Genomic DNA, 58,452 nt, shown 5'->3' with positions numbered 1-58,452 from the left:
CTGCTTTTTGGCTTTCCGGCAATATAAACATCTGCAGTACTAGACAAAATGGAAGGACCCAGACATCAAATGAAATAGCTAAATAGACTGTAAAAACAGCATACGAGATAGAGAGACCATCCATCATGGACTAAAAGAGAGAACGCTACATGTGTGTTTTATTGCATTCATTGTATGAAAATCAGCCAGCTATTGATTGGGCAGGTTTATTGATGCAGCCCTTGTTCTGTTGCCCTGTATTCCCATTACTGTCATGCAATCGTTTGGCCAAGGGATAAATGATCAGATCTGCTTGATATTGCCCAATGTGGGCATATTTATTTGTACTGCCAGATTCACAATTCATCATACCCAATTTATTATTTGCTGGACGCGACCTGTACCGCAGTAACATTGCTCTTTACGTAGGGTCATTGTCCAGCTAAAAGGTGAATCACTACAGGAGCTGCCAATAGCTGGGGGATATGCTTTCCTACTACATTATAATTAGCACCATTCACTTTCCCCTTAAAGTAGAAACGTCACCTACACATAAAAAGCTGTATAACAAAAGTTGTTTGCAAATTAAACATGGAATCTAAATAGTTTTTTACATTAAAGCAACCATACCTGTTATAAAGGCATTTAAATATCTGAGCTGTCAATCAAATATTAGCTGCCAATTACTTTCACTTTCCATTCAGCACTTCCTAGATGTCACTGCTTTCTCCACATTCCCCTTACCTCCTCACACTCTATAATTGTGTAGGACAATGTGTATGGGGATTAAGACCCCCATTCGGGCCGATACACAAGATTTTGGGGTGATTCGCAACTTGTCTTAAAATTCACAACTTGTCACAAAATGGCTCCTGCCTGCGTGCTGTGATTGTGTAATTCCAAGACTGAAGAAAACAAAATTTAAATAACGAATGTAGTGTAAGTTTTATTTTGCTAATCTAACATGATAGACATGATAAAACAGAGAGCGGTAACTACCATGCTTTACTGTAGGTTAATTATGCTTCTTCTTTTTTTTTTAAAGGGAAGGCTACCCATGGGTGTGAAGACAATTTTCATGTTTTATTTCTATCAAGAAGTCAATTATGATTTCTCACATTACAAAGCAATATTTTATTAATACAGAATAATTCACACATTTAAAGCAAAGCAAAATTACAAAAATCCAGTAAACAGAGTGATCTATTTTTAAGAGTTATCACGTGTGTATATAATCCTGTGTTATTACAGATTTAAATTATATGATATACACTATATGGCCAAATATATATATGCAGGGTCGGATTGGGCCCCCCTTCGGCTCAGGCCTGCTCCCCCGGCTGTCCCGTACAACTGCTGTTGCTCCTCGATCGTCAGAAGCGTAACTAGAGGGGGGCGGGCCCTGGTGCAGGACGCGCAGCCGGGCCCCCGCCCCCTTACGTACACCCGGAAACTTGCCGGCAATATCCGCCGCACAGCGGCGGATAGGACTGCCGGGGGGCCCTGAGGGGGTGCGGGCCCTCGCCCGCTCGCACCCCCTGCTCCCCCGGTAGTTCCGCCACTGTCGATTGTGCAAGGTGAACTTTATCACTGAAAATAAGTTTCATGGTCAATGGGAAACTTCAATGAAAATGTCCAGTGGGTTGCAAGGGCTTAGGGTAAGGGCACACTGGCAGTTTGGGGAGATTGTCGCCCCGAAGAAGAGGAGATTTGTCTCCTTAAAGGAGAACTAAACCCCCCTGTTCCAAAACCCCCCTAAACTTCCTGGCATTGTCCCCCCTCTCCCTCCCCGCGATGTGCATTATTAAAAAAGACCTTTTAAAAAAAATTGGAGTGCAGTGGAGCTCCCGGTCACCATCTTTCATAGCTTCTTATTGTCTTCAGGTCTCTTCGCTGATACGAAGCCTGTGGGAGCATGTGCAGGAATTGGCTTCAACTGCGCATGCACAAGTTGACGTTGAGACCTGAAGACAATACGAAATGACGGAAGATGTTGACTGCGCTTCTCTGCATTTAAGGGTCAGATTTTTTAAAGGTTTTTTTTAACTAATGCACATCACGGGGATGGAGAGGGGCAATGCCAGGAAGTTTAGGGGGGCTTTTAGTACAGGGGGTTGTTAGTTCTCCTTTAACTACACTTGCATGATGTGAAACTGGAATGGCAAATGAAGATGAGAGGGACTGACTAGAAAGATACACAATAAAATAACAATAGCAAGAAAATGAATGCCGCATAGTTATGGTTGCAGACATCCGCAGGGCCGGATTTCAATTCTTCATGCCCCTAGGCCACCTGGGTCCTAGCGACGTCCGTGAACACGCGCAGAGAGTACATGTGCCGGCCTGTAGGCTGCCAGGTCCTAGCACCCGTGCGCACATCCCCAGTGCTCTTCTAGTTGCAGCAGGGCGGCACACTGCCCCTCAAATTTTGCTGCCCTAGGCTTGGGCCTGGGCATCCGTGACCCTGACAAGTCAAAAGTATTTTCAGTTGCAAGAACAAAATCAGAATATGTGTGTAATGAAATAAAGTTAATTTAAAGGTTCACTTCCCCTTTAATATTGGGGAAATGGAAAACAGTTTGTGTGATGTGTGCAACAGTATGTCTTTCAGAAAAACAAGTGCAAGGGATGGCAGAGGAGTGTAAAGCCTTATGCTTGCCAGTTTCCCTTTAACTTGAAAAGCTTTAGTGGTAATTAATGAAGTTTTGGCCCGAGATCAATTCTATGCTGCAATCTCCAGTCAATGAATGGTGGTATGAGAAGAAACTGGCACACGGTCTGCCTTGATATTAAAAGCAAATCTGTCGGCTGTGAGATCTTTAATTACACATTATTAAATACTCACATTTTCTGTCACTACGCTGATTCCCTTGGATCATTCCCAAGCAGCTTTTACTAAGCATACGCAATGCCCAATTCAGATCTGCATTTTGCCTCTTTGTCTCTAAGTACCCACACATGAGTGTATCTTTTAAGATACTGTATAATGAATAGATAAACAACATGGGCAAAGAGAAAGCTACAGTTGTATTCAGAGACTGATACTTTTGGTGCTCTTTGAGCAGAACCCCTTGATCTTACTGTGGCCTGCACCTTGTGTTGAATAAAAAGGAGTATCAGGGGGCACAGAACAGCTTTGTCTTTACATGGGTACCCTCTGCTGCTCCCTGTGACTTGTGTGTCTGAATAATGTGTAAGTTAGGATGTAGGACGTGCCACCCCTCTAAAATAAAGTACAAGTATGGGACCTGTTATCCAGAATTCTCAGGACCTGGGGCTTTCTGGATAATGGATCTTTCTGTAATTTGGATCTTCATACGTTTAGTCTACTAGAAAATCGTGTAAACATTAAATAAACCCGATCGGCGGGTTCTGCTTCCAATAAGGATTAATTATATCATAGTAATATCTTAGCTACCGTTAAATTGGGAGCTTTCTGGATAATGGGTTTATGGATATTGGATCCCATACCTGTACTGCCAAATGCAGACAGTGTTGTATCAAAAGCCAAAGGGTTTTTGCACATAAAATACCTTCTTTATGCATTTTTGTACCATGTGCAGTTAATGTTAAAGGTCCAGTAATTACTTTGGTTTAGTACTTTAAAAGGTTTTAATAAATGTTGCACTTGTACTGCAGAACAAAATGTGGATAAACAAAGGTTCATCACATAGTGCCCAAGCCGTCCAATATTACTCCTTTTGTGCCCCATCTAAGCACATGTCTGGATAGAACCAATTTATTGAAGCAAAATATGAGCACCAGCAATACTTTTATTGTAATTTTTTTAGAAATACCTGTTCTTCAGTAGTAAATATCCTAGGCCAGTTCCCGAACTGCAGCTACAAGTATGGTTGCTGCCGCTTAACTACTGCCTTTGAAACAAAGATAAGGTACAAATGTTTCGTGTAACTGAGAACTGCCCATACTATAAATTGCTCATAAACGATTGTGCTGGCATAAGAAGGGGCACAAACTTGCACCTGTCCCTATTGCTTTGCTCTTCATCTTGTGCCAAATACTGTTTTGTTGGCACATTCACCGCAATGTCATTCCAAGCTACTTTTCATTAAAAATTTTCAGTAATGTATTTGTACATTGCAACTGAGGAACCAGAAATTTTCTGTCACCGCCTTTAAAGAAATACTGTCATGGGAAAAAATGTTTTTTTTCAAAATGCATCAATTAATAGTGCGAATGCAGCAGAATTCTGCACTGAAATCTATTTCTCAAAAGAGCAAACATATTTTTTTATATTTAATTTTGAAAATCTGACATGGGGCTACACACATTCAGTCAGTTTCCCAACTGCCCCCAGTCATGCGACTTGTGCTCTGATAAACTTCAGTCACTCTTTACTGCTGTACTGCAAGTTGGAGTGATATCACCCCCTCCCTTTCCTCCCCAGCAGCCCATCAGCAGAACAATAGGATGGTAACCAGATAGAAGCTCCCTGACACAAGATAACAGTTGCCTGGTAGATCTAAGAAAATAACTCAACAGTAAAATCCAGGTCCCACTGTATTACATTCAGTTATGTTGAGTAGGAGAAACAACAGCCTGCCAGAAAGCAGTTCCATCCTTAAGTGCTGGTAACAGTTGCCTGGTAGATCTAAGAAAATAACTCAATAGTAAAATCCAGGTCCCACTGTATTACGTTCAGTTATGTTGAGTAGGAGAAACAACAGCCTGCCAGAAAGCAGTTCCATCCTTAAGTGCTGGTAACAGTTGCCTGGTAGATCTAAGAAAATAACTCAATAGTAAAATCCAGGTCCCACTGTATTACGTTCAGTTATGTTGAGTAGGAGAAACAACAGCCTGCCAGAAAGCAGTTCCATCCTTAAGTGCTGGTAACAGTTGCCTGGTAGATCTAAGAAAATAACTCAATAGTAAAATCCAGGTCCCACTGTATTACGTTCAGTTATGTTGAGTAGGAGAAACAACAGCCTGCCAGAAAGCAGTTCCATCCTTAAGTGCTGGCTCTTTCTGAAAGCACATGACCAGGCAAAATGACCTGAGATGGCTGCCTACACACCAATATTACAACTAAATAAAATACACTTGTTGGGTTAGGAATTAAATTTTTATCCCTTTTTCAACATTACCGGTAGATAAATAAATAGGGCTTGTTCTGAATATGCTTTTTGCCTAATGTTTTAATTAAGAAATGTGTATATTTTTTGTAATTTCTTTCACTAAACGGTGTTTTAGTGGATTGTAGATAATTTAATAAGCAATACCAGAAATTAAAATGTGACTACGTTCAGTTTAACACTTTGTCCTGGTTTAAGTGCAACTTTCCTTATTAAAATAATGATGAAAAAGTATGATTAGCACAAGCCCTATTTATTAAGCTAATACTTAAAAGAACAGAGTACTGCCCCTTTAATCTTTTCCAGTCTGCTATAGCAGAGACGCCATTTGTCCACTGAGTAATATGTTAATTATTTGTCAAAGTCTTTCTTCACTGCACAAGTGGTGTTTTCATCTAGTGAGACAAGATTGTCAATGACAGCATTAACAATTAACATATCGTATTTTAACTAGTCCCATTCCCATACAGGGCTGCACACAACCATTCCACAAGGATGTTTTTGAAAAGAGAGAAAACTGGTGCTTCCTTCAAACACTTAAGCAGATGAGTATGTCATGGAAAAGATTTCTCATATTTCCTGGCACAGTTATAAATAGGATAATGCAATGCACAAGGAAAAGCGGCCCTGTTAGACGCCACAGACGTAGCGAGTAAAGAGTAATAAGTCTCACAGTAAATCTGCACAGGGGTAGGATGGTGCCCAAGATTGTTGGAGAGGATAAAAACAAGATGAAAAAGTAAATCATGACCCCTTCACTGCCTGAGGAAGACAGGACCAGACTAGGAGAGTGAAGATACAAACAATAATAAACTGGTGGGTGTAACAAACGCCATGGGTATAAACCTCTTCATTTTCTAACTTGTCAAAAGTCTGTATTATAGGTAAATGGGTCAATGGAAATATACAGTACATTGGGTCATATTAAAAAAACAACTTTATTTCATGGTTTATCATGTAAAAATGTGATCGAAGCCTAGAGGGAAATCTGAAATTGAATTAGGAAATATGTCTTGCTCATTGAATTGAATCTGATCCATTTTTTGCTCAGTTTACTGAAAAAGAACCTGCATAGTTACTTGCATTATATCTGCAACAGGGATTTGCATATATATATGAAGTTCCAAACTGGAGGGGAAAACTCCAACTGCAAAAACTGTGCTGTGCCTGTTTTGAGCCAATAAAGGAATATATATTACATTGCATATTATAAATTCCCTTTGCACCTGTTTGATATTTTACATACACTACTCTCTGGCACAAACAAAACAGATCCAGTTATTCTGCACAAGGGCTGTTTTCTTATGGTTGTGAGACTCCCAAATGTATGCAAAATAATTTTTGTGCAGAGAGAATAGTTTGCATATTTTACCCAGTTTGTTTCTGTTCACTGTTAGTGATGCTCACGGCAGCAGACTTCATGCAATCCTCCCTGCAATTACCTCCAGCATGCTGATAGGGTTAGGGGAGACAAATATATAGTAATAAATATTGTAAATAAGGAAATGAGTGCGGCTCACCAAAAGTCCTTATAGGTTTGATTCCACGGGTTATCCTGTGTTCGATATCCCAAATCAATGTATCAAAAATGTGAATTGTTGTGGAACAAATCCAGGGCAGCAAACTCGACTGCAATATTCTTTATTGGGATGCAGAGTTACACAACATGTTTCGGGCTATGCCCTTTGTCAAGTGTTGGATTTATTCCACAACAATTCATATAGTAATAAATATATAGTGCAGATATTGCAATTACCGGAGCTCTTTGTACTAGGGACTCCAGGGAGTAGTCCGATTGCCATCTTGGAGTCAGGAAGGATTTTTTCCCCTCTGGGGCAAATTGGAGTGGCTTCAAATGTGTTTTTTTTTCTGCCTTCCTCTAGATCAACTAGCAGTTAGGTAGGTTATATATAGACTTAACAGGTTGAACTTGATGGATGTGTGTCTTTTTTCAACCTAACTTACTATGTTATTACTGGAGGGTGTATCTAAACAACATATTCCAGCATTGTGCTCTTAAAATATACCCCCCAGTTGCTCCTATCTGGTGATATAGAATTACCATCTCACTTACAAAGATTAGTCACAATGCAATGTAGTTGTTTAGCCTGAAGGTCACTGGCTGCCACGTTTTTTTTTTTTGCAAACTGTAGCCCTCTAGAAGTTTCTAAATTACAACTTCCAACATTCTCTAATAACAATAACAAAAACAAACCACAGCCTGTAAATGTCTAGAGTACAGAGATACATGTATTTTAGAGCAGAAAACTCTGTAGTGCTTTCCATTATTAATGTATGTATTAAATAGAGAAAGTTGAGTGTCTGTGTTCTTTGTGAGGAACAAGGTTTGGACAAAAAAAACCACAGAAATAAAACAAAAGAAATACCTTTCTGTGTGTCAGATGAACTTGTAGCTCTGTGTTTCTGGTCTGTGCAGTGAGAATGAACAGCTCTGTACAGTAGTAACAGGATTATAAATAGCCCACTGGGAAAATCCTGTTGTTCACTCTCCTTCTTCCCTTCTGTCACTGTCCTTTAGTCTGCTCTTGCCTTGTCTGGCTTTTGTTTTTGTCCCCTGCGCTGAGCACATTTCTACTGCCCTGATGCTTGCTGACCATAACTATTTGTAGGTACTGGGCAAATTTGCACCTGGGCTGTAACCCATGGCAACCAACCAGATGTTTGTTTTCATTGTTCTACCTGAAAAAAGTTTATCACTGATTGGCTGCTATGGGTTACTGGCCAGGTGCAAATTTGCCCAGTGTTTAGAAATCAGCCTGACCTTCATGGTCTCTCATTATTTATTTTGGTTTTTTTGCTCTCTTGCCCGTTGTCCTTTTATCTTCTTCCATACAATCTCTCCTCGTTCCTTAATTTTCTATCTTTGTTAATGCCTTCTAATAGTTTCTTTTCCTTGCATAAGGACACACGCTGCTATTTCGGGAGATTAGTCGCCCATCAACAAATCACTTCTTCTTCGGGCGACTAATCTCCCCTAATTGCCTTCCCTGCCGGCTAGAATGTAGATTGACAGCGGGATGGCATTCGGAGCGTTGTTCTCACAAGGAAACTTCAGGCGACTTCAGAAAGCCACTTAAAGACATTTATTTACCTTTTTCATCTCAAACTATCTTTTTTGGTATTACCTAGTATCACCTTTAGCCTATTTTTACTTATTTATTTACCTTTATTTCTCGGTCACTCTTCCTGCACTCCATTACCAGTTCCACTTTTGACCGGCTGTATTTTGCAATCCTTTCCCCTAGAAATCCTCTCCCCGTCAATTCTCTTTTTCCTTCTTATGAGTTCCATAATAATATTTTTATCTTTTATGCAGTATTTTTCATTGTTTCTTACGGTTTGTCACAGCTTTTTCCTACTTACTTTTCCCCACGCGATGCTTTTACTTCCCTTGGTGTGTCTCTTCTGCTTTCAGACAGCTGCAGTTTGTATATAATATAGAGCAGCTGCACTTTTCTCAGACGCAGGAATCCCAAGCATGGAAATGACAGATAAGTATGCATCAAGAAACAGTTACAGTTTCTGTCCTTACAACATAGCAAAAGGTCCTTTCTCCCACTGTAAAAACAGTAAAATGTGGCCTATCAGGCCTCTCTTAACTATGGTCTGGAATCAGCCATGTGGAAAGGGATCACAATTTGTGATGCCTTACTCTAAGCCATGACTGATAACTGAATGATAATAATAATTCCATGTGGGGGATGGGGAAGCTGATGGAGGGTGGTAGTTTGCATTTAGGGTCAGGGCACACAGGCAGAATCAGGGAGATTAGTCCCCCGGCGACAAATCTCCTCTTCTGCGGGGCGACTAAACCCCCTGAACTGCCTCCCCTGCCTTCCTGCTAGCTAAAATGTAAATCGCCGGCGGTATGGCACTCGGCACGATTCGTTTTCCGAAGTCGCCCGAAGTTTCCTCGTGAGGCAAGGTTTACCTTTTAGCTGGCGGGAAGGCAGGTGAGGCAGTTCAGGGAGATTAGTCTCCCTGAAGAAGAGGAGATTTGTCGCCGGGCGACTAATCTCCCTGAATCTGCCCTGACCCTAAAGCTGGCCATAGATGTGCAGATTCTAGCCTTGTATCCACCGAACGATCGGATGTTGCAATCTTCCGACCTGCCACTAACCATTCAGATTAAATAAAGTAGTAAAAGAACAAAATACTGTAGATGATATTCTGGCAGTGACAGCAATCTTACGAAAGTTATATCTGACAAATAGCAGTGACCCAGTCACCCACTGATATCGTCAGGCAATTCATACAGCATACCTCCCAACATTTTGGAAATAGAAAAAAGGGACAAAAAGACCATGCCCATTTTTGTGGCCACACCCCCTGCTTACCATGTTCATTTTACCAAATTTGGCAGGTTATGAAAGTTTGAACACATTCTGTGTTTTTTATGTGTGATTACGGTTTTGCTAATGAAGGTGAATTGCCCTTTAAGCTGCAAGTCTGTTTCCCCAAGAGCCCTGCTTATCTTAAATTAGACAATTATTTCTTTGCTTATCTTAAATTAAACAATAATTTCTTTGCTTATCTTAAACAATAATTTCTTTGCTTATCTTAAATTAAACAATTATTTCTGTGCTTATCTTAAATTAAACAATTATTTCTTTGCTTATCTTAAACTAAACAATTATTTCTTTGCTTATCTTAAATTAAACAATGGTTTCTTTGCTTATCTTAAATTTTTACAAATGTATCTAAGTGCACCTGCCACGTACTGTATTCTGGGCTCTCTTCCAAAAGCCAAATAAGTTTTCGAAACTTTGTATCTTTTTCTGGCTGTTCAGTGCAGAAGATCAAAGAGAAGGTAGGGACATTTCAGTAACAATCCGAGACTGCGGGTTGAGCTGTCAAAATCAGGACTGTCCCTCAAAAACGGGACACTTGGGAGATATGCATACAGAGATACATTATTATCTATAGCCGACAAAAAAGTGCTAACCTGTCCGATCGACCAAACGACTGATCGCCATGGTATGAAAAATGTCAGGATAATCCAAACACAGTCTGAAAATTATATGAAACTTTGATTCATACTACTTTATAATTGCATCTATAGCCAGCTTTAGGCCCCTCATAGGTGGTGTGGAGGTCACAATATAAGTTAACTCAAACACATTTATCATCATAGAACCCGTACCTTTTATACTCATAGGCAACACATACACTATGCAAGGAGTTAGGGTATATTGCTGGGCAGTAGGGATCACCGTCTGCTTGGTCTCCAAAACTATAGGGGGTACTATGCTAAGTGTTGTACCAATTGTATCAGCTTATAGCCTTTTTTTGCATTTTGCAAAATGTGTTTTCCATGATAAATGACCTCTTAAGACTTTAAAATCCCACCTACTGCCAGTACTTCATCTGCCCTTGCTCAATAAGAATACATGAATCACTGAATAATTTTGAATACTGCTCATTTTAATGAACCATCATCCTGATCCAGCATAGGTAAATAACATTATATTGTTCATTATAAATTACATTTTGGCCACAAGTTTAAATAAGTGAATGTATGTAAAAAAAGAAATTGCAAAAAAGAAACAGTTTCAGTTTTGCTTGACCTTTGAGCAACATTATGGCACTGCCCAGTGATAGAATTTTTTTGCAATTTATTCTAGATCTTGCCATCAAGGAAGAGTGGCAGCAGAACACTCATATCAAAACATGTGAGATCCTTTGGTTTTATTTTTTCCCCCGAAAGTTATTTAATACAAACCAATATACATGTATTTTTTGCCGTGCCTCCACTATGATCACATACAGGTGTATGTGTAATAACAAATAATGCAGTTACAGATGTATCCTGAAAGTAAGGAAATCTCCCCATTTCTACTAAGAGACAACGTGTGTTTAGTAGAGTTGCCACCTTTAACTCTTAGCGGGCCGATTATGTGCAGCGGGCCCCCTAGTGACGTTCTGGAGGTGGAGCAGTCACATCAAGGGCAGAGCTATGACATGGTGCTTGGTGAATGGCCAATCTCCACATCAATCTCAGGGAATTCTGTCCATTTTTCTTAATTTGCAAAACCAGGTAGGCACTTTTGACTCAGACAAACTCAAACACTCGGCTGTCCAGGTCAAAACCAGGTGGCAAACCTAACATTTAGTAATACTGTATATTACTTTAAAAAAGAAATAAAAACCAAGGAACTATTTTACCACTATATTTTCAAAAGCATATGTTATAAGCAGAGTTAGCGTCAGTAAGAGAACCCACTCGGCCCTCTGAGGCCTCTCAGAGGGTAGCTCTTCCATAGTATTAATGTAATACATGTACATTTTTTGGGCATATCTGTTCTCCATTGAAATATTTCACGCACACATATACATGTATGAGATCCGTTTGGGGCGATCCTGGGGCTGCTGCTACTGCCTGCCCCCTCTCCTCACTTAAAACTTTAGCGTTGAGTGGGTCAAAGCGGTCAATGAGTACTAGTGCACATTTGCACCAACTGAGCCAAATTTCTGGTTTAAAAAATGGAATTCAGCTCTTAGATTTACAGGAGGCAGCTTTTTGCCATCCCTGGTAACTGACCACTCACAGCTGCTTGAAGCAAAGTTTTCACCTTGCCTTATGGTAGGAACAGCCATAGATCCCTTATCAGGAAGCCAGATAGCCAGGAAGGCCATCTCCCATAGACTCTATTTTAAGCAAATAATTATAATTTTCTCCATCTTTTTACTAATAAAACATCTAAATGGAGCACTTAACAAGCACTTTGCTCATAGGTGACCCTGATCATGTAGAGAACCTTCTTGATTGCTTTGTATTGCCACTATCAAGCATGAGCTGACTGGTATGTGTTTTCTGTAGAGCAGCCCAAATTACTTTTTGTTGCCTAGAATATTTTTTCTTTAATATTGTTTATCGTTATACTGTAACAGTGTACAGTACCTGCGATCACACATGGCCACTTAATGGCCTTAAAATGCCTTGATTCCTAACCCTTCCTTGGCCACCTTCACTGATACAAATATAGCCATATCTCTGAACATCCCACCATCCTTCTTCCATCAGGGCTTTTTTCTGTGGTCATGAATTTCTCTCCAACTGCAGATTAAAAACAGAATCATTATCATTTAATATTACTTGAAAAACCGTTAATTGTGATTAACATGTACAGAAGGTGATATCTATGCAAAGGCTAGCTACAGTTTATACAGCATCCAGCATCAACAAGTGGATGTTTTTTTTTTATGGGGAAGGAATTTAAAAATTGATATTCACGGTATAGTATGTAATATGCCCACAACTCACTACTTAATGGTAGCAGCTATGAGGCCCTCAGCACATCTTATTATATCATGATTTTTTTGGGTTGTTCAGGTTTAGGTTAGTGTGTTATAGAATGTCATATTATAAGCAAATCGTCTTTATTTTTTAAAATGTATATTTTTTAATCATTTCCCTTCTTCTGAATCTTTCCAGGTTTTCAATGGGGGTCAATGACCCCAGCAGCCAAAAACAATTACTCTGTGAGGCTACAATTTTATTGCTATTGTGAATTTTTTTGAATAAAGTCTTATTCAGGACATTTCCTATCCATATTCCAGTCTTTTGTTCAGATTACTTCCTGGTTGCTAAGCTATACTGGACCCTTTAAACGAGATAGCTGCTCATTCTCCAAACTGGAAAGCTGCAGAACAAATCCTACATAATTGTAAAACCATAAAAAATGTAATCCAATTGCAAATAGAATACAAATGTCTACATCATGTTAAGGGTTAATCTATAAAAATCAGTCATTCTTTTTATTGAGAATTTCATTATTCCCTTGCATGTATTTTTGATGCCATGGGATGTCAATATGATACTACTATATCTGAGCTTATGTCTAGGCTCTCACCTCCATTTGTTTGTATATCCATGGAAGGAAAGCGTGAATATTGCTGTACACCCCAGGTTTGTTGGGTTGCCCACAGCCACTTCCCCAGCTTGTAACTCCTACCAGGTACCAGATGCCATCTTGCTGGCACACCAAAGGTCCTCCGCTGTCCCCCTAAAAAAAAATTTGTATAAAATACAAATCCACATATTCAGTGTGATAAATATTATCTATTCTTCAAAACGACTTAAGTCCTGAATAAATATTGGCTCCTGTACCATACCCACAGCCAACAGTTCCATGCTACTTAATGGAATAAACCGTTTAATCACAGCAGAAGTCCTAACAGACTTTTAGCTGTATGGCTAGCCAGACTTCTAAGTGCTGTAGGTTAAGTTGCAGCAACCCAAATTCATAAATGATTCTTAGTTATTTGGGACTTTATTTTGGACAGATGCGATGCTGAAAATTGAGTATCATTTACTGGAAACTGAGTTTTTGAAAAGTGCCAGTATCCCTTTAAACTAGAATCAGCAATTCTCTACATATTTATAAACTTCAAGTCTTCTGAACAATATATAAATGACCCAGGGTTGCAGGATATTTCATGTAGATCCTGTCGCATCAGAATGATTGGAACTACATCCACTTATAGGGAAACAAGTAACAAGGACGCCAAGGGGAGATGGATAGGAAAAGCAGCTCTGTGTTAAAGTGGACCTGTCACCCAGACACAAAAATCTGTATAATAAAAGTCCTTTTCAAACTAAACATGAAATCCAATTTCTATTTTTTATTAAAGCATTCATAGCTGTTGTAAGCTCATTTAAAAATCTCAGCTGTCAATCAAATATTGTCTGCCACTCCTCTATGCCAGTGGCATAGAGGCGGGGCAGACAATTACTTTCACTTTCCATTCAGCACTTCCTAAATGTCACTGCTCTCCCCACATTCCCCCATTCTCTTTACCATTTAATTGTGTAGCCAGTGCATGGGGATGGACATCAGGTCCCCCATTCTGGTGCACAAACAAGATTCTGAGATGATACAAGACTTGCCTTAATAACAGTGTCCACAAAATGGCTCCTGCCTGCTTGCTATAATTTTGAAATCCCAGACTGAAGGAAGCAAGATTCAAATAATTTATATAGTGTAAGTAAAGTTCATTTTGCTTGACTAATGTGATAAAATAAGATTTTGAATAATTTTTTTGGGTGACGGGTCCCCTTTAAGGGGCTGTTGTAAAAACTATTATGAAGGAGTCGTTATTTTAGCAGGGGTTCATCAAGAAATGATAAAAAGGAACTTTCAACTAATTACGTCTTAGTGTTTTGGTGCAGAGGTCCACCTGCCACCCCTCTTGTGTACCAAATATGAGTTTTTTAATCACTGTTATCAAGACCAGTGATAAGACGAATAGTGAAGCTCTTATCCCCAGTGCTGGAAGGCAGCAGTGGAACAGAATGCCTTGTGTCTATAGCCATGAAAGTTGGAGTTCTGCAGGGCTCTGTACTTGGTCCTATGCTTTTCAACTTGTTTATTAATGACCTAGAGGTGGGCATTGAAAGGACTATTTCTATTTTTGCTGATGATACTAAATTGTGCAGAACTATAGGTTCCATGCAGGATGCTGCCACTTTGCAGAGTGATTTGACTAAATTGGAAAACTGGGCAGCAAACTGAAAAAAAATGAGGTTCAATGTTGATAAATGCAGGTTATGCACTTTGGCAAAAATAATATGAAAGCAAGTTATACACTAAATGGCAGTGTGTTGGGAGATTTTTTTTATCTGAGAAGGATAAAGGTGTTTTGTAGATAACAAGTTCTCTAATTCTGGGCAGTGTCATTCTGTGGCCACTAAAGCAAATAAAGTTCTGTCTTGCATAAAAAGGGCATATACTCAAGGGATGAAAACATAATTATGCCTCATTATATGTCCCTGGTAAGACCTCACCTGGCGTATGCAGTGCAGTTTGGGATATAAATGAGCTGGAGAGAGTGCAGAGACGTGCAACTAAACTGGTTAGAGGGATGGAAGACTTTAATTATGAGGGTAGTCTGTCAAGGTTGGGGTTAGGGATGGGCAAATTTTTTCGCCGAAAAAATGACGCCCATAGACTTGTATGGTGTTGTGCGTCAAAATAGAAAGAAGCGCGTCAAAAAAAATTTGCAGAGCGACAAAATTTTTTTGACGCCCATAGACTTTAATGGGCGTCGGCGACATTTCACTGGCAGCAAATTTTTCTTTATGTTCTCATATTATCTATTAATAACCAGATGTGGATGTTTGCCTGCATGTACTGTTATATTGTGGTTTCGGTATGGTTATACAGTATATACATGAGAGTCTGCATGGTATTATTCATGTTAAATGAATATCAAATGCTTCATCCAGGGAATGTTTCTAATTTCCATTAGGGTCAGAATTTTTTTCCCTCTTGAGGCATTATTGGCATTGGCTTCAGGCTGGTTTTTTTGGCATCCTCTGGATCAAAACAATGGATATATGATAATGTATTTAAAGTTTTATTTGTCACAGCAGCAGTAGGACCTTGCCAGAGTACTGCACAGGTAAGTTTAGAGGGAGAAAGGAGGGTCTCTCCCGTGACTGCACAGTTGGTTGATGGATACAGATGCTAATACTGCTTGTGCTTGGATTTCCTACCATCGAGACACTGCAGATTAAGAACTTCTCTCATGGTGGGAGATGCAGCTCCTGCTGGTAGCAAATTTAGGGCCATCCTCTCTGTAGGTAGAGAGAGCCCAATACTCAGTGATGGATATAATGCCATAGTGCTGATCTTAAGTGAGGAACAGCAGAGCATAGTAGTGATTTCTTATGGAATTCTGGCTTTGAATATTGCCTTGGGGTGAGGCTGGCAAGGTCCTATTTATTTGATAAAATGTGAACAAATACTGTGGCCTGTACTGTAAGGAGTACATACCTGACACGAGTCAACCTTTCCTTCGAGATAACCAGCACACACCATCCTGCCACTGATTGCTCCATTATATACATTTACTCTGTTGCACACTGATGTTGGGATAATCTGTACTTGAGCCTGCATCAGAAATTGTGAGCCTTCATCTGTCAGTCAAAGAAAGTTCTGTTAAAGGGGAACTAAAGTCTAAAATAGAATAATGAAGCTGCACTTCAGTTGGGAGGTTAAGCTTAGGGATCGTCATAAATTATCGAAACAGCACAAGTCAAATAATATTTTCCATAGAAGCTAAAAGAGCAAGACTGATTCATAATCAGAATATGCAGACTGCACTGGGTCTGCGGATACAAATCTCAACACAGTCGCCAGCTGCTCTACAGAGAAACAAACAAAGCTGCTCGAGGTCAGGGAAGTAAGGTGGGGGGCTCCCCTCTGCCATTTAAAAGTATGATTGTTTCCCTGCAGAGCAGTTACGGACCGTCTGAAGTTTCCTATCTGCAGCAGTCAGAGCAAGTAAAACGAAGTGGGAATTTCACTGCATACAGTCAGGTTTATTATAAAAACTGTACACATTTTTTAATTAAAGTATATTGGAGATAGATTTATTTTTCATTAAAGAAACTAAAAATTTGATTTTATTTTTTTGCCATGGGGGGGTATGGCAGGTATTTCTGTATTCAACATACAGATCAGGGTACAAGTGCAAGCAAATCAAACAATGATGAATAAATTCTACTTAAAATGAAAATTTTTGCGGGCTTTTCCCGATGACGCAAACACTAAACTCTATTGCAGATCTGTTTCACAGCCATGAACAACTGACAAAGCTTTTCCCATGCTCCTGGCCTTTATACTTGTCCACTTACAGTCCATCCACACTCTGCTGCTTCTCATGTCCACTCACAGCATACATTTCTCTCTCAGCCCACTGAACAGCCATGTACCTATCAAGGGTCTGTCTTGGAAAGATGAACATTTCCCTGTAGACACAGCAGAATTGGAACACTCTGCTCAAATTTAGTTGCCACTCTGCAGCTCCTACATACTACACTTCCACATGTAAAAAAGTTTGCCCATGAACAGTAACCCTTTTCAACTAAAATGAGGTTTGCTTTAAAACAGGTGTCCAGTAATGCTACGGGTTATGGTACCTGGGCAAACTTAGTGCCTTTTATTACATAACCCCATATACCCCTACTATACCTTCTACCTGCTCCTGTGCTTATTATCATCTCCAGTAAGCTTCACTGCAGCTACCCTAACATTGACTACACGTGTCCATGTAAGATGCCCAAGAAGATCTTTTCCAAGCTAAATAAGTCATAAGATAATATATATATATATATATATATGCCTCATGTATAATATACAATTCACCTCATGTGACTTCTATTAAGGTTTACATGGTCTATCTTTAAAAGAGGGCAAGGTGAAAAAAAGTACCCTGTTGTTTGCCCAACTGCACCCTGACTTGCCCTCTTCTTAATGCCCAGAGCTGTTGGAAGCACTAAGGTATGGAGCTCTGTATAGACCTCTATTAATGCTGAGCGGCAGGTGTAATGGCGCAGAAGGGGGCAATGTGTGGACACAAGTCCCAGAGGGGAAAGAAGCGATGTATCCTCTCTACCAAATGAGCCCTATTGCTACTGTCTGAATTCCTAAAAATAAGTGTTTCCTAGCTTTGACCTACCAAGCACCAGTATTTTAATGTTGCCTGATAACATTTAAGCAGAATTAAGCCACTTGAAGGTATTAGCATATATCTGATGAAGGGAGGATTTAGTTAACACTGTTGGTCACATTCCTTGGCTTGTAATAAATGGTTTAAATAACTCCAGCTGTCTGGTTTATCCTGAACATTATTGATGCCATGCCAGGTATGCGGAAAGCTGTGTACCATGTAATTTAGCATATAAAGTGATTTTGTGCAAGACCTACTAATCAAAACAATATTAACTTACCAGAATTTGCTATGGTTTTGCCAAATCCAGAAATAAAGCAGCTGTCAGATTGACTGAATGTTTGATCAATTGTTGGTAAGCAGGCTGGCTGAACAGAAGCTGGGGCAAAATACAAAGAAAGGTTAAAACTAGACTTATAAATCTCTTTCACCTACTACTTATAGAACTTAAAGGAACCACCTTTAGGCTTTTTTAGTTTTTCGGGATCATTATAAGTCTATATCACAGTTTGGGTTTCAGTTCTTCTTAACTGGATTAATGGACTTTCTTGGAGTGTTTGTTTGGCCCTAGTTCTGAATATTCTGTTCACACCAGCCAAATTTAAAATGTCTACCTCATGGGGGAATTATTACCTGTGAACTGGAACGGTTGCTTCACCTTCATCAAAGCCATATCGTAATCGTCAGAGTCCGCATTGTAATGCTCATTTCTAACGATGACTGTGACAGTATGTGCTGCATTTAGACTATGCTGATTAATTATCCCTGCATATACTCTCCAGTTGGCAGGGTCTGGATTTCTAAGGGGACATAGGTGAGAATGGTAAGAATTAAAACCAAGTCCGTTTATAATTAACAAGTGTATTAACAAAATATCATTCACAGGGAGATACAGAAGGCAGGAGAAGAATGAAAGAAAATGTAATGGCACTGGATAGATATTTGCAAGCAGGAAGTGTGGGCACCAGGATACCAGAAAAAAACTCCTGGTGGGCCCAAGTTTCAGTGGGCCCTTCTGCTCACCCAACCATTGGCCTTGCCAACAGCAATTGCCCCATTTCTATATAGGAATAAAGAGAAAAAATTTAGGGAGAGACTAATGATAATATTTGAGGAGAACTTATTGAAAGAATAAAGTGAATGACAAAAGAAGGAAAAATTGTTTGGAGAATGGGCCTCTGGCCAAAGGTTTTCTGGTGGGCCCCAGGCATTCCAGTCCAACACTGAGTGTGGGCATCAATCAAGGAAACACTTACTCTTGGAAACAGTGGGTGGCAGTGGCAACCCATTTGATGTTGATGATAGTTCCGCCACAGACATGGATAAATCTGTTTCCAGCTTTTTGATGCAGACTGACCTGCCATGGATAATCCCCAAGTTTTGCTGATATCCCTCCAATTATCCTGCTTGTCATTCTTTTACCACAGTCTATGGAGAGAACACAAAGTACATAAAGTCATGCACACTTCTGCCCAAAAACAGGCCTAAATGGGATCCCTCAGTGGGACTACAGATTGGACTCAATTGCCTTTTTAAAGCGAGCATTTTATCATTCATTATAAACAGGCAATCAAAACAAATAACTTCTTACCTGAACACCTCAGGGACAGGAACTGACCACTGGAACAGGTTGTACTAAAGAAATGAAAAAAACAAAAAACAAAAAGCATTTTCTGCTTAATAGTATTGCCGTGTATTTATAAAAAAATCCCAACATATTCTGGACGATTAAATCAATACTTTAAAGGAGAACTAAACCCCTCACAAACAAAAGCTCCCATCCACTGCCATCCATCGGCCCCCTCCCTGTTCCATTCTGACATAATCTATTACTTGGGAAAGTGTCCATTTGTAAAGCTGACATAAAGATGCAGAGTAGCACAGCGGAATTCACTTGTGCCATTTTTTGTATCTTTAGACCCATTTCTGTCACTTCACTGAAGAATGGTGCTTTTCTGGCACATGCACAGTTGGATCTAATACCGGACTAGCAACAACTGCGCATGCTCCAGAAGGCTCAGTGATTGCAAACTGATAAAATAAAATACAGACGATGGCACTCAATCTTTTTGTCAGGTTTACAAACAGGGGGTGCTTTTCTATGTAATATATGGGGTTGGAGCAGGGAGGGGAAAGGATGCAGGGCAGTGGATGGGGACTTTTTCTTGTTTGTGTGGGGGTAAGTTATCCAGGGGTCCCCAATCTTTTAACCCGTGAGCCACATTCAAATGTAAAAAGATTTTGGGAGCAACACAAGCATGAAAAAAGTTCATCCAAGGGGTTGGTGAGCCATATGTTGCTTGTGAGCCACTAATTGAGAAACACTTATTTAAACATACAAAGATACATACAAAAAAACCAATAACCAATTGCTCAAAAGGGCTTACAAACTAGACCAAACTATATATAGTTTACATAAATAATACTCCTCAGTCAGGACGGGGGGCCCTAAGCTGATGTACCTTCCATGTTGAACTCATAATTAAATTGATTTCCTGTCTTCACCAAAAACAGAAAATGATTACTAAATGTAGATTAATTTTTTCAGGTTTTTGTAGAGTAGTTACCTATTGTTAATCTAAATTCACAATCTGGTGATGGAAACATTGGGTTGCTGCCTGGTTGGTATTCTACTAGTCTGGATGGTAGAAATTAAGTTTAATGCCAATTTTGCTAATAAGAAACGTGTTATAAGGCATATATTTTTTTTCAGAGAAGGTGGCAAACCTATATCTGGCAGGAGACAAAAATGTTGAGCAATGTATTTCTTAGTCTTTCTGCCAATATAAGGTTTCAGATTTTTATCTCAGTGATGTAGATAGTTTTGGTTCAAAGGCCAAGAGTTTTTTGGTGGCCTCAACCCTATAAACTTTGCAGAATACCCTTTACCCCTGAAGGCTCTCAGATACTACAGGGTAGTATTCTTACTGTTATGCTTCTGCAGCCCCTGCAGATCTTTCACTAAATAAAAGGTTATAACCTTGACAAGGCAGCTATGGAGACAAGCAATCATCGGTTTTGAGCACAAAATCTGAAAAAATGGGAAGATTCCGATTTTTTTACAATTTTATTGGAAACTTTAAAAGTTACAGGATCAGCATTTTGCTGCCCCTGGTAACTAGTTTCTCAACTCGCCTCATTGGTGCAGTACCCCTGGTTTTCACATTATAAACAGTGAGATAGGTTTTTCTAAATTGAATTGCATTTCAAATTGAATCTCATCCATGAGTTTTCACATGATAAACCATATACTGCTTCTGTAACTTTACCTTTGTAGGCTTCCCTGGATGGTGCCCTGTGTCCCAGTACTGTACAGACCCTCATTAGAAACACCATCCACTGGACTTGTTGGACTTGTTGCAGGAGTTCTAAAATGAAAGAAATCTCTATGAAAAGGCAGTCTGACATAATACACAGCAGTATTTTCAAACACAGTGGGCCAGTCCTTCTCTGACACCAGAGCAGGGTCAGACTGGACCACTGGGGAACTGGGGAAAAAATCCCGGCCCTCATGGGCCCCCGTCTGCCTAGACATGCTCCCCCGCCTGTCCTATAGAGAACTGCCATTGCGTGCGGTGATCTGCGGGGTTGGCTTTGGAGATCGTGTGGGGGCCCCCCCGAGGACTGCCAGGAGGGCCCTTTGTTTTGCAGCCCTGGTTGTCCCTCAATGCTCCAGTCTGACCCTGCTTCTCTGTAACAGAGAACAATGTATAATGTTGATAAAGCAATGTGGGGTATGTAATAGAGACTGTAAGCTCCTCTGTAAGAGAGAACAATGTATAATATTGATATGTGGGATTTGTCACCTAAGGTTCATCCTGCCTTTTTTACAACTTGCTGCTAGGAAAGCTAAACTGGTATATCTTGGGGGTCACTACATATAATTTAATAAGGGAATCGGATGCAGTTTGGACATCAGACTCTTCATAACAAGACCCCTGACATTCATAATTATGATGTATTGTTTTGCATCGATGCTGAGATGCTGTAAAGTGTCGTAAAGTGCAAAGCAATTTTGGAAATTTAATTATTTTGCAGTCTTAATTAACCAGAATATGAACTTTGCACAAATATACAGGATTGGGCTCATCTTACACTTTTTTACATTTTTGGCCTTGCAATCTAAAACATGTTTATTTCTTGTGCCATGCTCTCACAATTCATTATTATACTGCTGTGGGTGAATAATTTCTACAAATTAGAATTGTCCATAAAACGTACACTAGTGAATTTGCCCCACAGAGTCAAAAAGCCTCTCCCAACACGCCTACCCAAAATCATATAGAATATATATATATATATATAAGACTGTACAGCATTGAAACAGTTAAAACTGTAGGCCCATAACTCCATGCCTACAAAACAGACACAGCTTCAGAAAACCCAAACCCAATGAATATACTTGAATTAGTTGAAATCCTTACAACAGCACATTGTCTTTGAAAGTGACCCTGCCATAATATATTTATATAAGGTGAGAACAATAAGACTTCCTGTTAAAAAATAACAGAATTGTACAACAGGCAAATCATTCTTACCCTTCAAATCCAAAGCGCTGGCACACAAAGGAGGGAAAATCTGCACTGTATTCATTGTAACACACAGGTAACCACAAGTTCTCCTTTTTGCGGGACATGACTTCGAGCATGGAATTTTTCCCTAGAAATCTCACTGCAATGAGAAGACACAGATGCAGGTGCAGAAATTGGCAATATTCAGTCAATATAGATTTACAGTTATTGTTTGCATGTTTATCATAGGGGCATACTGAGCTAAGGTCGACCTACTTTATAGAGTGGAATAATGTAAGCACATAGGTATCCACAGTAAGGGACAAGGGAAGGGGGCACTAGATCTTCACCCCTTTGGAGTTTTCCCCTCAGACAGGGCAAGTGCCAGAGGTCCCCATAATGTTACAGTCTCCTGATACTTCTGTGTTAGACTATACTGTATGTCTGCGCTTCAGTTTGCGGAAGAGGTGAGTGTATGAGCAATATTATAAATTAAGTGGAAGCGTGGCTTATGTGGCTGCTGCACCAAGAGAACCAATCAAATCGTAGTCTAACGCCTCTTTATTTATTATAAGGTAAGTGTCATTGTCTGGATATCACTTCCCATAAAGTTTATTATGTTCTGGTTCAGTCTCCCAAGTGATTGGCAGTTCTTTCCCTGTTTACCAGTCATTTCATATGTGTAGGCAGGTAAACAGAGAATATATAGGAAATTAGAACAGTTTCCAAGTACCAAGTGATCCAAGTGATCGGTGTATTTTTACCTGGACCCCCATGGATAATAAGACTGATGCAAAAGGGAGGAGCCTTTCTGCCTAGATATTATCACCTTTTATTGTGTTATGTATAATGCAACACATTGTAATGATTTATACTCTGTATTTAAAGGACAAGGAAAGTTAAACTAAAGAAGTAGGCTAGAAATGTTGTTTATTATGTTTTGGGCTTCTGTACCAGCCCAAGGTAACCACAGCCCTTTAGCAGTAAAGATTTGTGTCTCCAAAGATGCCCCAGTAGCTCCCCATCTTCTTTTCTGCTAATTCACTGCACATTGTTCTGTGCTGCGGTCTCTTACTGAGCTTAGTGACCCACTCACAATATACAGTACACATAGAATATAAAGGGCACAATATAAGGCTGATTAGTAATTAATACAGATAATTACTACATGAGAGCACAGAGACCAGTGCAACTAACATCAGCATTTAATAATCAGCCCTGTAGCATCAGCTTATATTACAGACAAACTTCATTTTCTGCTTGATAATTTGTGACGACCCCTAAGCTTAGCTTCTCAACAGCAGCTGAGAGCCCACTGAGCATGTGAGTGTCACAGACACTTTCCAAGATGGTGACCCCCTGTGACAAGTCTTAAGTCCTGGATCATTGCTGCTATTGAGAAGCTGAAACTTTAGTCTGGTGCAATATGTTCAGTATATAAAACATGGCCATATTAATTTTTAGGGTTTAGTTCTCCTTGAAACAGCCCCCCAGTTACTCAATTATGTATGATGAGAGCAACTTTCTGGGCTTTGCTAATAAATTAATTTCCTAAAAACCTGCCATTTGCATCTGCATACATGCTTACACCCGTATGTAATAAAAGGAACTACGTTTGCCAAGGAGCAGTAACCCATAGCAACCAATAAGATGCATAAATGGTCAGTAAATGGCACCTGCTGACTGGTTGCTATGGGATACTGCTCCTGGGCAAACTTAATGTCTTTTATTACATATCCTCTACTAGTCTATAAAATCAGCTTGCTTTAAGTTACTGATGTTTGCCCATGTTGCAGGAAAGCAATGATGGCTATGGTGCAAGATAATTATTCTTACCACCTTACAAATAACAAGGCTATATATTTATGCCCTACTTCAGCCCTGATTTTTGCATTTTGCACAATTATTACAACTCTGCACCAGCTGAAACTGTACATAGCAGGTTTGGTTCGGTTCATAGGTTTCCAAACTGTATAAGTCATTTTGCTTTACACTAGCCTCCACCTACCCATGTCACCACTACTAAGAATAAATACTAAAATTTACCATACCACATCCCATCTCATCCCCTCCTCGTGCACACTCAGCGACTCCATTGCATAGCGTGACGTTAGGGAGGCATTTCTCTCTGGGAATTGAATTTGATGGCGTAGTAGTAAATGCATTCAGTTTATCTAAAAGACAAAAGAGAAAGCTTTGTTTTACATGATTTAAACCTTTAAGCTCTGGCATGAGGATCATAAACCCTATAAGGAAGGCAGAAAAAGTAATAAAACCTACAGTAATCCTCGTTGTTATAATGCACACTCTTGTCCATTTTTTAGTGACACATGGTGACATCTTATATTTCCTTTTAAGAACCACTATGTCATACAGTGGGCAGTGAGTACAAAGGGTCAATAAGTTCTTTTTGGTGCCACTGCTTCACTCAAAATGTTTTACTTGATTATTTGCCTCACAACTTGGACATTGCTGATGCACAGGCAGCAAAAATGTCACAGGACCTTTAACCTTAGGCAGACCAATTGTCCCTAAAAGAGGGTCATGGGTGGCACCAATCTAGCCCCTCCTCTGCCCTGTCCCAGCCCCACTACTGTCATCACAAGCAAGTTGCTTTGCATATTTATATATTTGTGCCTGACCCCTCCGGTGGGCAGGTTGGAGACAAGTTTATCAGTGCGGCCTGGTGGGCCAGGTTGGTTTTGCAATGGGTTAGATTGGTTAGGGGTGAAAATTTTTCATATCATGTATTATCCCTCACATCTGAAAGAAAGGCAAATTTCATAATGAACTGTAAAATCCCCAGAAACTGAAGAGACAGCTAGAACAGGCAGAAAACTATTATTTGATCTAAACCTGAACATCCTAATTGCAGACTTATCATGGACATGTGCTGAAAGATGTTTTGTGGGCAGTGCAGTAGCGATTCCACATTACCCAGGGCCCCTGGAAATAAGGGGCCCAGCATCTGTGCAATGGGGATTTTGTGGGTTAGGGCCCAAGCCAATGTGTGTCTGAAAGAGGCTTGACAGACTTGGGCAGATTGTTCATGTGCCTAGAGACCAAAAAAAAAAGCCCATGAATACCCCTCTGGGCAGTGCATTAGTTAAAAGAGCTAATAATGTGTAGGGGGGTGGCCAATAGGGCAGTGGCACCTTTAAGATTGAGACAAAGCAAACTGACTTCCTGTACTAAAATTTTCTTTTCACAGGGTTCCGGATTATTATGTGTTATTGGGTCCTGCCCCACAAGTGAATATACTGTATCCAGGCCCGGATTTGTAGAAAGGCCACCAAGGCCCAGGCCTAGGGCAGCAGGATTTTAGGGGGGCAGTATGCTGTCCAACCACACCCACATTGGTTCAGAAACACTGGGGATGCGCAGGAGATTCGACAGTTTTTACATTTCCAGTGCACCGATCCCTATTGCTCCAGTCCCAATGAAGTTTGCGTGAATAAAAGTGAAGGGACAGGGGTGGCAAACAGCAGTGGGCCTAGGGGCTCCAGCTATGTAAATCCGGCCCTGACTGTATCTTTGAATTTTTTTAATTATTTCTACAAGCTGTTTGTAAAAGCTTCTGTCATATCCCATCACCTCTTTTGTTAGTATGCATGCCAACTGTTTACTTTAGTGTGCAGGCATTTCAGTAGTGGCGTGTTCCTGTTGCTATAGAAAATTAGGTGTTGTGGGGAGATATTTCAAACAAAGATATTGCCCCTAACATTCCATGAAACAGTGGCTGAACTATCACAGTAAGATTTGCCTCCACATCTGCAGTAGATCTGTACAGGATAAGAACTACACGTGTAGTGCAGGGAAACATTGCCAATGTGGCACAGTAATAATGGGATAGTAAAAAAACTTCCAGTTGACTTACATGCAGCGATCAGCCCGAGTCCAGAAACCACAATGATTCCGATGATAATCAAGGTGGCATTTACCCCACGATTTGAAAGTGGGAACTTTCGTGTTGCTAGAAATCAATAGAGTTTGTTAAATGACACAATAATGGTAATAATAAGTGGAAAAAAAAACACCTTTCCTCAGCTGCATACCATCCTAAGCAATGTGGTTTGTTTTATGGATAAAGAGCAGCTGGGATATCAATGTGGAACTAGTTACTGTGAAAGGACCCAAACCTCATTGTCTCTTAAACATTTTAATGGAGAAGTTCTGTGGGGCTCTCTGCAAGTACTTATAAAAGTACCTATTTATGAATGGTGTTGTGTCCATTTTTGTCTTTTGCTTTTGTAGGTGCCTATGTACTTTATGGTTATAATAAAGCAACAATAAAGGCAAAAATCTATGATTTTTTTTTTAGAAATGATCTTCCAATGCTGTCCTCAACATTTAATAGTGCAATGATGTCAGCAATGGCTTTCAGCATTAGTTCCATGCCAATGCCAAAATACTGTTGTTTTACTTACAAAATGTGTATGTTTTTTATTTCTTGTACTAAACAAGACAAAAACTAAAATAGAAGTAAAGCCACATTCCACATTGTCTTCACAGAAGAATCATCAAACCAATTAATGAGTCCACTGAAAAGTGTCAGTATAATAAGATGCTCCTTATCTCAAAGCCTAACAAAGACTGATCCTATAGGAAGGGAGGGGATTGTTTATACAGAGGCAATATCAGTAGACTTTCACTTTCAGTTTCTACCCTTTTTTTATAGTGAGTGAAAAAGGTAGTTAGTATACTAATATTCTAACACTGTACCATGTACAAAATCAATATGCAATACTTACAGGGTCTGTCAATGATATAATGGGTAGTAGGTGGCCCTGGCTGAATGCTGTATGGTTGGTAGAAGGTTCCATGGCTTCCAGGTGGATTGTTAGGAGGGGGTATATAAGGAGCATTGACATAAGGCTGTTAAAACCAGAAAGTAAGTTAGACATGAAATATATTAAGATGATAGAAATGGGAAATATTTATAAAAATAAAATGTTCCTCATCTATGTATGCCCTGGGTGCAACTGCTAGGGTACTAAGGTGCACAAAATCATGCTCTCTGATGCACACACTTTGAACCTCACATTTCACATACTGAAGGATTTTGCTGTTCAATAGGCCACATAAAGCTTCTTAGAGTCCCCTTTACACCAACATGGAGTAGCCCTGGTTGTATGCTTTGGTTGTGTGCCTAAAGCTTAGAAATATTGGAAGGTGGCCAGCAGCTATAAGTAAAAAAGAAATACATTTAAAGCATTTAATTATGTGTGCATTCTACAGGTTTCCATCCATGAAAAAATGGGTTCACTGGTATACTCCCTGGGCAATTCTGATTATATTATACAGACTGTTTAGATCAGCGGCAGCACATATAAATGTAACTGAGAATTTAAGATGATATTCACATACTTCTGTCTAGTAAACATACTTGTATCAATTGGCAATTTTGTAGGTCTATGCTTTGGAGCTAACTGGATTAAATTGGTATAGAAGATCAAGGTCGCAGTAATGTGATGGAATTCTTCTCTAGATGGTGGCATCATAAGTCAAACTAAAGTTGCCCCTACATGTAAAGATCTGGTACTTTGAAAGGCAAGGAGATATTTTTCCAATGAATGTAATCTCTAAAGTTAAAGATCAGATAATGTGAAAGGGCCTTTATGGTTAGATATAGACTGAATTTAAATGGATGTATACGGTCCTTGGTCAAAGCCTTTTCTAGTCAGTAATATCTGAATGGCCTTGAACAGATATTGATATGAAAAGGGGATTATATTGGTTTCACGTACAGGTCATCATCTGTCATTGCAGGAAAGGTAGCTTGAATCTGTAGTTAGTATCTGTACTTGTGAAATTAACAAAGGCAGCTGTTAAAAAGCTACATTGATGACTTAGATATTAAGGTGGAATTTTTTTATTTTATTTTTTATAGAAACGTTTTTTTAGACTCGTTTTTAAGTAGGAATATGAAAGAAACATACTGTATGTTATCTGTATCCAACACTTAAGCTGGATAATTGGCAAGGTAACAACTACATGCCCTATACCCTATAAAAAAACAAAATTCATACATTTGAAAATACTTTACCAGGCTGCACATCTTGGTAATACAGTTTAGATCCACTCAGTTCTAAATAAAAATTCCTAACATACCAAGCCTTCCTGTAGATCAAGTCTGAAGTTTGGCAACAAGTGTTGTATAAGAAGTTTGCTATACCAAACATGAAGAATTAAATTAAAAAATTCCACTTGTGGACACTAGGGATCAGCATTGCTCTGTGCCTAAAATATTAACAAGTGTCTGTTCCTGGCATGTAGTATGAGGTTTTGCAAGCTCAGCAGGGAAAATAAGTTTGATGGTGACAAAATATTAATTTAGAGTGGGTATGTATTACCCAATATGTATAACAGCATATCATTATAATTTAAAAAGAATACTAAATCTTTCCTTTGTATAATATTCACAGAAAAGACATACACTCCATTTAATATTACAGGCCTAGTGTAATTAATATTTCTCTGTTTCTTCCCTGATTCCACACCCAGCTTTCCTGGAAATATAAGCATTACAGCTCAGCTTGCCACCGACTATTTTCACATTTCTGCATTGCACAGCTTTATACTTGTACCTTATTAACACTTATGTGAATAAAAACATCATCAGTTGCAAATATACATATATTAATATAAAATTAGGTTGTTCCTCTGTTCTGTATGCAATGCTTCCTGCACTGCAGAGGTACAGCCTTTGGTTCTTGGTTCTGCTAATAATATATGTCTTCAAAAACCCTAGGACCTATTTAGTTGTAGAAAGATTTTTATTTATTATCAACTATATTTTGGGGCTATTTATAAAGCAAAAAGGTCTTAAACTACAGTGGGAAGGCATCAGATTAACTGCACCTGACGGGATAATAGATAATTGAAAGTCTGGTGAAACAAAAATCAAGTCTGGGGGTAGGGTTGCCACCCATCTGGTTTTGACCTATACAGCGCAGTTTTCAGAAGGGCTTCCTGGGTCAAAACTGCTTATTTGGAAAACTGGACAGGATTCACCTAGATTGAAGCTGTATTCAACCAATTGCAGATCACAACGTCATCACCCCATCCTGAGACTTCATACCCTATGACATCAGTTCCTGCCCACCACTTCCAGAAAGGGAGACGGGAAACGGTGGCAACCCTATTTGGGGGTTAGTTTTGCAACACAAGATTTGGGTTAGAGTTTTTCGTATGTGTCCAGTGGTAGGCAAGTGCCTCTGAGTGTCTATATAGAAAACAAAGCCCTCTATTTACAACTGCTGTTGTTGTAGCCTAATGGCCTAAACATAGTATTTGACACTTTGGCCCACCCCCAGAATTATGTCCTGGACTGGTTAAATTATATTTTGAAGTTATTATATTGCAAACAAACCACATGGTCATTAATTATAACAAATGTCCTTGGCCAATGCTGAGTGTTACCACCTATTGGAATCTGCTTTAATTTGTATTGAATGCACTTCATCAATTAGTGTGACATGGTATGCCTAATGGATTCTATAAAGAAAGGGCATCTAAAGTCTGCCAAACCAAATGGGAATACTGTTTTCTCTTTCCATACACAAAAGCCTGCCAGCAAGCTGTATCTGCTGAAATCACAATGGCTAGAGCTAGTAGAGACTGGAAAAAAGGGATAGACTTTTTATATACACAGTACATAGTGCCCATTGTGACTGTGATCCTCTCTAATTTCTATTTACTGAATGGGAACATTCCTCTGAGTTCCAAAAGCGTGAAATGTGTTGGCTGGAAGCTTAACGATATTAATTGTCAACTTTACAAATAAAAAAAAACAAACATTTTTCATAAATGTTTAAAGAAACAAACAAGTAAATTAGCAGATTTCAGATACCATGTTTAAAAGCACAAATGTTTAGTAGATATTGCCATCACTGAGCCATTGTAGGTTATTGATGGGGCAAGAATGGAGATATTGAGTTCTCACATTCGTGAAAAAATTTACTTTCATTTACTGAAAGGAGAAGGAAAGGTCTTTTTACTTGGGGTGCCAAAAGTTAGGCACCCCCAAGTGATCGCCTTTACTTACCTGAAACCTCAGCCCAAGATTCTTCTAGTTAGCACCGTGGAGCGATTGTCTTCTGGCTTTTTCTTTTTCTTGCTGCTGCACATGCACAGGCAGAACTTGAACGAAAAAGCAGGCTATTTTGTTCTACTGCGTTTGCGTCTGCCCTGGGAAATTTAAAGAGCGAAGAAGCAGTTTTCTTCTAATAGGTGCACCGGCCCAGGGGGTTTCAGGTAAGTAAATGCAATCGCCTAACTTTTGGCACCCCCAAGTAAAAAGACCTTTCCTTCTCCTTTAACTGGCTATAGATATAAAGATGCAGTCTCAAATGATTTTTGGATCGTGTGTGGAGGGTTCTGACATTTTTCGGGCCATGGCAATTGGTCTTTTAGTCAATCAGAAGGTTAAAAGATTTATATCAGCTACTAATAAGATCTTTGCATGTATTGCTTATCTCACAATATCAGTGGGCAATTGTCACTAATATTTGTCACATAACTTTTGTATGATTGCTGTCTGTCAATTAATGACCAGCACATTCTTATTTTTCCTACTTAGTTAATCAGAATGGTTAGTAGTAGATCTGCAGACCAAAAAGACCGATTGTTTGTTGTGTGAAGTTTAAAATCTATGGCCAGCATTAGACAGAGGGACAGGGCTGGAACTAGGTTTAGACAGCAGAGCCAGTTGTCTAGGCAGATGACACTTAGTAGATTCTTTCTGGGCCCTTTCTCCACCTGCTCACTGGCTTGCGTCTCCTACTCCATGCCTGCTTACATCGGGTTAAGAGCTGTCCAACCCCCTTTGTGTGGCCCCCCACATGAAAGTCTGCCTGCTGTGTGTGTTTAACATATGTAAGCTTTAAAAGGTATCACTACAGTGACTAACTGGCTCCTGCATTGTTTAAACCTCAAATTCAGACAGTAATCCCCTGTACTGTTCACACTTGTAACACCTCTATTGTTCATACCCTACTGTTCCCTAAATCCCAGACTGAAACTGCCCACATTGTTCATATATTCACACTCATACAAACCACTGAAGGGGTACCAGCACTGTACAACTCAGGTCATCCTGATAGGTTTTCCTGTCTCCTGCTTTGTTCTGCCTTCCCTATGCTCTCTGTGTGTGCCATACTCTGCCTGCCCCATGCCCCCTGTGTGTGCCATATTTTGCCTGCCCCTTACCCCCCGGATGTGCCATATTCTGCCTGCCCCATATTCCCCGGGTGTGCCATACTCTGCCTGTCCTATGCTCCTTGTGTGTGCCATACTCTGCCAGCCCTATGCTCCCTGTGTGTGCCATACTCTGCATGTCCTATGCTCCTTGTGTGCCATACTCTGCTTTCCCTATGCTCCTTGGGTGTGCCATACTCTGCCTTCACTATGCTCCCTATGTGTGCAATACTCTGCCTGCCCTATGCTCCCTGTATGTGCCATACTCCTACATACTCTGCCTTCCCTATTCTCCTTGCATTTGAAAATTATTGTTAGGGGCCCCTAAGGTGTTTAATCATGTGATGGGGGAACTCTGTTATCCACTGGGGAGGATGAGGCATATGGATTAAAGGGTATGTCTTAATATGACTTACATTTTTCACATATGAGTGAGAAGTGATATCCCTGCAGTGATTACCAACCATTTGGTTTTTTGGTGTGCTACCACAATTTAATGTGGACATGGTCTTGAAAATTCTTGTGGTAACATGGGTGTGGTTTTAAGTGGGTGTGGTTTAAAACAGCCTTGCAAAAGGATGGAAAGAAGGTGGTTAAAAAAGAAGAAGGTGGTTTATTGCAACAGGTCACAAACCAACATCACCTGACGCATTTCGGGAACAACTCCCTTAATCATGGTTTAGAACAGGGCATGGCAAACACTGGCTTTCATTAACGGCCCTCCACCATGTAGGCCAGAAAAATTCCGGCCCTCAGTACCACAGAAGTTGGACAGCACTGGCCTAGGGCATCAGGTAAGCGATTATAATCACTGTGGGTTGCCTAACATTTGCCATGTCTTGTATAGGGAAATGATTCAGGAGAAATGTTGATGGCTTAGGAAAGTAGCAGCGATTCAAAGGATTAGAGTCTCCCATGAGCCATGAAGACTAGAAGAAAAGAACTTTCATTTAAAGGGGGTTCTTCACAGTCAGGACAGTGAGGTTGTGGAATGCACTGCCGGGTGATGTTGTGATGGCTGATTCAGTTAATGCCTTTAAGAATGGCTTGGATGATTTTTTGGACAGACATAATATCAAAGGCTATTCTGATACTACGCTCTATAGTTAGTATAGGTATGGGTATATAATTTAATTAAAAGTAGGGAGGGGTGTGTGTATGGATGCTGGGTTTTGATTTGGAGGGGTTGAACTTGATGGACTTTGTCTTTTTTCAACCCAATTTAACTATGTAACTATGTAACTATGTAACTATGTAACTATGTAACTATGTAACTATGTAACTATGTAACTATGTAACTATGTAACTATGAGTAGATCATTGCCCAAGGTTTTGTTTTGAAATGCACTGATGGAATGGCACAGGCACAGACCCAATTGCTATCATTTCATTAGGGGAAGCTGATTCATAAAACTGATTACAGTGGTCCCATTTCCTGGTCCCATGTTTAATCAGTCATTTATTCTGTGCCATTGCATTAATTTTCAAAACCAAGTTTTTATAAGAATAAATAAGACATTCCACTATACTGTAGTAGGACATGGTAAAGCCAATATGGTGGTCCTAACTATTTACAGTAACTCTGGTTATATTTTTCACAGCCTGGCTCCTCCCTGTTTGGCATACGATACTGTAAGTGTCCTATCCAAACAATTGGTGTTTCAGGCTGGTCCTCCCACCACTGGATCTTTTATAGGGGAGAGCTCTTAAAACTAAAAACATTTTCCTAAAACATAATTGGGACAGGTGTGGGGGCTACCAGACAACATGAACAAACACAGTCTTGCATGATACATATTCCTGTGTTCTAGCTCTTATATGTATCTGATACCACTGCAATGAAGACACTATGTAGTTCTTACCACACTGCTGTAAACTATAGAATAGAGAAGAGGATTATCAGAGGTATACACATTTATTTTTTGGCCGTCAATCTCTCCAGTCTTTTTTTAATGGGATCATTATTTTATTATAATCCTATCCCTGAGCATGACGGCTATCAGGGTTGTTTACTTTTAATGATGTAGAGAGTGATATTCTAAAATAATGTGCATTTCTTTTTAATTTTTTATTGTTGTTTTTTTTTTTTTTTAGTTATTTAGCTTTTTATACAACAGTTCTTTATTTTGTAATTTCAGCAATCTGGTTGTTAGGGTCCAAATTACCATAGCAACCATGCACTGTTTTGAATAAGAGACTGGAATATGAATACAAAAATGGGTAAAAAAAAAAAGTAGCAATACATTTGTAGCTTTACAGAGGAAAAGAAGACAAAGGCAAAAAGACGTATAAAAATAAATAATGAAGACCAATTTAAAGGTTGCTTAGAAGTGGCCATTCTATTACATACTAAAGGTTAAGTTAAAAGTTGAACTGCCCATTTGATATCCCACTATAGCAATTTGAAAGTCCATACAGCAAACAGTAATTGGTAAAGTCCCCTTACTTCTTTATTGCCTCTCTATTCTTGTCAAACAATTAATTCCAGCATCCCAAACAAATTATCATATAATGCTGGCAGTTGTAGCTTGACAAGTATTGATGAGCTGAGATTAAACATCACCTGAAGTAATGTGATTACAAGAAAAAATAAATATTGCATAGTGCTATATATTTAACCCCCTTTGATAGTTGTAAAGGGACTATAAAATCATGTTTGGAAAGTTTAAAGCAACAATGTTCCACTGTGTTCAGGTACATGCTGGCTGTATAGAGATGGGAGTGTAGTTCACAAGAGCTGGGAAATATCTTGAGATAAATAAGGATTACAATTAAACAAAAAATATAAATTAAAAATCAGGATTTCTGGTGTGCATAAAGAGCTGTGGGTAAAGTATGCATAAGGAGATTCCTATAACTTGTCTTCCAAGCTACTTCCAAGTTGTTTAATAGTCATGTTTAACACTCAGCAGAACTGATATGTTGATTTATGTTTAAGCCTCTAATGACCCGTATGGGATGAATGGCAAATATTACCACTTTGTTTTGTTTTTGGTGCTTTTTAAAGGCATACATCCTTGTATATTTTAAAACAGGTATATGTTGCTATATATCTGTTGGTGAATTCACAGCATATGCCAACTGAAGGCTGCTGTGTTATTATGGGGGTTCCACAACTGCTGGATAGCAACAACTTGTAAGTAAAGCCGTTTTTATGGAATCTCAGCAATTTACAAAGCAAAACACAGCTGTAAATTGTGTCATGAAATAAATTGCCAGCTCTGTAGCATGCCGTGAAAACACAGTTTGCGCAAGAAGAAGATTATTAGGAAGCAAAGAGACTCTGAGGTAGAGGAGTATAAGTATAGCTAATCTGATTCATATACAAAGCAACTGTGTTGTAATTCCACTACCTGTCCTTTCCTTTGTCTCCGGTAATAGAAAGGGAATTGTATCTTACCTGCAGACAGGTTTGTAAGCATCACATATTCTGTCTACTTCTAAATTGCTGGGCTAGCCCAGGACAGTGCACCCCTAGAGTCCAAAGGTTTGCTAATGTTCCTGTGATGGTAGCACTCACCGGATGATGTTCCATGGATAAAGAAGTGAGGTCAGCAGATGAGAGCAAGGTACATGGTGTGCACTGATGTGAAATGTCTAAATGTGTCAGGGCCCCCTCCCTTTCAGGTACAGAACTCTCCTGTCTCAGGTGAAACCTCTCTTCCCCTCCCTCTCAGCTAATCCTCTCCTCCCACATTGCTAGGAGAACTTTCTCAATCGCAAGAAAGCCCCTTCAGCTGTACTCTCAGTTCATGCCTGCTTTCCCACGTCAAATAAAACCTCCTTTCCCCCAAGATCTCTTCTTCTTTTATTTTTCTGGCCCTCGCCAGTTCCCTTCCAGTATTATCCTCCACTGCTTCATATTTTTTTGTTTTTAAGGTTTTCTCAACCTGTCTTCCTCTCTACCTACAGTATATGTTAGGCAGCATGTTCCTCCCCAGTTCTGCACATTCCAAAGTTTCCATAAATAAACTTATTGCCATTTTTAGTATTTATTTCCAGTGCCAGCCAAGGATAATCAACATTTGCTACTTCATGTGTTGCAGAATGGCAATTCCCAGCATCCCTCCATTTGCTGAAGTATATGTGGAATGCTGGGAGTTGTAGTATGCAATAACTTAGGTCCTCGTTACCTCTCCAGAAAACTCCAGTACAATCCCCACCTTTTTTCTAGCCTTGCCTAACCTGTTATACCAGCCTCTGCCAACCTGCCGGCACTGTTTTTGTTCTTGTTCTCCTTCTCTCCAGACAGATCTGATAGGAATACGCAAATATTAATAATATAATTAATTATAGTATCATAAATTTGAATCGAGAGGATACGTAAGCATTTGGATCAACTTCAGTGGGAAAATCATTATATATTCAGTTCCTTTTTCAATGAATGCACACAAAAAGGGTGTATTTTTGAACTTCGAACAAAATTTGCTTTACAAATTGCAATGAAGCTGTAACCCAGGAAGGTCAAGTTTATAACCCTCCTGGCTGTCACGTAATGCTGGTAGTTCATAATCCTCAAAAAGTGTCATGGCATTGAGCATTGTAACCAACCTTAAACAGAAAGATACAGCCAAGAAAGTAAACATGTATTATACTGTACATATCATATATTTGCATTTAAAGGGGTTCTAGCATCAGAATCACAGTTTGATTTGTTATGGGATTGTTGAAAATAAAATTTAGCACCAGGGATATTCTCATATCCTGAGTGTAAGGCATATCTTGATTTGTGGAAGAATATTTGGTTATCCAGAAACCTTCTTTTAATGTAAGGAGCTGCCTTGTTTAATGTTTCATTTATGAATGTGATTTTAAAGGAGAAGGAAAGGCTAAAATTAAGTAAGCTTTATCAGAAAGGTCTATATAAATACACCAGTAAACCCTCAAAGTAATGCTGCTCTAAGTCCTCTATCAAAAGAAACACATTGGCTTCTGTATCAGACTTCCTGTTTTCAGCATAAATCTCCAGGGCTTGAGCATGCTCAGTTTGCTCCTCTCCCCCTCCCTCCTCCAATCCCTGCTGTAATCTGAGCTCACAGCTGTAAGTGAGCAGGGAGAGACTCCCTGCTCACTTACTTGAAATTTTTTTTTTCAAAATGAATCAGTTAATAGTGCTGCTCCAGCAGAATTCTGCACTGAAATCCATTTCTCAAAAGAGCAAACAGATTTTTTTATATTCAATTTTGAAATCTGACATGGGGATAGACATTTTGTCAATTTCCCAGCTGCCCCTGGTCATGCCCCTGGGAAATTGACAATATGTCTAGCCCATGTCAGATTTCAAAATTGAATATAAAAAAATCTGTTTGCTCTTTTGAAAAATGGATTTCAGTGCAGAATTCTGCTGGGGCAGCACTATTAACTGATTCATTTTGAAAAATTTTTTTTTTCCCATGACAGTATCCCTTTAAAGACAAAGCAATTCTATTGGGTTTATTTAATGTCCATTTAGAATTTTCAGACTTCTTTCAGTGGGAATGAGTAAAATGACAGCCTTAAAATATATAGGGGCCGATTCACTAACTTCGAGTGAAGGATTCGAAGTTAAAAAACTTCGAATTTCGAAGGTTTTTTTGGGCTACTTCGACCATTGAATGGGCTACTTCGACCTTCAACTACGACTATCAAAGGATTCGTAGTAAAAATCGTTCGACTATTCGACCATTCGATAGTCGAAGTACTGTCTCTTTAAAAAAAACTTCGACCCCCTAGTTCGCCATCTAAAAGCTACCGAAGTCAATGTTAGCCTATGGGGAAGGTCCCCATAGGCTTGGCTAGCTTTTTTTGATCGAAGGATATTCCTTCAAACGTTGGATTTAAATCCTTCTAATCCTTCGAACTATCTGCGCTAAATCCTTTGACTTCGATATTCGAAGTCGAAGGATTTTAGTTCCTAGTCGAATATCGAGGGTTAATTAACCCTCGATATTCGACCCTTAGTGAATCGGCCCCATAGTATTGCTAATATGAGGGGGGGGCACATGTTCTGTCTGCACAATAGGAACACTTTCCTTACTTATAGCTCTGTCTGTTGCAGACTCTTGAGTTAGAGTGGAGTGCAGATGTTCTCAGATTCTCAGATCTATTTGTATACAAAGTGTGTTTTTATTCATACAATCATATACACTAACATGATTCTGACAAGCAAAATAATTTCTAAATGCTAACTCTTGTATCAAATCGACTCCTAAATATTACAATGTAACTATTTTACTTTTAGGGATCAGTTCTACCTGAAGTTTTGTGGAACCGAAATGGGGTCCAACATCTCCCCGTCATATGGCTAAGCTTGAAGATCAGCACATTTATCGCAATATAGACTTTGCCAGGCACTATTTGACCTGGTGGCACTACAATGACAACATTTATGTGTTATGGCGGAGTGACATTGAGTCCCTACTGTAGTTCCACGAGGGCTTTGAGGAAATACATCCCTCCATTTATTTTACTTTATCTTATGATGCTGAAAAGATTACATTTCTGGATGTATTGATATATAAAAAAGCTAAAGGTGGTTTTGATACATCTGAATATACAAAACCCACTGATCACAACTAGATTTTAAATTTTTTGTAGTAATCATCCATCCCAAACTAAAAAATCTATACCCAGCCGATACTCAGCTAGTGAGGGTTGACAGAATAGTGAGTGATGTACAGGAGAAGCAGAGACAGCAAAAATTGATGTGTAAAAAATTTCAGAAGAGGGGTATCCGGAATACAGTATGTGTTACAACAAGCAAAGAGGAAAGTAGGTAAATTGAAAAAAAGAAAATGGAAAAGTGAACGTATTGCCTTTCCCAATATCTTTCTAAGTACCTCTACCATTGTACTATTGTTCATCATTAGGGCTTACAAATGGGGTCGAAACTTTAGTTCTTATGCACTGATAAATACATCTGAACTATTTTTTAGCAAGCCCATTGTTGAGTCAAGCACACACATACTGTATATATGTATACATATAGCCGGTAACAGACACACTCCATGTGTCAACATTTTGGTCCCAGTTGGGACAGATACAGTACATTGACAATAAATATTTCTTTATTTTCATTGCTTTATGAAGTCCTGCAGTGCATCTGTAACCTGCTATGTCTACCCAGTTTTGTCAAGGCAGCACACAGGCATGTGTTAAATATTATCGGAAGTGCACCACGCATAGTTGTCAGTGAATAGAAATAATATTCTGAGATACATTCCTGCTTGGCTATTGTAATATGTGTCATCAAGGTTGTTAACAGTATTGTGTTTGAATGAATCCCATGCTCTCCCTTGCCCTTTGTACTTCTGCTTTGGTTCATGAATTTTTCTTATCACCACTTCCCCCCCTCCTTGTTTGTTACATTGCATCAACAACGCACCCAGCTGGGGTAATTGTACCTCCGGCTTTGGGTCACATGACATAGATCTTCTGTCATTGGGACAAAGAAACAGAGTCCCCCCTTCTAAACATGGATCAGCTGTTCAGAGGATGAATGGAGAGCAGCAGGTGACAATAGGGTCATTGTATCTAATTCCAGGAAAAAAACTCATCTCAGGATTCTTTCTGTAACCTTATCCAACAGCTGATCCACATCCCAGAGACCAGTCAGCATGGAATGTTCCTCTTCAAACTGCAGAACTGTGCAATGTGCTGTGAGCTCAAGGAGGAGAGATCTCCTCAGTATAATGTCATTGAAAGGACTGAAGCAAAGCAGAATTGTAAAAAATCACTTGCATTTAAGTAAATTAATACGATTTTTTTTCACCTAATATGACTAGGCTTTGGACTTTAAAACAACAGTTAGTCATGGTGCAGAGATACTGCTTCACTGCAGCAAATATGTGTTTCTGCAAGTGCTAGAGCTGCACCTGGAATTTATTATATAACCCCATAAGCTTTTTAGGACCTTAATATAGGGGCTAATAAATCATTCTCTGTTGCGAGGGTATTTTTTTAATTAATGATCACAATCTGTTACACAGTATCCATATAAAAATATAGCACACACAGCTGAAATAAGTGTGTGACATTTTTTTTTATATTTGTAATATATAAATTCTGCTACTCTACAGTCATGTTTTCTGCATGTTTTTTTGGATGCTAAATTATTTGTTGCCTTTAAAGAGATACTGACGCCAGAAATTAAACTCCTTTTTACATCTATCATAATATTGCCTTTGAAAGCTACTTATAACTTTGTAACTTTGCCATAAAGTATTTGCCCAATTTTTTTGTGATGCCCCATGTTCCTGTATGAGGGGGCTGCCATAATTGTGCACCAGGAGTCCGTTGGCATTGGAAACTTTAACTGACAGGCTGAGATGGGACAGTCATGTTGGTAAAACAGGTTTAGAAACTTCAACTAACAATTACATAGATAACCCTTAGATAACCAAACCTATCAGGAAAAAATGATCAACATGACCTATAGGTAACTTTTAATGTAAATTCATATTTTAAAAAGTAGTTTTTTAGTGTCAGTATCACTTTAATTGTCGTGCAAGCCACTAGATATCAATAAAGAAACATCTTTCCCAGACTTATACTGTGCATACTTCATACAGCTTAAAAGGGAAAGTGAAAGTTACTGTTGTGTAATGGCTGCATGAGAGCCTCCTAATAAAGCACTGTTAAACTCTACTCATCCTCGGCTACCCAAAACATAACACCTACTGTATTGAATCCAGGCCTATGCATGATAGCTCTACTCTCACAGCCAGTATATACAATTCAGATGAATGAAAAGGCCCAGCATTTCCAAATAGACACAGTGATAAAAAAAAAATATATAGGAATTGTACTTCAGAAAAATGACACATGAGTTGATTTATCAGGTATTGAACTGGGGAATTAGGTAGAACTGACTTCAATACATGTAATTATTTTCCAACTGATCCTCCTTCAGTCCAGAAAACTTTAATTAGGATCTTCAGCAGTTAGTAGACTTGCCACCTCCACATCTGTACCATAGCCTTCTAGTGGGAATAAATGTTGTTTTTATTAAAGCACTATATGTTTTGGACATGGTGCAATTGACTATTTACCTTTTGGAAATAAACTTATTGCACCTCCTTACAATTTGTTTCCAGAGCTTCCTTGCACAACATACTGTAACATTACATGTTCTTTGTGTTTATGTTGATTTACAAAGCAGTAAACCAAACTCCTGGTAAATTAATCCACAAAAAACAAACACCATTGTTGCCTTTATATCATAAGATATACAAGATATAAAAACAGTGGCTGTGCTAGATTTTTCAAGCTGTATTATAATTGGAAGATGGAAACCACAGAATCACTTGTATGTATAGTACTAATATTTACTCCCTTTTTTTGGTTGTTGAACGCAATACATAATGAGTCATTACGTAATTACTGAGTTGGAACAAAACATTGGGTCATTAAGTCCAAACTTCATGAAAACCTTTTTCATTGCACTAACTGCTCATTTGATTGTTTACAACTTGTAAACATATGAATTGACAAATTGCACATGATCTGGCTTTATATGGCCATGTGCATTTTTAAATCTGCTTTTAGGATTCTACCCCACCAGCAGGCAGTGCAAAGCTACTTTGGGGCTTCCATCTGATCAATGGGAGGCGCTGACCTGCAGCATGGTGAATGGTGTCATTGTCCTGATCGTAAAGCTATATAAATGTTTTGACCTCACAATCTGAAAATAATAACTATTCTTCTGAAGGCAATATATCTGCAATGTTCTGACAACACCCCTGTGATTTTCTTATCCTGTATTTAAAACACAGAACCAAAACAATCAACTAATTAAGTATTATTTTGGCCTTAGCAACGGTAAACTTCAAAGAGGGCTACACAAACAACTAAATGACTAATAGCCAGATTAAGAGTTAGATTCCTAAAATGGGGCACTTGCATAATTACAATAGGTAGAGTGATCTAATATCTGCGGAGGCCTGGAGAATTGTTAGTTTCCAGCAGAATATTTGCATACGTTAAGATTGTAGAGGCAGTAATGAATATATCATTTTTGAAATCTTAAATAATGTATTAGTGTGCTACCTTAACCTTACCTTACCTTTACTGATTCATGTTGGAATAGACCAATGTGTAATTTCAACTAATTTATTTAATTTCAAAGGCTTAGCATTTGCTTATGAAGCAATTACATATTTACATAGTTAAATTGGGTTGAAGAAAGACAAAGTCCATCAAGTTCAACCCCTCCAAATGAAAACCCAGCATCCATACACACATCCCTCACTACTTTCACATAAATTCTATATACCCATACCTATACTAACTATAGAGTTTAGTATCACAATAGCCTTTCATATTATGTCTGTCCAAGAAATCATCCAAGCCATTCTTAAAGGCATTAACTGAATCAGCCATCACAACATCACCCGGCAGTGCATTCCACAACCTCACTATCCTGACTGTGAAGAACCCCCTACGTTGCTTCAAATGAAAGTTCTTTTCTTCTAGTCTAAAGGGGTGGCCTCTGGTACAGTGATCCACTTGGGTAAAAAGGTCCCCTGCTATTTGTCTATAATGTCCTCTAGTGTACTTGTAAATTAGGTACATTTTATGAGATGCCTGTAATTTAACCTGACTCAATCTGCATGGCTGAAGAGAAATCAGTGAAGTCTGCAGCACACATCTAAAGTAAATCATAAAAACTTTACTACTCAACTGCTGCAGTCTATATAGGCCTGTCAAAAAGGGCCAAGTGCTGGAATATAGCCCCCAACTCCAAAGGGCACTCAATTCAAAAATTCAAAGATATATTTCCAGTCAATTCTCAAAGTTAAAAAATCACTTTTTATTCATCATAAATATTAAAAAAGTAGGCATACAGACCAACCGATACTCCGCCCTACGTGTTTCGCACCCAGAGGCACTTATTCATAGGCATTACTGTTGTTACATTTGGTCACAAAATTTATACCCCAGGAAATCCCTCCCCAAACGTTAAAACCAATCACGTGCTGCCACCTCACGTCTCTTTTCTTAAAGCAACATATATATCAAATTGGTCCTATTAGCAATGTTTTTCTGCCTATACTCTGTTTCATCTCACAAGCATTTTATTAGGATACACATATTTAAACAAATATTTAAATGGCAATTACTGCCCCATTACATTGTATTTTCCTCCTAATATTATTATCAGTATATATCACATTATCTTAGCTGCCCCATACACTTCTATAGATCCACCTCATTGTAAATATAGCTGGTCACATTATAATATTTTACGTAAAGCATGTTACATCAAACTCGTAGTTTAACCCAAGTGGTAACCGAGTGTGCAAATAAAAAATCCAAAAAAGTTTCCCTTTTTTAATATTTATGATGAATAAAAAGTGATTTTTTAACTTTGAGAATTGACTGGAAATATATCTTTGAATTTTTAAAGTAAATCATAACCATGTAAAATATGGGTCAGGTTTGAAATGGAGTGGTTCAAAACCTCAACAGTTTACATGAATACTTATATTTTCCCTTTATGAAAAATACATTAAGCAAGGTATGTTAAAACATAAGCTGCCATTTTTTATACTGTATTAAAGTGTACCCCATCAGCCAGATAGCAGTTAACATTGTGCAAACAAAAAATATAAAAAACTGAGGACTAATTGCAAACTGGTTTGGAATACTGCTGTCATCAACTTATTGAAAGTTGAATTTAAAGAAACAGTATACTCCCTTTTTCAACATTACATCAATGGGGCTTGTGATGAACATGCTATTTGCCCGTTGGCTTAATTAGGAAATATGTATTTTGTTGTTATTTCTTGCACTAAACAGGGCAAAATCAGAAAATCTGAAAGTAAAGTCACATTCTACATTGGTTTGTAGGCGAAAATCAAAACAGCAGTGCTATGAGAATTCTCAGAATAATAAGCTGGTCCTTATCTGAAAACCTAACAGGCTGTCGCTTCCGCAGAACTTCTGATTTGTTTTGATTGTCCTTGCATTTCTAATTTCAGACTCTGCTCTATTAAGTGCAAGAATTAACAAAAGTATCCCATACATAAAGAATTTGCTAATTTAAAGCACAGACAAAAAGTACTTCAGCACAAGCCCTATTCATTAAACTAATGTTGAGGATGAGGAACAATTAAAAAAACAGGGAAGTTCTGTAACAGAGGAATACTACTAAAAATGCTTCCTTTAGTAGTGATACCTAAGGAGGAAGTGCTGGTCTGATGCAAGATGGTAGTGCAGTGAGAACAATGAGGTTTCTTTTACTGCAGCTTGTCTTCTTCTCTAATGAAAATTGTGACCTCTAAATTGAGAAAGGCAACAAAAGAGGCCTTTTGAAGGAGGTGGAAGGAGTCTTACTCTATTGTATTGCACTTGATGTTAAGGAGATGCTGACAAATGTATGTGTCACCTCTTTGACCTGATTTCCCGGGTATAATACTTTTTTCATGATTTTCATTGGTACAGTCATCTAAAATGCCTGACTGAACTCATTAACAGTAGGAAGTCCACATGTTCTCCAATTACACCACTGCAGTCTACAGTCTACAGACCCTGGTAATTGTACTGTTAAAGATGAGACATTTTATAATTAAAGTTCAGCCTTTTAGCTTAGATAATCTTGCTTCATGTAACTTGCTTATTTCCAATAAAAGTTGTTTTATCATGTACAAATCATGTCACAAAACATACAGTTGAAAAACTTTATGATAATGATAATGGCATGAGGTATGTAACTATCTCTTAAGACATGGAACTGTTTCTGTTACATATTGCTCAAAAGAAACTCATTACAATTTGTTCCAATGAGCAACATACGTAGTCATGGCACTGTTATTCATGAAGTTTATTTCTGGGAGGGACTATCAGATAATTATATTGTTGCTATACATAGTTTAATTCCATGCTATGAGCATTATTTCTTGAGTACTGAGAGTTGTCCCTTAATCATCTTCGCCTCTTCACCAGCTCCATCCCACTTCAGTCTGTCTGTTCCACTACAGTCCGTTCTGCATCTTTGCTTTCTATGTCCCATTCCAGTATTTTCTGCCATCACCTGCTTTGTCCCACTCCAGTCTGTCCTCCTTCACTGCTCTGCTCCAGTCTCTTCTGCTTCTTCATCCACTTTGTTCTGTTTGAGATCTTTATCCTCTCCTCCACGTCTGGTCTTTTGTTTTGTTTTTTGGAGATTTATGTTACAGAGATGAACACCGAAGAGGGGGAGAGTGCACTGCACCATCCAATTCTTCAATTCTGCTCTGGCCATGGGAATATACATCCAAAACTTGAAAGCTGCACCTTTGAATTGCTTCGCTGAACCACAATGAAGTATTCCACCAAACTTTCGTTAAAATAAATAAAAAATCTGCGTAAATAATTTTATTGAAGAGGTTATATAATTGTGTTATCTGCAGGGGGCTTCTGATGAAGTAGGTAAGAAAGGAAATTACCGGCACTCAGGATATTGATGCAAGCGGGCCAAGCCCTGCGTGTTTATTCAACGTAACATTTCAGGGGCGTACCCCTTCGTCAGACTAGCAAAACCACACCAGTGATGCACATTTAAACCCACCGTCATGCATAATTAATTAGAAATTAATTACAACACATTAACACATTAGATTAGAAAAATTGTGCAAAAAGTCAATATTTAATCCAATCCTGAATCCAGTAACCAGACAGTCCAAAAAAATTCCGGATACCTTCGATAGTCCCAAACATTTTTTTTTAATATAAATATAAAGTCCAAAAAACTTCGAAAAAATCCAGTGCAGTAATTATTTAACAAAATGTATCTGTGGGAAAAGTTAAAATTACTTTATAAAACTTAAAAACAATATATCACATTGCACAAGCTTGAAACATTACCTTGCCCTCATCTATGCATACCATATTGTTACAAAGAGGAAATTGCTTTTACCTTGCCCTTGCAACATACCGATTCAATTCTCATATCTGTAACATAAAGAGAAGAGAGCAAAATATTAACAACTTTATAGATAACAGGCCAAATTAAATTCCTCATTCAGTCCCCGTGGGACTTTTGTTCGTAAAGCCCAAATCCAGTGGCATTCTCTTTGTAATAGCAGTTTTTTTTTACTATCCTGCTGGTCACTTCTGACAATTTTTTCCAATATCTGCCATCTCAATTGGGCAACTCTGTGCCCCTTTTCAAAAAAAAATGCCTAGTAAGAGCAGTTTCCCTTTTCTTTTTATTCGTCTCCTCTTTCTGATCAATAGTAGGTTTATAATTGTGTATTGTGCTTTTGTGCTCGTTTTAACGGATTTTTTATTGATCTACTTGTTTTGCCCTACGTAGGCAAGTCCGCAAGGGCATTTTACACAATAAATAACTGATTTGGTGTCACAAGTAAACCACCCCTTGACCTTAATTTTTGATCCCTTCAGTGGATGTGTCACGCTGTCACCTGCAATGATCCCACTGCAGTGACCACAATTGTGGCAAGGATAAGTGCCTTGTTGTTTTTTACTTGTCAAAATTCGTTGTGTGATTTGGTCAGGGGTCGTTTTTTGTTTCACCAAATTTCCCACTGTGCGACCTCTCCTATAAGTTTCTCCTTAAATTTTTGTACCATTCTTAAAGATTCTTCTTTATATAACTCATCATTAGATGTAATCCGTTTAATTCTATTAAACTGACTTTTGGGTAGCCCTCTGAAAACTCCAGGGGGATGGAAGCTTGTTGCTTGCAAAAAATTTGGTTTACAATATAATGATAAAAAACCCATGCCAGTATACATCACATTTACATCTAAGAAATGTTGGGAGGTATCATGGCATTCTAAAGGGAATTTAATGGTCGAATGCGTACTGTTCAAATAATCTAGGAATTCATAAAGCTTTTCTGTGGACCCTGTCCAAATGAAGAACGCGTCGTCCACATATCTCATATAAGTATGTAGAAAGGGACTGTATTCCTTATTAGAGAAGATAAAGTTGTTCTCAATAAAATCCATAAAAATATTTGCATACGCAGGCGCCATGTTGGCGCCCATTGCACAGCCTTGCAATTGTAAAAAATATTGGCTGTTAAAACAGAAAAAGTTTTTTGTTAAAACCAATTCCAACAAGGTACAAATTAAATTGATTTTAAAATTAGAATGGTTAGATTTCGTCAAATAGGTGTGGGGACACATTCAATCCCTTCTTCATGCGGGATTTATGTGAACAAGTCTTTTACATCCAAAGAGCAGAGTGTACATTTTTCAATGGGAAGGGTGATCTTATCCAATCTATTTAAAAAACCAGTAGTGTCCACCAGACAGAATTCTAAAGATGGTAAAAGTTCCTGGAGGAATGTATCCACATATATAGCTATAGGCTGTAAAAGGGTCCCCACATTTGACACTATAGGTCTACCCGGTGGATCTATCAAGCTCTTGTGGATTTTTAGCAAAAAATAAATAGATGGAATTTTTACCCATGTACGCATTAATAACCCATATAATTCATCAGTTATAACGCCATTCACAACTGCATCATTCAAAAGTATTCCCAACTCAGTTTTTATGCTGGTTGTAGGATCGACTGCTAATTTTTTATAATGTACTAGACATTAAGCCCGTTAAATTAATGGGCGCTAGAACATATGTCGTCACATACCTCCAACATTTCAGAATGGGTAACATTAGTAGGCAGGGCCCCCTTTGTAGCACTGGTGGCCAGGGGGTTAATGCTGGTGCCCAGGGGGTGTTAACATTGGTGGCCAGGGGGGTGTTAACATTGGTGGCTAGGGGGGTTAACATTGGTGGCCAGGGGGGGGTTAACATTGGTGGCCAGGGGGTTAACATTGGTGGCCAGGGGGGGTTAACATTGGTGGCCAGGGGGGTGTTAACATTGGTGGCCAGGGGGGGTTAACATTGGTAGCTAGGGGGGGGGGTTAACATTGGTGGCCAGGGGGGGTTAACTTTGGTGGCCAGGGGGGGTTAACTTTGGTGGCCAGGGGGGAGTTAACATTGGTGGCCAGGGGGGTGTTAACATTGGTGGCCAGGGGGGGTTAACATTGGTGGCCAGGGGGGGGTTAACATTGGTGGCCAGGGGGGGTGTTAACATTGGTGGCCAGGGGGGTGTTAACATTGGTGGCCAGTGCTGTTCCCAAACTCTCCCCCTCACTGACTCCCAGTCTCCAGCAGGCGGGGCTTTACCCACACCCACTCAATAGAGTCTCCAGACGTCACAGAGTCACATGCTCTCAGACTCCTCCCACACACACACTGTACTGACTGTCCCTCAACCCACCACACCGCTTCCCCGCCTCTCCCCGCCCACTGCTAGTTCCAATCCCGCCCACTGCGAGGTGCAGCCCCGACCCAGCAGACGGCTGTGACGTCGGAGCAGGTTCCTTCCCCCGCACTGAGCGCTGGCCGGGGAGCAGCTGGGACCGGGGTGATGCGGCCGGACACACGGACTGTCAGGTACTCGGGCTGTGGGTGGGACTGGGGGAGGACACGGGGGAAAACACTGGGTACTGTTCCGCAACGGCCTCAATACTTGTTTTACCGGCTAGACCAGTAAAATACAGGCCGGGTGGCAACACATGCGCCGCACATGCGCAGTAGCGAATTCCACGGACACAGGGACTGGACGCAGAGACACTTGCACTTTATTATATAGGATGGTATTACTCAAACGTCTGTCTGCTTATCTTTCGTAGTCACATTTATTTAAGATAACTATCCCTCCTCCCTTGACAGCTTTTGTGATGTGGATAGAAACATTATCTCTTAATTTAGTTATTGCGTTTTTCTCGCTCAAAGACACATTATGACAATTCAGATAACCACCCAGCACACCCTGGCCTCTCCCGTCAATTTTCATCCGGTGCTCAGCAAAGAATGGGATCGGCACCCCCAACAGCGTAGGTAAGAAAGGAAATTACTGGCACTCAGGACATTGATGCAAGCAGGCCAAGCCCTGCGTGTATATTCAACGTAACATTTCGGGGGCGTACCCCATCATCAGACTAGCAAAACCACACTAGTGATGAACATTTAAACCCACCGTCATGCATAATTAATTAGCAATTAATTACAACACATTAACACATTCGATTAGAAAAATTGTGCAAAAAGTCCATATTTAATCCAATCCTGAATCCAGTAACCAGATAGTCCAAAGATAGTCCAACTTCTGATGAAGTAACTGATTGGTCACAAAACGTGCTAAACCTTGCTTTCCACTGCCATTTTAATGGTTGGTGGAGCAGTCAGCGAGGCGTGAACAGGCAGGGTCAATACCAGACGGGCAACGTGGTACCAAATCAGATAGCTGAGGCAAAGTCAGGGTCACAGGCCAACCAAACAGCATCGAGATACAACATCTGAATCCAAGGAATAGTCAATTACAAGCTGAGGTCAGTAGAGGTGGCAGAATGGCAAGGTCAGGAACAGGCAAGGGTCAGGATCAGGAATCAGACAAGAGAAGAGCCACCAGGAACCATAGAAATAGGCCTTTACATTGGGCAATGAGAATGGAGCAATTGCGCCTTTAAATATTTGCATTTTCGCGCCAATCGTGATGACGTCACTTGGCTAGTCGAATACAACCAAGAATGCACAAGCGGCATGAACCTGGAAGCGCCAGAATGTTAACACGACGGGCATCCCCGTTGCACCACCACTGGACCAGCAGGTAATAGTCTTACACCAATAATTTGAGTGGATGTACCATATTTGCTCAAGTCATTGATCACACTTTACTCGTGTGTAACACTCTTAGTGGTTGTTTAGACTAACAAATCGCAAGGCCCTTGGTGGAAAGCAAATGTTTTGTGCATGTACCACATAAAGTATTAACTGATAGATAATCTTAACACCAGGCATGATCAATTCATGGCTGTCCATTCATGGCTGTCCATCATTCACCAAAAGCTGATGGGCATAAACCAGACGTCTCTAATTTTCAATAGTTTCTTGGTGATAGTGTAGTCTTTCTGCATTGCCCATCAGTCCTTCTGTTCCATCACTCCCACCCTGGCATTGTGTAATGTATGCTCTCTTAACTCCAACTAGGATGTGTTTATACTTTTTCTGTATTTTCCTCTAGGTTCACATTGGTTCATATTCTAGTGACTAAGACATGGGCAGATAAGAGTGAAGTTAACATTCAGTTAGGGAATCATCTTAAAGGAGTTACAAGTGTTTTTTCTCTATTGCCAAGCGCATCATGTCCATATGATTAAATTCTAAAAAAACTTGTGGTATAACCATGAAAAAACCCATGTGTCTCTGTTTCAGTTTTCAGTTATCATCTTTTTGTTTCTTGGAAACTGAAAGTAAGTCTGCCACTTCCCTGTTATCTTAAATTGACTAACCTCCTAAAAATTGTTTTTTCATTCTTGTAACTCCCCTTTGTCCCCTAATATAGAGTTTATTTTGGTGCATCCAAGATCATGGGACCATTTCATTCATGTTCCATCCAGTAATTAGTAATAATATTGATGATACCCGTGAATTAAGCAGATATTGCACCCAAAGTTCTCGGAATGAAAGTGATGGGCTTGGAGCTATTAACAAGAAGGGGACACAGTGTCAGCACAATTCCCAGCAATATTCCAATATGGTTCAAAGTACACTACAGACAAAACAGCAAATTGCAGGCTGGCTGGGATTAGTCTAAATTAACTAGTTGTTCCAAGACTGCTCAGTGCTAAGGGGAGAAAAGTATTTTTTTTGTTTGGGAGGATATAAAAGAAGGCTTTACAGAACCTATATAAATATATAGCAATAGTTCTCTTCTTGGGGAGGCTAAATTTGTAATTATTCCGATACTGTGCCCACAGCCTCACATCTGTCATATATATGTGGGCATTTTATCAGCCAGACTGACTGTATTTTGGGGAATCTCCCTACTGGCTTTCACAAGTAAGTATGAGCAATTCACACACGACATCACCTTAAGAACACTGCCCTGCTCCAAGCTCCTCCTCTGCTTGTTCCCCCAACCGACCCACTTTTTTTCTGCCGTTGCTAGCCCCCTTCCTTTATTCCTACCTGGGGGCTACCTGGGAAGGGGTGGCGGAGGCTAACAAATGCTGCACCTTAGGGGGAAGGGGGCCTTGCCTGACCCCAATTCAGGCCCGGACTGGCAATCTGTGGGTTCTGGCAAATGCCAGGGCCTATTTTAATTCTCAGTCCGGACCTGCCCCAATTTGTCCTAGACGGACTTCATTCCCCCTATACAGCAATAGTTCTCTTCTTGGGAAGGCTAAATTTGTAATTATTCCGATACTATGCCCACAGCCTCACATCTGTCATATGTATGTGGGCATTTTATCAGTCAGACTGACTGTATTTTGGGGAATCTCCCTACTGACTCTCACAAGAAGCGTGGAAGAGAAGCTGCAAACAATTGTGTAATTTGACCACTGAGTAACTGAATAATATTGCATGTTCCCTCCATTGTTTTTATGGAGTGTACAATAAGCTTAAAGGGATACTGTCATGGGAATACATGTGTTTTTTAAAATGCATCAGTTAATAGTGCTGCTCCAGCAGACTTCTGCACTAAAATCCAATTCTCAAAAGAGCAAACAGATTTTTTTTATATTCAATTTTGAAATCTGACCTGGGGCTAGACATATTGTCAGTTTCCCTTCCCAGCTGCCCCAGTCATGTGACTTGTGCCTGCACTTTAGGATGGAACTACTTTCTGGCAGGCTGTTATTTCTCCTACTTAATGTAACTGAATCAGTTGTTATGCTGCTGGGGGGGTGATATCACTCCAACTTGCAGTACAGCAGTAAAGAGTGACTAAAGTTTATCAGAGCACAAGTCTTTAAGATTTAAGTCTCGGTTCACTCAAGAGACTTGATTATTTTAAATAGTTACAATTGTATCTTGTCTTATCTGTAGTTATCTTATCTGTAGACAAATTATTGGGTGGGGCTGTGCATGACCCAGCTGTCTTAGTGCATATCGGTACTAATGACAAAATATATGGTGGATGGAAGACCTTAAAGAGTGATTTCAGGGATCTAGGCTAGGCTAGGCTAGGTCTTCCAGTGTCATCTTTTCTGAAATTTTGCCTGTGCCACGTGCAAGTTTAGGAAAACAGTGGGAGTTTAGGGAGCTAAATGTGTGGCTCAAGTCTTGGTGTAGGAAGGAAAGGTTTGGGTTCCTAGATCACTGGGCTGATTTTTCCTTGGGGTACAACTTATACAGTCGTGATGGTTTGCACCTCAATGGAAGGGGGTCCAAGGTGCTAGGGGAAAGAATGGCTAAGAGGATGGAGGAGTGTTTAAACTAGGCAAGGGGGGGCGGGTGAGATAAAGAATTATGGGGAAGCTAGGGTAGATGGAGCAGTGGGATTAGTAAGGGGTCATGGGGGAAAATGGGAGACCTAGAATTAATTGCATGCTCTAAAAATTATGATATAATTGGTATCACTGAGACCTGGTGGGATGAAACATGTGACTGGATTGTGAATTTAAATGGTTACACCCTTTTTAGGAGGGACAGGGGGATTAAAAAGGGTGGAGGAGTGTGTTTGTATGTAAAGCCTGAATTAAAGCAATGCGCTAAAGAAATCACCATAGCTGGCCCTGGTGAGGGTGTAGAATCACTCTGGGAAGAGATTTTGACTGGGCAAAAGGTAACAAAAAGAATTATCATTGGTGTATGCTATAAACCACCTCGTATAAGTGTCGAGTATGAAGCCCAGCTACTCTTGCAGATACAAGCGGCTTCACAGCTGGGTCAAGGTGTTGCTATGGGTAACTTCAAGTATCCAGAAATTGACTGGGGTAATGGGGTTGCTAAGACAGAAAAAGCTAGTAGGTTTGTAAATATGCTGAATGACAACTTTTTATTCCAGCTCGTTCAGGAACCTACTAGGAATAACTCTCTTTTGGACCTTGTAATAATTAATAATACTGAACTAATTTCTAACATTTGTGTGGGTGAGCATTTAGGGAATAGTGATCATAACATGGTCTCCTTTGAGATTCTGTTGCAGAAGCAATTCTATAAGGGAGTAACTAAAACACTAAATTTCAGACGTGCAAACTTTGACAGTATAAGGGCATCTCTGCAACATATTAAGCGGGAAATGCTTTTCACGGGGTTAAACTCAGAACAAAAATGGGAAGTCTTTAAAAAGCTGCTTAATAAATATTCTTGTCGGTATATTCCGCTTGTAAGCAAGGAACTCGTTGCAAAGCAAAACCTTTTTGGTTCAATAGAAGTGTTGTTGTTGAGTTGGGTAGGAAAAGATGTGCTTTTAATGCTTTTAAGTTAGCTGGGACACCCGAATCATTTATAAGGTACAAGGAGGCCAATAAATCATGCAAAGAAGCTATAAGGCAAGCTAAAATTGATATAGAAATGGATATTGCAGCAAACAGTAAAAAAAATCTAGAATTAATTTTTAAATATGTTAATAGTAAAAAAATTAAGCAGGAAGGGGTGGGACCTTTACTATCAGAGAGGGGTCAGCTGATTGATGAAAACAAAATAAAAGCGCAGATTCTGAACTCATATTTTTCATCTGTCTACAAAAATGAGGAACCAGTTAATGAAGGTTTCCTTCTTAATAGTACCAATTCTAGTAAAAGCAGAACCATTTAAGCAGGATGTGTTTGTACCTATGGGTAACTGGTGGGCTATAAAGGGTTGGAGTGTCCACAACAGGTTTAAAAATATATAGTGCACTGAATTAGTTGGATGAGTTATTACTTAATTAGGAGGGATCCCTCATCTTCTATGCAGCACTGCTTGGTTTTAAATGTTTTTATTTACATATGGCATGGTGATAAATAAATATTGCATTTTAACCACAGCTGGGTCAAGCTAACTTTAGTGGATTTGTGACTTGAGGTTTTGACGTATTGGTGGACTACTGGTTTGGAGCAGAAGTCCCATTTTGTATATACATATACCAATTCTAGTAATACAACTAATGATGCATGGTTCACACATGAAGAAATGCCTTTAAGAATGGCTTGGATGATTTTTTGGACAGACATAATATCAAAGGCTATTGTGATACTAAGCTCTATAGTTAGTATAGATATGGGTATATAGAATTTAATTAAAAGTAGGGAGGGGTGTGTGTATGGATGCTGGGTTTTCATTTGGAGGGGTTGAACTTGATGGACTTGGTCTTTTTTCAACCCAATTTAACTATGTAACTATGTAACAAATGTATCTGAGAGCAAGTGCTGAGTATTCTGGGCTATTTGCCAAAAAGCCTCTTATTTAATTAAGTTTTAAAAACTTTGAATCTTTTTCAGTGAGAAACCGGGACTGCAGCTGAGCCATCAAAATTAGGGGGTTGTCCCACAAAATGGGACGGTTGGGAGATATGCAAATTGGCCCTCCATGTCCAGACAGAAATTTAAAACAGGCCTTGTCATTTTAAATGCACAAATGCCGAACTAGTCTCCTATAGGCCCAATATAAAGCCCTGGGCTATTGCAGATTTTGGCAGAGTTTCTAGATTGCAAGTCTGTGCCTGCAGGTCACTGGGCAGTCATGTACTTCATGCATGTCTTTGTCACTAACTGTGTAACCTGTGTAACTACAGGTTTACCTTGCATGATACAAAGCAGTGCACATTGAACTGGATTTTTAATACAGAGTGCAACTTGCATCAGCCTTTGTCATATGAGCAAGTGCTTCATGCATGGGCCCTAAGCAGTAATGTATTTTGAGGGTAATAGTTCATAACTACTCTCAAAGACAAAGAGGTGAAACAGTCCCAGTATAAGGTGAGAAATGTGAGTATCTTTAGTGTTTGTTTCTTTCCCTGTAAACAAGCCAACTTTGCACTGAAAGATTTATATTGAAAAAACACCATACATAACATGCATAACAAACTGGTTATAGTTTTTCAACAACTAATTACTTGCACTAGTGTCATAAATATGCAATTTTAGTCACAGCTGTTGTTTAAGCTACCAAACTAGTCAAGGCAATTCACTCTTGCAAGTCCTAACCATTATTTTCACACTCAGTTATACAGCTCTCTTGCTTCAGTATGCATGCTGGGATATTTCTATGCAAATATTCTAATATACATGCTTTTCAATTTGTATGCAACTTTGCCTGTAATAAATAGATGCCTGGATAGATAGATAGATTTACAGATGGAGGCTGCATTTATAGATACATGTAAATGAATCAGTCTCTCTGGATTTTATTTATTTTGCAATCTTTGTCACTGTGTTCCTAAGTGATGCCATTATATCCTGTCACACAGCAAGACACACAATTCTCCACACACTAAAAGCAATGTGGAAATCCAGACCTGTGCTGAAAGAAACTATGCATCTAGCCTTTCACACATGAAAAGTTTAGAGGCGTAAATATCAAAACCAAAACTTTTGATTTTAAAGGGGACATGAAACTATAAACAGAATTTTTGGGGGCCCATCATTAAAGAAAAAATAATTCTACAATATACAATACTGCTTTCACTAGCCATTACTTTTACAAACAACTTCAAAATTGAATATTTTAATGTACAAGTATGGGATCTCTAAATTACAGAGAGGCCATCTCCCATAGGCTCCATTTTATCCGAATAATCTATGTTTTTTTAAAAAAAATTCCTTTCTCTCTGTAATTATAAAGCAGCGCCTTGTACCTGATCGAAACAAAAATATAATTAATCCTTATTGAAGGCACAACAAATTTACTGGGTTTAATTCATGTTTAAATCTTATTTTAGACTTACGTTATGAAGATCCAAATTACAGAAAGATCAGTTATCTGGAAAACCTCAGGTCCCAAGCATTCTGGATAACAAGTCCCATACCTGTACTGTATATAAAAATTGCTCAAAATGAAATGTTTCATATAAAGAAAGGCTTACTGACATGCAAAAATCAGCTGCCCTCTGGGATCTCATTTATCGCTACCGTATATACTCGAGTATAAGCTGTCCCGAGTATAAGCCGAGGTACCTAATTGTACCTCCAAAAACTGGGAACGCTTATTGACTCGAGTATAAGCCGAGTATAAGCCTAGGGTGAGAAATGCAGCAGCTTCTGGTAAGTTTCAATCAAAAAATTGAGGGTTTCTGCTCCCATTTGAGGTGCCGGCGTCTCGTTTTTGTATGCCGATGACCATTCTTGGATGCTGGCGACTATTCTTGGAGACTATTCTTGGACCGTTTTTGCGCTTGACCCGAGTATAAGCCGGGGTAGAGTTTTTCAGCATATTTTGGGGGCTGAAAAACTCGGCTTATACTCGAGTATATACAGTACTTGCTTTGATCACCTTGTGTTACGCTCTGACACTGCAGAAATGTATTTGGGTGGTAATAAGTAAGGTGGGAAGCCTGGGGTATACCCGTAAGTGGCAGGACAGCGTCTTCAAGCCATTATGAAACAAGGTTTAATAAAGAATAAACTTATAGAAAAAGGTGCAAACAAAAGCACAGGCAGTGAAGAGAAAACGGCTTGCAGGAATTGTAGTCAGAAACAGGCCAAGGTCAGAACAGCAGTAGGAATCTGGAACTTGGAACAGGAACACGGATTAGGGGGGCTGCAAGGTCACACAGGGAAGCAAGGCAAATAATGACCAAGCCCTGAGCATAGTTCAGGGGGTCATAATCAGGGGTGTAACTATAGAGGTAGCAGATCCTGCAGCTTCAGGGAGTATAGGAGTTCCATGAGGCCCTAATTCATATACAGTTTCAATAAATATTGGTAATACAAGTCAACCTCTAAACATTTTGGGGACCTGAAAAATAATTTGCTGTGGGGCCCAGTAATATTTAGTTACGCCACTGGTCATGACGATGGGGAGCACATGATACAAATAAGATGGGTGGAGACAAGGGACGAGACAGAATACAGGCAGAATCAGGGAACACATAGGTAAACAGATCAAGACCAGACCTAAGAGTCTATGGTGGCTCATGAGGTATGTGCAAGTCCAGAAACAACAAACACAAGGTTCAAGTCCTGGCTGGTCCTGACGCCTTGTCATCAGCTTATATGTTTATACAGATCTGGGGCTGCTTACCTGTTTTGAACAAAAAATATTGCCTTCAGACAGGGTCGCCATCAGTGGGGGAAAGGGGGTACTGCTGTCCCTGCTGGTTTGGGGAGTTATGGGGGGACCGGGCGTGCTGCATTAACTTGCATAGCCAGCAGTAATGTAACTATCGAGTGGCAGACCGTGCACCCGCCCACCCCCTCCAGGCCCACTACACGCTCACGCGAAACTGGCTCGCACCCCCCTGCTACAATTGCACCCCCTGCTCCCCTGGTAGTTCCGCCACTAATAGCCGGGCCCCTGCCATGAGTGAGCTGCAGACTTCGAATGGGAAGATGGGCTGGAACTCCGATGCCAGGAGGCTTCCTGTGCTCTGATTTGTCAGTGAAGTGTAAGTCCCATTAAAGCTGCACGTGGATTGGATCAGTAAAGTTTAAACCTCCCCTCTAGTTTATCCAATCCCCATGCCGCTTTACCGGGACTTACATTTCACTGACGAATCAGAGCACAGGAAACTGAAGATACAGGCAACTGAGCTCCCTGTAAGTGCAGTGTTCTTTTTTCTTTTAACTTGTAGGGGCCCTGGCCACATTTTTTTTATAATTTGTAGGGGCCCTGTTTCTATAAATAACTTATAGAAGCCCTGGCCACTAATGATTTTTTTTTTTATAAAAAACAACTTGTAGGGGCCCTGTTTACATACGTTTTTTTAATAACTTGTAGGGACTCTGGCCACTAATTTTTTTTAAAATAACTTTTTGGGGCCCTGTCCACATGTTTTTTTAAATACCTTGTAGGGGCCCCTGTCACTAATTAATTTTTTAAAAAAAAAATAACCTGTATGGGCCCTGGCCACTATTTTTTTTTTAAAATAACTTGTAGGGGACCTGGCCACATGTTTTTTTTAAATAACTTGTAGGGGCCCTGGCCACTAAAAGTAGTGCAATAAAAAATGTATCACATGACAAATGTAAGATTTGCTCATTTGTGTCAACCACAGTTAAATGTGAGCTACGTGAGCGACAAATCTCCCACAAATGCTTTCTCATTAGCAGTAAATTAAATCGGGGTTGGGAAATCAGCTAGCATTTTAAAGGGGTGGTTCACCTTGAAGTTAACTTTTAATATGTCAGCTTTCACATGCGGTTCACTGACCCCCATCTAAAAAACAAATGCTATGTAAGGCTAAAAATGTATTGTTATTGCTATTTGTTATGACTTTTTTAAATCAATGCAATGCTGATTGCTGAAGAGCTGGAGAGCTGCTGAATAAAAATCTAATTAACTCATAAACTACAAATAATAAAAAAAGAAAACAAATTGCAAATTGTCTCAGTGTATCACTCTCTAGTCTACACCTAAAAAATCTGCTAGATTTATAGCAGATTATGAAGTGAACCTAAATGAGATAAATAGTTAGATAGATGATAAATATGTAGATAGCTAGAGAGAGAGAGAGAGAGAGAGAGAGAGAGAGAGAGAGAGAGAGAGAGAGGGAGAGAGAGAGATGATAGATAGACAGACAGACAGACAGACAGACAGATAGATGATAGATAGACAGACAGACAGACAGACAGACAGACAGACAGACAGACAGATAGATAGATAGATAGATAGATAGATAATAAATAGATAATGAGATAGATAATATATAGGCAGATGACAGGTATTAAATAAAGATGACAAATAGACAACACATAGATAGATGATAGAAATATAGATAGATAGAGAGAGAGATTGATAGCTCAATTGCATTATAAAAGCCGTGTTTTCTATGTGGGAGCATATGGAGTGACGGAGCAAGAGGGGAGCAGAAACATTTTTTACATGCAAGTTTAAAACTACTTTCTTGTAAGTAGTCACTTCAGCTATTTCTGGTGGAAGCATATGAAACAATCACGCATGCATATTTAAAGGATCTAATGGTCATGTAAAGGGTAAGCACATGGGATATCCTCTTATAGTTTGAAAGAGTGAAATAACATTTAAACGGGAAATAATATAGTACATCCCCATTTCCCTATTTCAACACATGGTGTCAAATTGGATTATTTTGAAGATCCTACAGTATATTTTGCTTTTTGTTTTTATTGTTTGTTTTCTCCGTTGCCAGAGGCGCTCCGTTTTTATTTGTGAAGATTGACACAGTAGGTCAGGCTCACACTATGTTCCTGTGTTATCACATCATATCCTGTCAGCACAAGCAATTAAACGTTGTCATCTTCTAATGAACTATGCGGAAATCCGAACCTCCGCAGCAATTTATAAAGATTT

The 58,452-nt window shown here is 39.4% G+C and overlaps 1 protein-coding gene across 1 annotated transcript; it reads right to left on the bottom strand.

Annotated features, from left to right (window-relative positions):
- Positions 1 to 10,496: 10,496 nt before the first annotated feature.
- tmprss13.S (transmembrane serine protease 13 S homeolog) lies at positions 10,497 to 35,153 on the bottom strand. Its single transcript, XM_018227770.2, has 13 exons — positions 34,779 to 35,153; positions 26,812 to 26,935; positions 25,938 to 26,033; positions 24,112 to 24,234; positions 22,088 to 22,220; positions 20,819 to 20,917; positions 19,141 to 19,184; positions 18,806 to 18,977; positions 18,183 to 18,349; positions 17,830 to 17,928; positions 15,872 to 16,014; positions 12,947 to 13,099; positions 10,497 to 12,150 (listed from the first exon to the last, which is right to left on the bottom strand). The coding sequence occupies exons 1-13, from the start codon at positions 34,791 to 34,793 to the stop codon at positions 12,133 to 12,135; spliced, it is 1,386 nt and encodes a 461-aa protein (XP_018083259.1). The 5' UTR covers positions 34,794 to 35,153; the 3' UTR covers positions 10,497 to 12,132.
- Positions 35,154 to 58,452: the final 23,299 nt, after the last annotated feature.

This window comes from Xenopus laevis, chromosome 7S (genome assembly GCF_017654675.1).
Source record: "Xenopus laevis strain J_2021 chromosome 7S, Xenopus_laevis_v10.1, whole genome shotgun sequence".
In the NCBI taxonomy this organism is placed as follows: domain Eukaryota; kingdom Metazoa; phylum Chordata; class Amphibia; order Anura; family Pipidae; genus Xenopus; species Xenopus laevis.
This window is presented reverse-complemented; position numbering and strand designations above follow the sequence as displayed.

Bases quoted from the DNA above. Each gene is read 5' to 3' on its own strand.
- tmprss13.S (XM_018227770.2), bottom strand. The intron at 20,918-22,087 runs GTAAGAATGATT...CTTTCATTTTAG, and splicing joins CAGCGCTTTGGATTTGAAGG to AACTCCTGCAACAAGTCCAA. The intron at 18,350-18,805 runs GTAAGTGTTTCC...ATGTCCCCTTAG, and splicing joins GCCACCCACTGTTTCCAAGA to AAATCCAGACCCTGCCAACT.